This window comes from Lampetra fluviatilis, chromosome 37 (genome assembly GCF_964198595.1).
Source record: "Lampetra fluviatilis chromosome 37, kcLamFluv1.1, whole genome shotgun sequence".
In the NCBI taxonomy this organism is placed as follows: domain Eukaryota; kingdom Metazoa; phylum Chordata; class Hyperoartia; order Petromyzontiformes; family Petromyzontidae; genus Lampetra; species Lampetra fluviatilis.
Genome location: NC_136311.1, coordinates 10,727,003 through 10,787,950, shown reverse-complemented (window position 1 = coordinate 10,787,950; position 60,948 = coordinate 10,727,003). Strand labels below are relative to the sequence as shown.

The 60,948-nt window shown below is 50.6% G+C and overlaps 2 protein-coding genes across 3 annotated transcripts; one reads left to right on the top strand and one right to left on the bottom strand.

The window, feature by feature from the left end:
• The first annotated feature begins 211 nt into the window (after positions 1-211).
• Positions 212-29,324, top strand: LOC144945367 (B-cadherin-like). Its single transcript, XM_078873855.1, has 16 exons — positions 212-450; positions 3,165-3,222; positions 4,699-4,895; positions 6,153-6,311; positions 6,877-7,021; positions 8,015-8,187; positions 9,175-9,309; positions 10,098-10,283; positions 11,518-11,768; positions 14,696-14,838; positions 16,115-16,351; positions 17,634-17,867; positions 24,317-24,459; positions 24,982-25,716; positions 26,914-28,647; positions 28,702-29,324. The coding sequence occupies exons 1-15, from the start codon at positions 388-390 to the stop codon at positions 27,160-27,162; spliced, it is 3,108 nt and encodes a 1,035-aa protein (XP_078729981.1). The 5' UTR covers positions 212-387; the 3' UTR covers positions 27,163-28,647; positions 28,702-29,324.
• Positions 29,325-30,661: 1,337 nt separating this feature from the next.
• CLP1 (cleavage factor polyribonucleotide kinase subunit 1) lies at positions 30,662-40,631 on the bottom strand. Of its 2 annotated transcripts, XM_078873854.1 has the most exons (7): positions 40,568-40,631; positions 38,934-39,046; positions 37,529-37,799; positions 36,178-36,528; positions 35,258-35,401; positions 34,587-34,820; positions 30,662-33,671 (listed from the first exon to the last, which is right to left on the bottom strand). In XM_078873854.1, the coding sequence occupies exons 2-7, from the start codon at positions 38,993-38,995 to the stop codon at positions 33,378-33,380; spliced, it is 1,356 nt and encodes a 451-aa protein (XP_078729980.1). In that variant the 5' UTR covers positions 38,996-39,046; positions 40,568-40,631; the 3' UTR covers positions 30,662-33,377. The 2 variants fall into 2 exon arrangements, with proteins under 2 accessions (XP_078729980.1, XP_078729978.1); XM_078873852.1 differs by lacking the exon at positions 40,568-40,631 and having other exon boundaries at positions 38,934-39,294.
• Between the last annotated feature and the right edge of the window lie 20,317 nt (positions 40,632-60,948).

The following is a 60,948-nucleotide window of genomic DNA, read 5'->3' as shown; positions in this document are numbered from 1 at the left end:
CCACTCCCCTCCACACACTCTCCTACCTCCACGCACTCTCCTACCCCTCCCCCCTCATCTCACTCTACTCCCTTCCACACACTCTCCTACCTCCACGCACTCTCCTACCTCTCCCCTATCATCCCACTCTGACCCTCCTCCACGCTCTCTCCTGCCCCTCCACCCCGGGCTTGCCACTGACGTGCGCGTGTGGGCGACGCGAGGGATCCGCGCGACCGCCTCTCACCGCACCACCTTCAACCCGCACCTCCAGGGCTCCTCTCTCGGACACGCCCCACCCCGGGGACCTTCCTGCCTCTGCCTCGCCGCCCGAGGGATTTCCTCTCGCCCCGCCGAGGTCCCTCGGTCTGACTCCGCCGTGTCCACGACGTCGAGCGGGTCGCGGAGATGTCCCGCGGCGTGTTGCTGCTGCCGCCGCCGCTGCTGCTGTGCGCGTTCATTCTGCTCCAGGTGAGTGGCTGGGTGGGTCACGGTACTCTACCCCACGCCCGCCCGCGTGCTGCGTCTTGCAGAGTGTCTCCCTCCCCCTTTCCCCCTTGTCCCCAGCGTCTCGTGTCTACAATATTCATAGCCCGTGTCTACAATGTCCCTGTCACATGTCTACAATGTCCCTGTCACGTGTCTACAATTGTTCCTGTCACGTGTCTACAATGTCCCTGTCACGTGTCTGCAATGTCCCTGTCACGTGTCTACAATGTCCCTGTCACGTGTCTACAATGTCACGTGTCTACAATGTCCCTGTCACGTGTCTACAATGTCCCTGTCACGTGTCTGCAATGTCCCTGTCACGTGTCTACAATTGTCCCTGTCACGTGTCTACAATTGTCCCTGTCACGTGTCTACAATGTCCCTGTCACGTGTCTACAATGTCACGTGTCTACAATGTCCCTGTCACGTGTCTACAATGTCCCTGTCACGTGTCTACAATGTCCCCGTCACGTGTCTACAATGTCCCTGTCACGTGTCTACATTGTCCCTGTCACGTGTCTACATTGTCCCTGTCACGTGTCTACAATGTCCCTGTCACGTGTCTAATGTCCCCTGTCACGTGTCTACAATGTCCCTGTCACGTGTCTACATTGTCCCTGTCACGTGTCTACAATGTACCTATCACGTGTCTACAATTGTCCCTGTCACGTGTCTACAATGTCCCTGTCACGTGTCTACAATGTCCCTGTCACGTGTCTACAATGTCCCTGTCACGTGTCTACATTGTCCCTGTCACGTGTCTAATGTCCCCTGTCACGTGTCTAATGTCCCCTGTCACGTGTCTACATTGTCCCTGTCATGTGTCTACAATGTACCTGTCCCTGTCACGTGTCTACAATGTACCTGTCACGTGTCTACAATGTCCCTGTCACGTGTCTACATTGTCCCTGTCACGTGTCTAATGTCCCCTGTCACGTGTCTACAATGTACCTGTCACGTGTCTACAATGTCCCTGTCACGTGTCTACATTGTCCCTGTCACGTGTCTAATGTCCCCTGTCACGTGTCTACAATGTCCCTGTCACGTGTCTACAATGCCCCTGGAGGTAGTAGCAGGTTCCTCAACCTCAGAGGGATGGTTCCCGAGTGGGTGACCACCACGTGCTACGTAGGCTGCGAGTCTCACGTCGTGCACAACAGAGGACATTGCAGTGAAACAAAGTGTGGTGATATGTACAGTACATACAATGTTCCCCGCCTTCATAAATTCGTGACTGACCAAAATGGTGAAGTATGGTCGAAGAACAACGAGCCGTATCGTGCAGGGAGGCCCTCATAGAAATGTTGTTAATGGTTACCGTGCCACACTAATGGCGCTAATGATTCACTTGTTGTGTGTGTGTGCGTACGTGTTGGTGTGTTGTGGTTGTCTGTGTGTGAGTGTGGGTGTGTTGTGGTTGTCTGTGTGTGAGTATGTGTTGGTGTGTTGTGGTTGTGTGTGAGTATGTGTTGATGTGTTGTCGTTGTGTGTGTGTGAGTATGTGTTGGTGTGTTGTGGTTGTCTGTGTGTATGTGTTGGTGTGTTGTGGTTGTGTGTGAGTATGTGTTGGTGTGTTGTGGTTGTCTGTGTGTGAGTATGTGTTGGTGTGTTGTGGTTGTCTGTGTGTGAGTATGTGTTGGTATGTTGTGGTTGTCTGTGTGTGAGTATGTGTTGGTGTGTTGTTGTGTGTGTGTGAGTGTGTGTTGGTGTGTTGTGGTTGTCTGTGTGTGAGTATGTGTTGGTGTGTTGTGGTTGTGTGTGAGTATGTGTTGGTGTGTTGTGGTTGTGTGTGAGTATGTGTTGGTGTGTTGTGGTTGTGTGTGAGTATGTGTTGGTGTGTTGTGGTTGTCTGTGAGTGTGTGTTGGTGTGTTGTGGATGTCTGTGTGTATGTGTTGGTGTGTTGTGGTTATGTGTGAGTATGTGTTGGTGTGTTGTGGTTGTCTGTGAGTGTGTGTTGGTGTGTTGTGGTTGTGTGTGAGTATGTGTTGGTGTGTTGTGGTTGTCTGTGTGTGAGTATGTGTTGGGGTGTTGTGGTTGTGTGTGAGTGTGTGTTGGGGTGTTGTGGTTGTGTGTGTGTGAGTATGTGTTGGTGTGTTGTGGTTGTGTGTGAGTATGTGTTGGTGTGTTGTGGTTGTGTGTGAGTGTGTGTTGGTGTGTTGTGGTTGTCTGTGTGTGAGTATGTGTTGGTGTGTTGTGGTTGTGTGTGAGTATGTGTTGGGGTGTTGTGGTTGTGTGTGAGTGTGTGTTGGGGTGTTGTGGTTGTGTGTGTGTGAGTATGTGTTGGTGTGTTGTGGTTGTGTGTGAGTGTGTGTTGGTGTGTTGTGGTTGTGTGTGAGTGTGTGTTGGTGTGTTGTGGTTGTGTGTGTGTGAGTATGTGTTGGTGTGTTGTGGGGAGCGGTAGTGCAGTTAGCGCGCTGCGCTATGAACCCGGCGACCCGAGTTGGATTCCCGCTCACAGCCACCAACACCGGTGACGATTATCTGAACCGGTCTCCCCTAGGTCGACTCAGCCTCAAATGAGTACCTGGTGCAGTGTGTAAGCATTGCCACTAGGGAGACAAAGGCGGCCGGGCGTGGTTCTGCCCACCCACCCCCTCGTGTGCCGTGCCGGCCTTCATAGGCACTCGCTAACAGCACTTTCCCCAACAGTCTGTTCAGGCTACACAGGGGATCTTTGTCTTTGTTGGTGTATCAGGTGTGCAGTGGGGTGCATGGAGGTCACCAGGTCACGAGAAGGACGCCACTCAGTGCAGGTGAGTTTGGAGTCACGTGTTTTGTTAGATGCTTCACACTTTGCTCTACATTAGGCTAATCCAGCCACGGTACTGTAGGGCGACTGTGGGCAGGCAACCCAAACTGTGGACCTTTTAGTCGACCCATAGAGACGGATAGAGCCTCGTGGAGTTGTAGAGACGTATAGAGAGAGATACATTAAAGCCAAGTCACAGTAGTGTGGTTGTTGCCATGCAACCCAAAGCCTGCACCACGTAAGTCAACCGCTGCAGCCTGCGGTCCTTCAACGACGGGGGAGGAGGAATAGCAAAAGTACACGAACGCTCTCCTGAAGCCCTCTCGCGGCGAAGCGTTTGGCTCCCGAAACATGCCGCCATCGTGCGCGAGAATAGAACTGCAGGCAAGATCTCCCGACGGGCATCACCGGTAGGCGGTTTGGATGCGTTTGCAGCGCGCCTTTTGGTTTTAACTCGGTTTCTGCGAAGGTCAGAGGGGTGATCTGAGACGTCGCGAGGTCCAGACGGAAGACCGCATGAGAGTGAGAAGCTGTAAGCGGCGCCACTCGCGCATTTCGGCCTGATTTACGCGACCTCTGACCCACTCACCCGCAATGCATTGTTGTCAAGGCAGATCTTGGAAGCTCGCACGGGGGTTAAGCTCGGCTAGCGGCTGTAAGGGGCGTGAGCCGTAGACAAGCCGGGTTCTGTTCGGACTCTGGGGCCACGTGGTTGTCAGAAGAGTTCAGTGCAGCAACATTGATTGCTGTACAATACTTTAACTTCTATCCTGTACGTGTGTATGTATGTTGAACTTCTTTCGCACCTTACGTAGCCAACCGCGCTAATCGGAGGTGCTGGGGAAGGACAACAAACTGAACACAAAAAAACACTCTTCTAAGCAATTAGTTTTAATTGTAGATTTAAGAGTCTACAGCTACTAGTGGCTTCCTATAATCGGACGGAAGAATATGACCCCTGTCTTCACAAACCCGCAATGACCAAGCTTGGTGAAGTATGGTCAAATAACCCTGACGACTAGCGTAGTGTAGGGAGGCCCTCATTCTGCAGTGGGTTGAAAAGAGATCTCTGCGCACGTTCGTGCACGCGTACTGCAGCGGAGGTATTTGTAAACTAACAAAAGGCCTATGCTTTATTTTACCAGGTAAGGCCCACTGAGCTATGTAGCGCTTTGTCAAAAGCGACTTGGCTGTCACGAATGATAGCCCAATGAAGTGGCTTATCGCGTGAAATTTGAAAGCAGCGAAACACTCTTTGAACGCATGTTCATAAATGTGGAGGGGAAAAAACCCAGAGAAAAATTCACGCAACCACGGGAAGAGAGGCACGCAAACTCCAAATATACAGGCGTCAGGGTCGGGATCGAACCCACGATCTCCTGTATATCACGCAAGGTAGTTGACATTTCTCCACTGTGGCGCCCTATTTGTATTTTTGGCACTGCACCTTTTCCTGGAGCTTCCCTCTCTCTTTTGTCAGCAAATGCGACCCGCGGCAGCGCTGGAGGACAAGACCGTGGACAATCTCGACAAACAAAGGCGGCACCCGAGAACGGCTGGCACCAGTGGGCCGTCGAACCGGCAGGTCGACAAAAACGGTCGTGGATCCTTCCGCCCATTAAAGTGAACCACGTGATCGAGAACGACCGCGGCCCGTTCCCGAAGGTCTTCATGATGGTGAGAGGTCTCCTTCGCCCAGCCTCGCGCTTCAGCTCGGGTCTCTCATTCGGCGCGGTGGTGTGGCTCATCGAGTGATGTGTAGGTCGTGTGAGACTCGACCTGGGCCCCACGGGGGTGGAGGGGCCCAGGCTCGAGGCCTGCGAAGAGGAAATTGGACAGGGGACGCCATAAAATGTACAGTAGACTCCCGATTATCTGGGATAATGACGGGGAGGGCGGTCGCGGATAATTCAAAATCGTGGATCATCCAAAAATTTTAATTTCCCGCAGACCGATCAGTGCGCACGCTCAGTGATAACACTTTCCTGCTCCTGCACAGAAGACTCAGCCCACTAGGTGGATAGCAGAGCGACACCAATCAACATCAGTCAAACTCCGCCCACTGTTGTAGAGATATTGCAACTACTGTACTGTAGAACACGTGGATTTCGGATTAACCGGAGCACATATTTGCACGGTTTAAGCACGTGACTTGTAATGTACACTTCCAAGAATAACAATCTCTAACTGTTTTAAGATGATTCATTTGGGCTTTAGGGAAAATCCACGAGTTATACATTTTTGTCAAAATCTCAGGTGCACGGTTAATCCGCGAATCGGCTAAACTGCACGCGGATAATTGAGAGTCTACCAATTGAGAGATAGAGTTTGTTTTCCTAGAACGCGGTAGTTCCTGAAGAACACCGCGCGATGGAAGATCACGTTATAATGAAAGAATATATATAATAGAGGGTAAAGCTCAGTCCACGATAACGCGTGAGATGCGTACGCAGGCTGAGCAGAGACTGATGCGCGTGGGTAGCATCTAGAAGCAGCATCCAGCAGCATCCCGCCCTGTGTGATGCTACGCCGAAGCAGCCGTGCGACCGCTCATTCCGACTCGTGCGACGTAGTTACGTTCACTCAATCGCGTTATATCCAGTAATTACAACTAGCATCATCAGGCGTACAGCCAGATGTGGGGCTGACCTTGAACGATGCTGAACGGCCGGAAAATTACGAAGAGTCTGCCGATAAGTTGCACCGTTGTATTTTAAACTCACGTTTGTGCACTGCCTTCACGTCTACCCGTGTGTGCGTAGCTCAGTGCTGGGGAGACAAAAGCACCGGGTTATGGTGCTGGCCGCACAGGCCTGTCCCGCGCCGTGCCGGCCTTAACGGGTGCTCGCCAACAGGACCTGTCCCGACAGAATCTCAAATGCTATGCGGGGGCGCCGGGGGATGTTTGTGTGGTTCACGATGGGCGACTGACAGATCAGGTCGGACAAAGAGTCGAGCGTGAATTCGATGGTGTACAGCCTGCGGGGGCCCGGGGCTGACCAACCGCCCGTGGGGGTCTTCAACATCGACCCCATCACCGGCAAGGTCAACGTCATGTTCGTCCTGGACCGGGAGAAGATTTCAAGCTACGCGGTATATCCCCTCCCACCCGCCGCTTACCTTGTACGCGCACGGTTCACTCTTAATTGCCCACGGGCGGATTGTCCGGTCCGCAGAATATCACCGTGCTCGCACCCGCGCCACTGGCTAGACGCATGGCCAATTTGCAAACCGGTGCTTGCTTGCAACCTTGTGCCACGCAGGGACCGCTGCCACTGGGGGATCCCCTTGGATAAGCCGCAGAAAGGTGCTGGAATGGTTGATATGAGATGTGATGTTAAGTTGCTGAGGCATTTATAAGCATCCTCTAAATGCGAAGCCTTTAAAATTAAAACAAATATTTCTCCACATGCGCCAGCTGAATTATTTTACGAGGTCACACTCATTACACACAAAGTGCTCGCCACAAATGAACCACAGTACCTTGCTGATCTCGTCAAGGGGCATAAACCATCACCGCACGAACTCCGCTCATCCTCGCAGCAGTAGCAGCAGCAGATGTTGGCTAACCATCGTACAAAGGCGGTGGTCACGGCGTCGCGCGGATCTCGTGTCTCGTCCGATCCCGTTGTCTTTTCTTTCTTTTCTGGCGACGCAGCTCAAGGGTTTCGCGAAGGATGAGCGCGGGAATCTGCTGGAGCCCGAGCTGGACCTCGCCATCAGCGTGCTGGACGAGAACGACAACGCACCCGAGTTCACGCAGATGCGATTCGTGGGCAACGTGTCGGAGAAGAGCCGTGCAGGTCGGCCCCACGCACCGCGATGCGCACACAGACCAGTCCGCGCGCGTCGTATTTGGGGTTACCACGTGACGTAATTTGTCGTAATGTTGCGGTCGTTGCGATATCAATTAAGGGCCCCACTGAGCTATGTGGATCTTTTTCAACGGCGACTTGGCTGTCACGAATGATAGCCCAATGAAGTGGCTTGTCGCGTGGAATTTTAACGCAGCCAAATGCTCTTTAAACGCATGTTCATAAATGTGGAGGGGGGAAAAACCGGAGGACCCGGAGAAAAGTCTACGCAACCACGGGATGAGAGGCACGCAAACTCCAAATATACAGCAGCAGGCGTCAGGGTCTGGATCGAACCCTCGACCTCCTGTGTACCAGACGAGGTAGTTAACATCTCGCCATCGTTTATAATTCTATTTCACATTACTATTTTGTGTTTTGCCCCAACAATATTAACTGTTTTACAATGGTTAGAGTGCAACACTGGAGCACTATGATCAATGCTCGAAGTAATTTGGTAATTAGGGCCAGAGCATCAATATGTGTATCAATACCAGTGATGGGCCAAATCTAAATAATTAATTATACAGTAAAACCTTGGATTGCGAGCATAATTCGTTCCGGAAACGTGTTTGTAATCCAAAGCACTCGTATATCAGTTGTGATCACGTGACGCTCGGCAGACAAGGCGTATGCACGTACTGCTCATATTGCAAGACCTCGCTCGTTTATCAAATTAATATTTATTCAAAATTTTTGCTCGTCTTGCAAAACACTCGCAGACCAAGTTACTCGCAATCCAAGGTTTTACTGTATTTGGTAAAGGGAAGGAAGTCAGTTTACAAATTACGATGTGCACGATGCAATCCCGTGTGGATGGTGAGTTGTGCAATTATGCGTGATGATGTGTGATCCCAAGTGTGTGCGGTGATGCGTGGCGCGCGATCCCGTGCGGTCGCGGTGATGCGTGGCACGTGATCCACGCGTGATTACGGGACGCAGGGAGCCCGGTCCTGACGGTGGAGGCCACGGACGCGGACGACCCCCAGACCAACCACGTGCAGGTGGTGTTCAGCATCATTTCGCAGCAGCCGCCGCTGCCGTCGCAGCGCATGTTCACCATCGACCGCTCCAGCGGCCTCATCAGCACGGGCGCGACTCGCTTCGACGCAGAGGTGAGGATCCGTCCGCTGACGTTCGACCCCAGGTCTGACCGCTGGGGGTAAATGGACGCAGGGCGGCGGAGTCCCCAATGACCCTCAAGGGAACGTTGACTCCTGACGCCTGCTGCTGCCGCTGTATATTTGGAGTTTGCGTGTCTCTCTTTCTCCCTCCCCGTGGTGGCGTGGATTTTTCTCCGGGTCCTGCGGTTGTTCCCTCCACATTTATGAACGTGCGTTCATAAATGTGGAGGGGGAAAAACCGGAGGACCCAGAGAAAAATTCACGCAACCATGGGAAGAGCGGCACGCAAACTCCAAATATACAGGCGTCCGGGTCGGGATCGAACCCACGATCTCCTGTATATCACGCAAGGTAGTTAACATTTCTCCACCGTGGTGCCCTTTTCGTATTTTTGTCTGCTATAAATTTCCACGCAAAAAGCCACTTCGTTTGTGATAGCCAGGTCGCTTCTATGAAAGAGCTACGTAGCTCAGAGTGGCCTTACCTGGTGAAGTTAAAAATAGTAATTACGCTTACGCGAAGTGCGTATTCGTGCGACGCAAATCGTCAGTCCACGACCGTCGCACGAGCATTTATCATCGAAGCCATTCTTACAGCGCAAGGGCTAGGAGGGAGCTGTCCTTCACAGATGAGATATATCTCTGGCACCTTTTTTACCCTTTCTGGCAATAAAACCAGGTGTTAAGATGTTAAAACACCAAATAAATAGCATTTACAAGGAATCAAGAACTGCGTTAACCACGCGTACGTGTGGTGAACATGCAAACACACGTGCTCTGACGTTATATGCATCGTCTTTGAAACTGTCTCTGGTGTAGGCCAATCAGTTTCAAAGGCAATACAAAAATATTGTCTCTGCAACTGTGCTAGGCAAATCCGTTATCGTACTGTACTTCTACGCCGCTGCACGTTCTGCGTGCCGTATTTCGCCGGCATTCGCAGCGTTGAGCTGCGCTCCGCTGTTGCGACGGGACGCAGGCTGTGAAGTTCTACACTCTGCTGATCCGCGCCAGTGACTGCAACGGAGCGGATTACGGCCTCTCTTCCACCGGCACGGTCGTCATCCAAGTGCAGGACGTCAACGACAACGCGCCGATGTTCCCCCAGCAGAACGTGAGCGGCCGCCCTCGACGCCCCCCCCACACCCCCCCTCCCGACCGCCCCCAACCCAACGGAGCCGCCGCCAGCGCCGCCCCGCCGCTTGCCGCGGTGCTCTTGAGGCTCTCGGACGTTGCCGGAGAGCAGAGGTCGCAACCGGGTACCCGATACCCGTACCCTACCCGATACCCGTACCCTACCCGATACCCGTACCCCACCCGATACACGTACCCTACCCGATACCCGGCTACCCGTACCCGGCCGGGTACGGGTACGGGTAGCCGTTTGCGACCCTGGTGCGGCCGGGTACGGGTAGGCCGTGAGTCACTGGTGAGTAACCGTTTGTCACTCATTTCGGGTAGGGTACGGGTACGGGTAGGGAACGGCTACCCGTACTCAGCCGGGTACGGGTACCCATTTGCGACCCTGGTGCGGCTGGGTACGGGTACGGGTAAGGAATCAAAACCCGTTTGCGACCTCTGCCGGAGAGCGCCGCCGTGGGGCGCCGCGTATCGGGCGGTCGTGTCCGGGCGGTCCTATTGGCTGAAGCGATCGGCCGACGGTTCGGGAAGATCGTGAGATATCAACCCTTTCCCCGTTCCCGATGGAGTGCGTGCGTGCGTCGGTCATCGTTCTTTTTGTTCCGACGAAAAACTAAAAACGCGATAACTTTATCGGCACCGAGGCTCCCGCAAGGCCACGCGGCACAGTTTTTGCGCCGCAGCCCTCTGCGGCGAGCGCAACGTCTTTTAACGACAACGGACGGGTTACGCCTCTCTGAATGAAATTGACGCCGCCCGCAGCTCATTTGCACGGTGCTGGAGAACATGGTGGGCGAGTCGGTGCTGGTGCTGAAGACGGAGGACGGTGACACGCCGCACACGCCGGCGTGGCGCGCCCGCTACCGCATCGTTTCCGGGCGGCACAGCGACAGCTTCGACATCGCGACCAACTACGTCACCAACGAGGGCATCCTCACCGTCAGCAAGGTGCCGCAAGCAGCAGCCCCGCCACGGAAGGGGTGGGGGAGGGGGGATGACGACACGCCACGGCGTCGTGCGACGTTAGGGAGCCGCTGGAGCTGTGCACTTTTATTAAATGTAGACCCTTAAAAGTGAGGATGTTTACGCGCGCGCCCGCGCTGTCTTCATTTTCGCACGAGGTCGCGATCGTCGCACGCAAAGCGCTCGCCACGAATGAGCCGCCAATAGCTTGGTGATCTCGTCGAGGGGCATGAACCGCCGTCGCGCAAACTCCGGTCGTCCTCGCGGCTCACTGTCGGACAACGACGGTGGTCACCGCGTCGCACGCTACCGGATGCGCTTTCTGCGGCCGTCCTTACGATATTAGAAAGCCACTGGGAGCCGTTCACTTTTACATCTAAATTGAAAGCTCATTTCTTTAGAACTACTTTTTCTGTTTAGTTTGTTGTCATTCCCCCGCACCTCCAATTTAGCACGGTTGGCTACGCACAGCGCGGTACAGAGGCAAGTGAGAAAGCAAAGCTAATGACACCCAAAACCAAGAGGTATAACGTCAAAATTCAAGGTCATCAGGTAAACTCGTCTTAGACTAACTCTAGGCACCAAATTAAAATTCCTCAAAGAGGAAAGTGTTCAAACGGACGTCACCGTTTGAATTAACGCGTTGCCTAGCATGTGTGTACGTATGTTTGCCCCGTTGGCAGCATTCAGAGAGCGTGGAGACGTCCCGACCTACACGCGTCGCAAACGCAGCGGTGTGACATCGACCGCGATGACTTCCCCTTGGCCTTTCGCTTCACACTGCGCCGTAGGTTAATACACAGGGGCTCCCCTACTTACGAACGAGCTATGTTCCAGAGGTCTGTCCTTAAGTCGATTTGTTCGTAAATCCAACTTTACTCCTGTCGATTCCAAACGTGTTGTACGGCGTGTACACTAAACGCGGGGAATGGCTTTCAAAGTTGTATGATCTCCTGTAGACGCCACTGGCTCTTCACGTTCTGCAGATGTAGATGCCACCACCGCCATCTATTGCGCGGCGGTTGAACTTACGACTCTCGGTCCGGACAGGCAAACTGGACGTACGGACCAGGTTTGTTCGTATCTCTGAAAGTTCGCAAGTCGAGTGTCCGTAAGTGGAGGAGTCCCTGTAGCCAAGAGGGGGCTCCGTGAGCGTCGTGAGCGGCGCCGTTCACGCGATGGACGCCCCCGCCCCGCGCGGCCGTGTCTCCCGCCCCAGGCGCTGGACTACGAGTCCACGAAGCAGGTTCTGCTGGTGGTGGTCGTGGAGAACGAGGAGCCGCTGTGGGGCGTGCAGCCCGGCGCGGCCTCCACCGCCACGGTCACCGTGACGGTGCGCGACCAGAACGAGCCGCCCGAGTTTTCTCCCGACGAGATCGAGGCCGCCGTCACCGAGGAGCGGCCGCCGGGCGTGACGCTCGGCGCGTTCACCGCCACAGACCCGGACGTGGGCCAGCACCAGCAGATCCGGTACTGCGAGCTCACGAGCCCGTGCCGGTGTCACTCACTCGATGCCGAGCTCTCTGAGGGCAGGGATGTACGTACGTACGTACGTACTGTGTGTATGTAGAACTTGTACGCACGTGACTTTACCGAAAGAACTAAAGAGTATGGATTCCTGCAGTCACGTGTAATGTGTAGTGTATAGTAGTGTAGTGTATAGTGTAGTGTATAGTAGTGTATAGTGTAGTGTATAGTAGTGTAGTGTATAGTGTAGTGTATAGTGTAGTGTATAGTAGTGCAGTGTATAGTGTAGTGTATAGTAGTGTCGTGTATAGTCGTGTAGTGTGTGTATGTTGAACTTCTTTCGCAGCGTACGTAGCCGACCGTGCTAATCGGAGGTGCGGGGGAAGGACAGCGAACTAAACACAACAACAACAATAAGCAGTTCTAAACAACTTGGGAGCGCAGTAGCTATCGAGTGTGCAGGCGGTGCAACTGCTTGGGGGCCAGAGGTCGCAACCGGGTACCCGATACCCGTACCCTACCCGATACCCGGCTACCCGTACCCGGCTGGGTATGGGTACGGGTACCCGTTTGCGACCCTGGTGCGGCCGGGTACGGGTACGGGTAGGCCGTGAGTCACTGGTGAGTCACCGTTTGTCACTCATTTCCCAACGTCTTGTCTCTTCTCACAATTCAAGTTCCTAGAATCAACCCACCCGCGCCTGCAACATGGCTTCATCCCAGAGGTCGCAATCAGGTACCCGATACCCGTACCCTACCCGTACCTGGCCGGGTACGGGTAGGGTACGGGTACGGCCGGGTACGGGTACCCGTTTACGACCCTGGTGCGGCCGGGTACGGGTACGGGTAAGGAATCAAAACCCGTTTGCGACCTGTGTTGGGGGCCTACGGAGCGGTAGGGTCCAGGTGACTACCCAGGGGACGACTAAAGGGCTCCCATTTCATTCCCTGCACGAGGATTCATGCCAACCACACTCCGCTACTAAAGGCAGGGTTCGTGGATCACACGTAGCTTGTCGTGTGTGAAGTTGCCGTGGTACACAGGAGGTCGTGGGTTCGACCCCGACACCTGCTGCTGTATATTTGGAGTCTGCGTGTCTCTCTCCCCGTGGTCACGTGCATTTTTCTCCGGGTCCTCCGGTTTTTCCACATTTAGAGTGTTTGGCTGCCGCTATAAATTTCCACGCGATAAGCCCCCACATCGTTGAGCTGACATCAGTGATGGAAAGAGCTCTACAGCTCAGTGGGGCTGTACTTGGTAAAATCAAAATCATCTTGATTTGAAGCTTTTGTGACTGCAGGAATCCATACGCTTTGGTTCTTTCGGGAAAGTCACGCTCAGAAATCTGCGAAAGACGGTTCTGCAACACACCCCCTGTTTGCTGTAAAAGTAAAAAAAAAACTACTTAGATTTTTGGTGCTTTTGGTAAAGTGACGTAGATAGAAAATTATTAATAATAAAAATTATTTAAAATTTTCTATCTACGTGACTTTACCGAAAGCACCAAAAATCTAGATAGTTTTAGATTTTTTGTTTACTTTTACAGCAAACACAGAATTCTGAGCGTTGTCTCCATGCGCGCGTAAATCCTTCTTGTTAACCAAGCTACGCTCGCCAGTACGGTGAGGCATGGTTAATCAAACCCCATGACATAGCCAAGCACCAAAAATGCATGCATCCAGCAGTTCAGAAGCAGAATATGTGTTTATACTGCAGTAGGATTCCTATGAGCTGTTTCACAGATGTCCAGTAGGGGCACGGGGTAAGAACGTGACAACAACGAACGGTACAAAAAACACGATAGAGTGCAAAGTACAAGAAAGGTAAACAAATCTCTCAAACACACACTGAATAAAACTACACCACCCCCCTACCAATGGCTGCGAGACACGTACAGTACTTAGCCCAGCACCTTGCTAATGCGGGCCACGGGGAACATTTCTTTGTGCTCACCTAATCTCTCCTTTGGATCTGTGCAGGAGAGATTAGGTGAACTAACCCCGAGATACCTGTGGAACTTAACATCACCTGCCCATTTCGTATGATTTGACTCGTGTCATAGCCCAAGCGGGGGGTGGGGGGGGGGTGGAGCAGTGGTGCAATGGTTAGCGCACTGCACTGCAAAACCTGGCGACCTCGGTTCAATTTCAGGCCGCAGCTTTGCATTAATTTTTTTTCTCATCAAGTAGCATAAATCGCCATCGCGCAAACTCCGGCATCCTCACAGCAGCAGCGGCGGCTTTTGGCTCGCCGTCGAACAGAGACGGTCGCCGCATCGCGTGGCGCTTTCGGATGCGCTTCTGCGGCCGTCTGGAACGCTCTTCCTTCCGATATTAACGGAGCCACTGGAGCTACGCACTTTCTTTGGATGAATCTAGATTGGCAAACTCATTTCTTTAGAACTGCTTTTTGTGTTTATTTTGTTGTCCTACCCCCGCACCTCCGATTACCCTCACTAATTGGCTGTGTCGTGTGGTGGCGGGCTTAACGACACATTTATAAATTTACGCGATCTAATCCAAAAAAAACCCTCTATTTATAAAAATGTTTTAACTTGGTTGTTCACTTCATTTGGCCAAACGAAGAGGCCAGACAATAAAAAATAAAAGCGCTCCGTTTCATTGACGGTCAAAGGAACACCCTTTGCAGGTTATGCGCTAAGAGGCGCGCGGCTGTGTCACGGGCAACGACGAGAAGAGGCTACGGCGGTCGGGTTACAGCGGTGCGCTCTGACCACAACAGAAGGTGGTGGTGCCCTTCTCTCTGCGAGAGTTCCGGTCGTGAGTTTCTTCTGCCTGCGACGTGAAGCCGACATCACGTCAAAGTCGTATTCACGTAAGACCGGGGAAGGAAAAAAAGTTCTGTTTAAAATGACGTCTCACCACGTCCACCCTCTCACCCCCCCCACCCCCCCCCCCCCCCACGTCAGGTACAAAATGGGCGACGACCCGTCCGGGTGGCTGTCCATCAACCCCACGACGGGGGAGGTGCGAACGCGAGCGAGACTGGACCGCGAAGCACGCGGCCTCTACAACGGCACCTACACCGCCACCATCCTCGCCTTCGACAACGGTACCCGCCGCCGTCGTCGTCGTCGTCCCACCGCGACTCCTCGCTCGCTCGCTCGCGCCATTTCCTGCCGCTGTTAAAGAGCGACGGTGGTTGTCTACACGCGCCCGAGCGCGTGCGTGCTTATGTACGTGTGGACGTTAGATGTGGTGTGCGGAGCGGTGGCGCGGCGGTTAGCGCTGCGCCATGAGCCCGGCCACACGAGTTCGATTCCCGCTCATGGCCAAAACCAGTGACGATTATCTGAACAGGTTCCCGGGCCTCTCCTAGGTCAACTCGGCCTCAAATGAGCACCTGGTGCGGTGTGTAAACATCGCCACTCGGGAGACAAAGGCGGCCGGGCGAGGTGCAGGCCACCCAACCCCTCGTGTGCTGTGCCGCGGCCTTCATAGGTGTTACTTGCTAACAGCACTTGGCCCAACAGTCTGTTAAGGCTATTCGGTGGATCTTTGTCTTTAGGAGTTTGATTCACAGCCACGGCTAATATCAGTGCCGATCCATCGCTGAAACTGGTCATGGGCCTCCAGTACTGGTTCAGTTTTTTTCACGTTAAGTTTGTTGTCCTTCCCCCCCGCCCCCGCACCTCCGATGAGGACGGTTCGCTACGTAGGGTGCGAAAGAAGTTCAACGCAGTGTACAAATTCCCAGCGTGGTAGAGTCGACCAAACATCTTCTCGAGGGGGGAGACCCTCTCGAGGCTATGTAGGTATTCCTCTACTTATGAATGAGTTTAGGTTCACAGAGTCAAATTGTTCCTAAGTCCCACCTTTACTCCTCTTGATTGCAAACGTGTTGTGCGGCATGTACAATAAACACGGGGAATGGCTCTTCTTACTACCACCCTCAACACTCTCACCACTCTTACGCGTCTGAGACATGATGGAGGTTGATAATGTCCGTGAAAGTCACACAGAGAACGTCGGAGTGACCCGCACAGCGACAACACAACAACAACAACAACAGACAGTGGCGGCGGCCCAGGCAGAAATGCTGGGAATGCTGGGTAATGACACTGCGCGGCGTTGAACTCACGACTCCTCGGTCTAAACAGGCAACTGGACATACGGACAAGGCTTGTTCGTATCTCTGAAAGTTCGTAAGTCGGATGCACGTGAGTAGAGCAGTCCCTGTATCTAGTGGGGGGCCCTTCTGCCATCAGTGGCGTGAGCGAGCGGTTGCAGGGCTGCACCCAGATACGATTATCTGGCCACGCGCGTACCCTCCGTCGTGTTCGCCTCTCGGCGTCGACCGACCCGCGTGACGCTCGTGTTCCCCGTAGGCGTTCCCCCGCAGACGGGGACGGCCACCATCCTCCTGCGGGTCACGGACGTCAACGACCACCATCCCCGGGTGAAGCTGCCCTACAGCCACAGGGTGTGTGAGGACCTCGCGTGGCAGGGCATCAACGTGACGGTGCTGGATGAAGACGAGGCGCCCAACGCCGGGCCCTTCACCTTCTCCCTGCCCGAGGAGCCGCCTGAGATCCGCAACAACTGGAAAATCCTCTACCAGACAGGTAGGAGACGATCTGACCCTTTCAGTCGTTCGCCCCGACGCGCTCTCACCGTGAGTCGCTTGGCTGTGTCGTCGCCCTCTGAAATGTCGGCAATACATCCGTGTTGTTTGCTTGACAAGCCCTGCACTCTGCTGTGCGGTCCGCTTAACCAAATTCTGCTGGAAAGTCATTGGTCTAAAACAGGGCTGGGGAATGTCCGATCATTTGGTGTGGTCCTGCCAAGGCAAACGAAGGCGGGACTTGAAATTCAATAAATCTAGGAGCAAACCTGGAAAAGCAGTTGCGAGTAGCAACATCATCAATAGCAGCTAACATCACACGCCTCACCAAAGAGAAGCAGTTCCAGCCATCGCATTAGGGGTGAGTTCATTAAATGTTTGACCAAATATAATGGGAACATTTTTTTATTGATAATTTTGTATGGCCCGCGAATGATGTTATAAATATCCAAATGGCCCTTGGCAGAAAAAAGGTTCCCCACCCCTGGTCTAAAAGATCCTCCACATTATTTGATTTTAACGTGGGTAAAACAGGCCTTTGTTGTTAATCGACTGACCTCTCGCCTACAATGCACCCACCGCAAATGCATATGAATAGATGTTTGCAATATCACCAATTAAAAAAAAAAGTTGATCCCAATGTGCTGATAGTGGCATGCTATGGGACGAAATATCCATATCCGTCCCTCAAAGAGCGGTGTAGCCCTTTGTGTTAAAGAGCGGCCCGCACAAGTGGTGATAACAGAGCTACCTCTGAGCTCCACTCAGGTGGCCCTCGATTCTGTAAGGCGGGGGCAACGCACCCTGCCACCTAAGAGTCATGTTCATCACGTGACAGCGATGTTTTTAATTCTCAGTGCTGGAAACTGTCCAAGTGAAATGCTAAATCTCATTGAACGTGGGTTATTTTTGTTTGTGTACAGTCACTTGTGACCGGGCTGAGACACGTAAACTCGCTGCACTTGAGAACCCGGTTTTTTAAGGATAAGCGTTTGCATTTTTCGGGTGCTTAAATTCCTCGCCGGCATGTCAAAGTGCCTCCTCGCATCATAGAGAAGCAACGCGGGATGCAAATCGAATTTCGGTCGTAAGCGACTGAACGCAGTAGACAACGTGTCAACGGAGCGCGCTGCAAGCGCGGGGCCAGCCGACACCTGAAATAAAACCCGGGCTGTCCCAGCGGTACCGGCTCCGCACCCTGACCCTCTGATCCACGGGGCGGCCAACCTCGTCACATTGACCGCGGTCATTCCCACGTGCGCCCGTCCGTTCGTGCCGCACAGGGGAGGTGCTGGTGTTGGCTCCGCACCGGGACCGCGTCCAGCCGGGACACTACAGCGTCCCCGTGCTGCTCACGGACAAGCCGGGCCTGCGGTCCGAGCAGGTGGTCGAGATCACGATTTGCTACTGCGACGACAAGCTCACGTGCCCCGCGGCCCTGGGTGGCATCGGACTCGGCCTCGCCGCTCTGCTCATCATTATTTTCTGCCTCCTCATCGTCCTGCTGCTCTTCCTAGGTACGGCATTCCGCGTCGGTCATCTAAACCGGGGCCGTGTACATTATACACCTCCGATTAGCACGTTTCGCCATGTAGGGTGCGAAAGAAGTTCAACTCACGCGCACACATACGGTCGGTGTGGTGGCGTCGAGATGATGCTGTGGGATTACGGTTTGCACATCGGACTCCTCACATCTGTCTGCCCGTGTGCACCCAGCACTACGGATTACGGTTATTCGATCGGTGCGTTGCGTTGAGGTGGGATAAAGTGTGGTGGGACACTCCCACCTCTTTCCAAGACGTTTGTCCAGTGTGGACGAGTAGGCCAAACACCCTCGAGTTAGAGGGGCTCTCTGTAGAGTTCGAGAGAGTGGCTCAAGTGGAGGCGCTTCGAGCAGCAGTGGTGCTCACAGAGCACTTGCAGGGCCGCCCCCTACGCACCTCGTGCACCTTACGTGAGTGCATGGGGCCCGTGACCAACCCGCAGTGACCGGTGCGGTGAAGTATGGTCAAACCATCCTGATGACCGACACGACATGGGGAGGGAGGGCCTTCGTCCAGCACTGGATTGACAAAAGGGCCGTAGGCATTGTCTCCACGTGTAGTTCCCGTATGCCCCTGACCAGCGACGGCTTAACCCGGACGCAGGCACTGCGTAAACACTGCCCAGTGTGTCTATGGGACACTTTTGCCAGTATCAAAAATTCCGAAAAATAAGAAAAGCTTTTACCATTTCTGGCAATAGAACAGTTGATAAGATCAGTTTAACACGTAGCAGGCTTTCGCGACCAATATTATTCATAATAAAGGTTTTTGGGTTAGATCGCATTATTTATAAATGTGTCGTAACCCACCACCCGACACGGCCAAACAGTAAAAAATGTGTCACTTTTACAAAGGACAAATACTTCACTACTTTAGCCCACCTGTTGAAGTAGTGAACTATTTGCCCTTTGTAAAAGTGACACATTTTTTACTGTTTGGCCGTGTCGGGTGGTGAAGGGTTACGACACATTTGAAAATAACACGATCTAACCTAAAAACCTTTATTATGAAGGTGATAAGATGTTCAAACACCACATAGACACCTATTGCAAGGCATCAAGTCTGCATTAACCACACACAGTACAAATATGCTCTGATAATATTTGCATTGTCTTTGAAGCTTATTGGCCTACACCAGAGGCAGACGGCCTTCTTTATGGCCTTGCCTCACCAGTGTTCTACCCGCGCTATGAGTGTCTCCGATACGTACATTGTCTTTGTCCTATAATAATAGGGGTTTTCCCCTTTTATCTGGCAACAAAACTGAAACCTTTTTACAAGGATTCATGTCTGCATTAACCACAATACTTGCAGTCAAAATGTAAACAAAAAACACACTGATAATATATGAATTGTCCTTGATACTGATTGGTCCACACCAGAGACAACTTTCTTTTGAGCCTCGTCTCAATTGGTGCTCGACCAGATGACGCAAAAAGGCGTACACAGCTCAAAGACAATGCATTATCATAGTAACGAGGGCTTGGGGTAAGCATCTACATCATTATACCTCCTTTGCCAGTACCAAAATATAATAATAGGGTTTTTCCCCTTTTTTCTGGAAAAAAAAAGGGGAAACATTTTTTTGTGCTGTTTGCCTTTGGCGTTCTCTGGGCTGACACTGGTGAGACTAGGCCATAAAGATGGCCGTGTGTGGTTAATGCAGACTGTCCATTGTGTATTGCGACACATCTCACAACTCCCCCACTCGCATATCATTCCGGTGAAATATTAACAAGTTTTAGGGAGTATCTTCTGATTTAAAGGCTAGTGTATTTTTTTCAGGCGTTCGTTGTAAAGTTTATGGGAGGTGGAGCAGTGCAGCACTGTGGTTAGAACACTGCAACTGCAGCTATAAACCCCGGCCAACCTGAGTTCAACTCTGGGCCACTGATGGTGTCGGTGGCGAGTGCTGATATCTGAAACCAGCCCAGGGCAGCCTCCTCCTTCACCGACCCACGCCCTACGGTTCGGTCACACAGACGTCCGCGATCAACGCGGCACAGCACGGAGGCCTTCATCCAGCAGTCGACTGATGGCAAAGGGCCCCACATTGATTAGGTATAGCCCTGTGATCCATTCGGCTCTTGAATCGGGTGCAACCGCAACAACCAAAAAAACTAAAACATGAACAAGAAAACATCTTAAAGTGACTGTGCGCAAACAGAAACATCCAGGAAAAAACTGCAAAGTCTTCCATTAACACGATGGTTGACTTAAACACACGCGCCTGTAGAAAGAGCGACGCTGAGTTGCTCCGGCTGAGTCAACTGTGCGAGCACTCAAACCACGTCCGCCCCTTTCCGTGTGAAATCCTTGAACCCAGGCCGGTAGTGGAGATGTGAGGAGGTGGTTTAGGGGGCCTAACCCCACCCCCCCCCCCCCCTTCAATCATTTTTTGTTAGTCAAAGTCAAACAGATATTGCTTCCAAAATGAGTTCAGTTAAGCCACGGGCGTCGTAGTCTGTCCTCGTACGTACGGGGATTTGTCTTAGGGGCCGTCCATAAATGACGTCACGCACCTATGGGGGGGGGGTCAGACATTGGTGACGATGTGTGACGAGAGGGGGGGGGGTTTGAGAAATGTGATGTCACATCAAAATACGCAACTTTAAGTAAATATAGACAACACGTTCCACTTAATTAAATAGACTTTAAAAAAAATGTTTTCTCCTACAACATCAGAGTGCAGCGCCACATTAAATACGCACTACAATGACAATAGTTTAAAGCGATTTGAAGCATGTTTTTTTTTTTGTGGGGGGGGGGGGGGCAGAGCTTTGTGACGTCATATTTAAGGTGGTGGGGTCTGACTTTTTGTGACGCCGTGTGACGAGGGGGGAAGGGGGGTCAAAAATCGTTCAAAATCGCGTGACGTCATTTATGGCCGACCCCTTATTTTACCAGGTGAAGCCCCACTGAGCTGTGTAGCTCTTATTCGGAAGCGTCCCGGCCATCACAATGATAACTCAACGAAGTGGCGGCTTCTAATCGCGTGCGAGTTTATAGCAGCAGCCAAACGCTCTAAACGCGAATTGATGTCGATTCTAAATGAACCTATTGGCGATAAACCGGATGGTGCGCAGTATAACATTTTTGTTTCACCATTTTTCACTGTAATTATTGAATTTTCCACGATTCGCAACCCTGGTCAGACAATCTTACGGGGGAGTTGTGGCTCGTCAAAATCAGTTCTCGTGATGTTGAATCAGTCGGAAAATTAATGTCTGTAAAAAAAAGTAAATTCATACAGTTTTTTTTTAGAACCATATGTTATGCTGCATCGGTGTACCGCCAATAATTTTAAATGTCTACGGAAGTTTCGCGCAAACCACGGGGAGAGGGAGAGGGACACGCAAATTCCACATACACAGCAGGCGTCAGGATCGGGATCGAACCCACGACCTCTTGGCTCCCGGGCGAGGTAGTTAACATCTCGCCACCGCGGCCAGCGGAAGAACGCACGGTTAGGCAAAGGCAGATCGCGTCGTCACGGATTCCGTTTCAGCGTTTCACGTTTGCTGAAAGAGCGTTGACCGTTCCGACTGGCGTGCCACTCGACGTTGTGTCTGCCCCGTCCCTTTGAACAAGGTCTGCCTTTGAACCAGGTTAGTCCAGCAGCTTTGGCAAATACAAAATAAATATCATTAACTTCACTGGGGTGGAATTTGAAACATTTTGAGAATCGGGTATTTTCAGTTTGTAATCGGGCCACGGATGTCATCGTCTTGAAAAAAATGAGAAACGGAAGGCGACGGAGCGTGATTTTTAACCCGAGTGATTCGTTGCTGTTTTCAGTGGAATGGAAAAGTCGGTGGCGGGGTTGGTGGTGTTGGTCTGTCTGTCAACGCGCTAAATAGTTGGGAGCGCAAGCGAGGTCTTGCGAAACTAAAGCAAACACCGAGCCGTGATGCGACTGGCAGTGTGGGCGTGAAACTTATTTGAACTGTTGGTTAGAAACTTTCTGGTTTGCCCCGTGTATAGTGGCTAGACTCTGGCTTTATACTGGTAGGAACCTCCTGGTTACACCAGCCCACAGGGGATTATTGTGTCCGTCGTGCAGGGAGGGGCTGGGTGGGGAGGGGAGGGTGGGGAGTGGCTGGGTGGGGAGGGTGGGGAGGGGCTGGGTGGGGAGGGTGGGGCTAGGTGGGGAGGGGAGGGTGGGGAGGGGCTGGGTGGGGTGTGGGAGGGGTGGGGCTGGGTGGGGAGGGACTGGTCACTCCGTGGTGCCCTTATAAAACTCAACGTTTAACCTACTCACGCCGGCTTGTGCCCGCCCTCACAGTCGGACATATTTGCGGAATACACCACGCCGCCGTTGACCCTGGCCATTGACCGAGCAACCCAACGTGTTCCTACCAGCTCCCTCCGCAGGAGGAATGTGTTGGGTGGTAGTGACAGGAATGACGCACGTACGTGTGTTGAACTTTTTTCCAACCGTACGTAGGCCAACCGTGCTAATCGGAGGCGCTTTCCAGGTACAACAAGTGCACGTTTAGCTGCTGTGACTCTTATAAGCGTGCCTCCATGTTTCAGTTCAGGTTTATTATTTCCCTGTGAGCCATGAAGCTCTTAAGTGCTCTACCTAATAACTGAACTGAACTAAGTGCAACTTTTCATCAACTAAACACCAGACACCGTTTCCGTGACAGACATAACACGTCAGAGAAAAATAAATGAATTAAAAAATGTAAGAAATCATATACAATTTTAATGTAAAAATGTATCTTTAAAAAGTTTTAGCCAATTAAGGAATAAAAAAAGTGCAAGATTAGGCATAGTTATGTAGCTCTTTTTCAGAAGCGACCTGGCCATCACAAGTGACAGCTCAACAAAGTGGCTTATCATCGCGCGATAAATACTCTGAGCGCGTGATGTTGATTATAAATGTGGAGGGAACAAAACCGGAGGACCCGGAGATAAATCCACGCGACCACAGGGAGAACATGCAAACTCCAAATATACAGCAGCAGGCGTCAGCGTTGGGATCGAACCCACGACCTCCTGTATACCAGGCGAGGTAGTTAACATCTCCCAGCCACCGTGATGATGATGATGAGAGAGACAAGCAAACTCCAAATATACAGCAGCAGGCGTCAGCATTGGGATCGAACCCACGAACTCCCGTGTACTAGGCGAGTTAGTTAACATCTCCTAGCCACCACATAGTGCCCCACCTATACATATAGTACCACACCTATGTAAATATTTACCCACCGACCAATAATGACGACCATAAAGAGGTATGGTATATATGTGCAAGGCGTGCCCCAAAAGTAATGCCTCCAATATTTTTTTGCCGATAATATGTATTGAGCGAATGCAGCGTTTTAGTTATCATCTCACGGGAATGTCACTGACACACCGAGCTCTTGGTCAACACAACTGTCTCCACCACCTTTCCTCATGCACCTCTGCCAACAGTGGCAGATCCAAAGCAGGAGGGAGCCAGGGGGTGTGGGCGCAACGGGGGCCTTGTTTAGAGAGTTTGAAACTTCAAGAAATGGGCCTTCTTGGGAAGTTCCAAGATCCGCCTCCGTGGAGCCAGGGTCGGCATTCCGTCACGGTGAATTGATCCATCGGCAGCATCACACGTTCGTCTGCGAACCTCATCCTGCGTCGCAGCTTCATTTTCTGAATGTTTGACCACGCTTTGATCGTCCTTCAAAGTACAGGACTGAATGGATGAGAATGCGAGCGGGCGAGGTCTGGGTTGTACGGGGGGGGGGGGTCAGAGAATCGGGTGACGGGGCAGTCGACGCGAGCTCATGTTTTCAGGCTTGCCTGTGGTCTGGCATCGCCATGGTCCGACGCTGCCACGGCCTGACTCCGTCAGGAGCGCCGCCGCCATCTGACAAATGTTCACGGCATACCTCGAGATTAACATTCTTAAAACCGGTGCTTGTTAACCTTTACTGCAGCCTGCACCACTTTGATTCTCGATCGTTACAAAAATGTACAATGTTAATCAACACACGGGGTTCGATGAAACGAAGTCAGTCGTTACTGATGTGCCCGTGCTTAATTTGTGTTTTCGGTTTTTTTTTCTTCGAAAAAAATTTGGCCCCATCTCGCACCTCCAGAAAGGGCATCTCGCACTCCCAGGCGCTGCGTGCGGCCCAGGCTAAGAACCACTGTCTTAAACATTCTAATAAAAAATACATAATTTTTTGATAGCAAAACTAAAAAATAAGCCGGTCTGTCGAGAAGACAGAGTCTGAATGAGGACGGCTGCTTGCGTTGTGGCCGAAACGTCGTGAGAATTATTTTATTATGTTTTATTTTTATTATTTTATTATTTCCATTCTACGTGACTTTACCGAAAGAACCAAGAAGATGAATCCCTGCAGTCACGAAAGCTTTAAATAGAGATCCTCCTTGTGACTGGTCTGCCTTACCTCTCTCCGTCGTTTCTCCTCCAGCGATGCTGTGCTGCCTGTGGTGCTGGCCACACGGCTGCTGCGGCTACGTGAGGTCAGGGGGCGCCCTGTACGTTGTACACGACCAGGGGAACTTTGGCGGGGTTCAGGCCTACAACTACGAAGGCGGAGGGGAAGAGGATATGGTAAGATGCTCACTCGTGCGTCCATCTGTTTAGATGGATGTATGCATGTTGAACTTCTTTCACACCGTACATAGCCAACTTTTGGCGTAAAAGGTCACCAGATGACAGAGAATCTTATTCTCACTCTGTTCGTATTTATTAATAATACAAATTTACACTCATGTAAGCGCGTTTCACCCAGACATGGCAAGGCACTGCACAGAGCTAAAAGCAAGCAAGTAAATCAAGTTCAAGTTCATTTATTAGGTATAGCCCTGTGAGCCATTCGGCTCTTGAATCGGGTGCAACCGCAAGAAACAAAAAATAACTCGCGCAATTCTAAAACTTAAAATAAGCAACGCAGGCTCATGATTTAACCACGGATACAAATACACCCCACACTCCCAAAACACGTAACAACATTAACAAGGAGAAAAGGCCTTTAAGAAAAAAAATGTCTTAAGATGGGAGCTCTAAAGCTCGCACCATCGCTGCAGTGAACGCCGTGTGGGACCCTGACATTGCGCCGGGCACATTTCGCAGGGGATTAAGATGAACCTGCTGGCGATCGACGCTCAGGGGAAGAACGGCTCGAGCTGGGCCGGCGCCGAGAACGCCAAAGGCGCCGCCTACACCAAGTCCACCACCCTGCGCGCCAGCTCGGTGGCGGAGTCCGCTCGCGCCGCCGCCGCAGCGGAGGCCGCCGCCGCCGCAGCGGAGGCGGCCGCCGCCGCTTCTCACGTTCGTGAGGTTAAAGAGTCCATCACGACGACCTCTAGCCACACGACTTCCAGCGCGGCGCACGATAGCGCCGGCACGCAGGCGCGCGGAGGACGGTCCGCCGGTTTGGCGCACGGCGCGGCAGTCGGTGGGAGCGACGCCTGGGCAGGGGGCGGCGGCGGTGGCGGCGTTGGCGTCAACCACGTGGCGACGTTTACGGAGGTGGGCAGCAGCAGCAGCAGCGGCCGGGGCATCGCGATGGACTCGCGAGTGAACGGGGCATTCGGCGTGCCGGCGGGCGGAGCGACAGGGGGCACCGTTCTGGAGACCGACGGCCGCGTTTACCATGGGAGGATTTCGACCCTCGGCTACCCGAGGGCGAGCGGCTACGCCGGTCAAGTGATCAGCCAAGAGTCCGTCAGCATGGGGAGGGGCTTCACCCGCAGGGAAGTACCTCCACCCGCCGCCGTCGCAGGACCCGTCTGGCCGCAGCATCACACCCTCCCCAAGCTCGTGGGCATGCAGGCGACGGCGGACGTCAGGAAGTTCGTTGCGCAGGTGAGAGCTCGCGTTGACTTTTATCTTGTCCGTCAGCTTTGGGTGAACCCCGAGCTGGTCGCGTCACAATGCCACACCCTGGGATGCAAGCGCACCTGCGTTACCCAATCCGAGTTAAATATGATGTATATGCAAACCTTGGGTGCGTTATCCAGATTCGTGGATGATGTTGTACGGACTGCGCAGGTTTTCCCGGGTGTGCTGTATCGCTGTGACGCGAGTTAGGGCTGTCACGGTGCGGTGTCTGACGAAGCTCTGAGCACTCGGAGGAAAACGGTGGACAATACGCACGTGGTCCAACTCGTGTTTTGTAGTTGTTAATTTTATGATAGCTTTCGGGATGCTTGAACCAAGTTGCAGTGGCGAGATGTTATCTTCCTTGCCTGGTACGCAGGAGGTCGTGGGTTTGATCCTGACCCTGATAAATGCCCGTTTTATATTTGGAATTTGCATGTTGCCCTCCACGTTTGGAAAACGTGCCTTTAGATTATTTTGCTGCTGCTGCTGCTGCTATAAATTTCCACGTGGTGATGATGTCAGCCACATGTGTGGCCAGGTCGCCTCTGAAAACAAGCTAATAGCTCGGCGGGCTTTACCCGGCGAAGTCAAACTTCAACGCGTCTGCTCAAATAAGCTTGGAGCGGCGCGCATCTATCCTGCCAACCTTGAGGCAGTGGTGGAAAGTTGAAATACCCATGGCAGGTGCCATTGACCCTTACTCTTTGGTTCTTTCGGTAAAGTTACGTAGGTGAAAATAAAAAAATAATAAGAATAAAAATTTTAATAACTAAATGAAATCACGTTTCGATTGCAACACAAGCAATCATCATCAGGTGTGAAAATCACAGCTAGAATTTCTTTACTAAAGTGAAATAGTAGAAATTAGTAAAAAAATTCTAGCTGTGATTCACACCCGATGATGATTACTTGTGTTGCAATCGAAACGTCGTGATTTAATTTAGTTATTTCAATTTTTTTATTTTTATTTTTTATTTTCACCTACGTGACTTTACCGAAAGAGCCATTGACCCTCACCACGGGTCACACAATGGTGGGCTGCGTGCGGGTCCGGCCACACCACTCTCCTACGCGCCGTGCCACCCGTAGCCGGTGCTCAACAACGGGCACATGACCTTGTTGTTTGCAAGGCTCAACACGGAGGGGGATCTCTCTCTGTGTGTGTGTGTGCGCGTGCAGGCTCTGGAGTGGGCGGATAAAGACCCCACGGTGCCCCCGTTTGACGGGCTGCTCGTTTTTTGCCACGAGGGCAACCGTGAGGACGACCACTCGTTCAGCCCGTGCGTCAGCATGGCCAACTTGGCGGAGCAGGTGGCGCAGTTCCGGCCCATCTCCAACCCGCCGCCGGGTTCCTGTGGCTCCCGCGGATCCCCGATCTCGCGGGCTGCCACCCCTTCAGCCGCTTCTCCCAGCATGCAACTCCCCTAGCTCTCCTATCTCCCCCCCCCCCACCAACTCATCCAGCTCAGATGCCCCTAGCTCAGTGTTTAGCCCGTGGACCACCCCAGCCACCGACCCCTGGCAACAAAATGCATTCGCTTATCTTTAAATGCCAGGAATACAAAGTGATTCATATTACCGAAACATAACAAATATTATTTTTTACATGCAGTTATACTTTTTTCAGGGGGGGGGGGGGGTGCATTTAGATATTAGGGTTAGAGTAGTTTAATCAGGGTAGTTTACCTCGCGTCATTCAATAAATTGTTTTATATTATGAATTAACGTCAAAAACTTTACTTCCGCGGACCATCTGGAGGAGCGTCCCGGACCATTCACGCTGATGATCCGGGGACCGCACTTTGAGAACCACTGCTCTAGCGCCTTCTCCAAGCTCCCTCCGCCATCTCCAAACTCCTCCCCCCACCCCCCCCCCACTGAGCTTCCAGCTCCTTCCCTACCAGCTTCTCGCTCTCCTCTAGCTCCTTCTCGAGTGCCCCACATCCCCCCCCCCCGATCGCTGTTTTATACACACGTTTTCTAAACGGAGCGAGTGAGTAGCGCACTAGAATAGTTCGGGTGACGGGTGTGTAATACGACGTCAAGTTAACCTGCACGAGGCGTCGTCGGCAAATGGGCGATTGTGACTGCTTCCGACGCTGTGTGGCGGGTTGGTGTGGTGAAGGTGTTTTTGGTCAGGAGGTTTTACAGTTGAGGTTTGGGACGTTTTTATTTGACCCTGAACCGAAACAAAGTCAAAATTTATTCCCATGAACCAATTTTTCTGGTTCGAAACACACGTGTCCTTGCCCGCACCTCCGATTAGCATGGTTGGCTATGTACGATTATTTCTCTACCGACAGCGCGTGTGGTGTGCAAGTATTACAAAGATAAAGTCATGCGCATGGAATGTAAAAAAAAACTCCAATGCCAGGATAATGTTATTAATGCAGTAGAGGTCAGATCGTCACACTTTTGACACCACTATCCAGTAACTGTTCCATGACAATTTACAAATTATATTTAACGATCATTTAAAAAAGAATCACAAATACAAGTAGTAACCAAGGTCACGGTGAGGGATTAACTCAGCCCATCATCATCCCTCCTGAAAGTTGGAAAAATAGAGTACCGCCGAATTGTAGCGCACGTGTTCAGTTCCTGAACATGGGAGCACAATTCTAGATTTGAAGCTTTCGTGACTGCAAGGATTCATACTCTTAAGTTTTTTCGGTAAAGTCGCATAGGTAATTTTTTTTTTTTATAAAACATAAAAATCTTTGCAGTGGCATTTACAGCAAGCGTGCTGTGACGGTTCCACCTGAAGATGGAAGCTTGTGTTGCCTCCGAAACGTCGTGATTTTTATTTTACTTTTATTAAAAAAAAATTTTACCTACGTGACTTTACCGAAATAACCTAAGAGTATGGGAGCACAACCCACAAAACCTACCGCGGTAGTTATCACCACCAAGGTAGTTATCACCACCAAGGTAGTTATCACCACCAAGGTAGTTATCACCACCAAGGTAGTTGTCCTCGGGTTAAAGTGAACTCACTGTGGGAATGTGAAACTTCTACCACTTTCTCAGGCCCGTACATGCAAATTAGCATTAGCCCCACGCTCGTTTAAGCAGTGGGATTTCTTCCTCGACTTCTTGACATAGGGACCGGGCGTGGCCATTTGGGGCTGGTTAATGGTTTACAGAAAAGACCCCGAGTGGACTTTTTCCCCTTGGTTTGTCTTTGCCATCTGTACAAGGGGGGGGGGGAGAGAAACATTGATACGTTTTTTCTTCTGGAAGAAAGCCACTTTGCCTAAACTTGAGCCGAGGAATTTGTTTAACAAAAAAACCTCTTTGCAGTGGCATTTACAAATAAAAACTTCTGTTGAGACGTGGTTGGATTGAAGCGCTGGCCTGGTCGTATCAGAGGACGCATATCCTCGTCCCTTGCCAAGGACCACAACTTCTTGACCAAACGCTGCAGCGAAACTAGCGCGGTGCACAACTGACTTCCCAGCCAGGGCGCTGGAATAAATCAAAATGAAAACCTCAAAATTTTATCAAGAGAATATTTAATATTTTTAAAACTCGTGTCAGTAAGTAATTTTTTGTTACATTTTCTCTTCAAATATACGCTGGAGTTTTCACCTCATGGCTCGAGTGTGATATCTTGAATTATGTGCGTGTCATTAGACCTCCTTTGCCAGTACCAAAATATAATAATAGGGGTTTTTCACCTTTTTTCTGGCAACAAAACTGAAACCTTTTACAAGGAATCATGTCTGCATTAACCACAATATGCAAAAAAAACACACTGACAATATATGCATTGTCCTTGAAACTGATTTGTCCACACCAGAGATGGCTTTCTTTTGAGCCTCGTCTCAAATGGTGCTACACCAGAGGGCGCCAAAAGGCGTACAGCTCAAAGACAATGCTTACTCCGAGCCCTCATTACTTTGATAGTGCGTTGTCTTTGAGCTGTACGCCTTTTGGCGTCCTCTGGTCTAGCACCAATTGAGACGAGACTCAAAAGAAAGCCATCTCTGGTGTGGACCAATCAGTTTCAAGGACAATGCATATATTATCGGTGTTTTTTGTTTGCATTTTCACCACAAGTATTGTGGTTAATGCACACATGATTCCTTGTAAAAAGGTTTCAGTTTTGTTGCCAGAAAAAAGGGGGAAACCCCTATTATTATATGTGCGTGTGCTTAAGGAGTGGGGGTGTGGAACCTATAGCCCCCCTCGGCTGTCCACACGAGGCCTACCGCTTTTATCCATCACGACAAGTATCTTCGCCGCCCTCATTCAATCTGCCAACACTTCTTTTCCAATTTTAGCATGCACACTCACTTCCGTCTCTGCAAGGGCCTCCTTGCGGCGTGACACAAGTGAGGGCGCTGCGTGTGTGAATGCGGGACCCGCCAAAGGGATTTGAAAATTCTCTTCGGTCCTCGGGGAGGAGAAAAGGTTCCCCATCAACTAAGAGAGAAATTACCCATCACGAGCTTATACTCGAAGAGCCGTCACCAAGGCTCGTGGGATTGGGGCATATTGCAACCATGGTCAAGCAAACCAACTTATTCACAGCGACTCATCGCCACCCCGCAAGTCTGCGTAGCAGCGGTGTCTCAACGCTAGCCAGGGTCTGCATAAACCCGCCAGTATAAGATCAAGCTGGTTCTGCACATGCAACAATGAAGGGTGTAAAGATGCGACGAAACATAAGATGCTCAATCTTACAACACGTGCACCGAATTGTGACCCTCGATTCCAACAATGTATTGGATCGCCCAGGGAGGGTGAATAATACCCCGCCCCCCCCAATTCACATGCTCATAATACACGCTGCAAACACACGACTGTATTTAATTTAGCATTTGCGTTTCAGTTGGGATGCAGGTAAACCACCAGAGGCGATTACATGAACCATCTTCTTGGTTCTTTCGGTAAAGTCCGAAAGAACCAAGAAGATGAATCCCTACATGAACCAATGTAACCAGTTGAGATAGCGAGTACGACACCAGATCAGAATCTTTATTTACACTGCAGGAGGAATCCGATGCGCAATGAAGCTCTTTTTGCACAACATGTCCAGTATGGGAGGAGTAGACAGGGCCCAAGCTGGAGCTCAACCCGTGCAACACTTTCCAGGAGCAGTAGATTTTACTCGAATGGCCTTTGTCTTGGTGCTCGCAAAAGACACAAACAGTACCGAGATGGCCCTGGCGAAGCACCCCGCTCGGCTGCCATCATGAGGACCAATGGGGACATTCGGCAAAAAGCTGTCATGGAAAAGGTGAAGAGAGACCACTCGGCTGGTCAGCCGGTGAGAGTGGTTTGCACGAGTTACTGGATGTACAACAGAAACCGGTCCGGCGTTATTATATTTGACTTTGACCAGCATCCAGAATCAACAGATTTTGACCACAGGTGTAGAGAACGTGTCCACGTCCAGCGGATTTCAGAGATCTGTGCTCTGGTGGCAAGGCAAAGGCAATGCAGAAAATGAGTTGTATAAAATGAGTTGTGATCCAGTCCGTGCACAGGTGAGTGTTAGCGTCAGGCGCAGTGGTTTCTTACGATATGCAAACGTGACCAAACATAAATTCCGACGTTTGGTCATTTTGTGAAGCTTTTCACCGTTGAAAAAATGTCATTATCATGGAACAAGTTGAACGTATTTATGCCAATAGCGTAGCAAACATTGTCACTTTATTGTGCATCACACAGCCGTACGGGGTTTCACGCGGTTTGATGACGACAGTGCAATAAACACCGCTCCTGATTTCAAAACGTACTTTTTACAAAAAAAATTTGAAATAGCCTCGGGAGGGACTCGCCCAACTCTCGTCTGCTTCACATGCTCCATGCATGTTAAATAAGGCGCAAATGTTCTGTTCCAAGCCATCGACTCCACACACGCGCGCGCTCACTCGGCGGTTTTTCGAAGCACCCTTGCGCGCGCGCGCACGCGTGGGCGACCTTTCCGAGACGACACGGTCTTTAAGAACAAATACGCCGTGCGTTCATGGTGCGTGGATGTTTTGCGGTGCGAGAGATGTGCCCTCTACGTTGCCGAGTTCCAAACTCCGAGCGGCCGCCAACGGACCGCAGCGGCGCAATGGCAACGGCGCCGTCGGAGCGGGCGCGCATGAGATATTGACGTCAAATGCATTTGCACGGTTGGGAGATGCGGCGCCGAGATCGACGAAAAAAAAAAGAAAAAGGCCCTCATCCCAATCGGTGCAACCGGGGTGAGTGGCTCCGTGCATCCGATGCGGCAGGCGCCGTCTGTCTCCTGCGTGGAGCCAAGTTAAAACCCAGCAGAGCAGCTGACGATTGTGGGCGTCACTCACAAACCCGATGGGAGGGGAGACCGAGAGAGAGAGACATTCCTCTCCAAACTATGCTAAACTAAACCACGTTTTATTTCACCAGGTAAGGCGCCACTGAGCTATGTAGCTCTTTTTCAGAAGCAACCCAGCCACAAATGACAGCTCAACGAAGTGGCTTGTCACGTAGAAATTTACACCAGCCAAATACTCTAAATTCATGCTGATTCCAAATGTGGAGGGAAAAACCGGAGGACACGGAAAAAAATCCACGCGATCACCGGGAGAGACATGCAAACTCCAAATAAATAGGCGTCAGGGTTGGGATCAAACCTATGACCTCCTGTATACCAGGCGAGGCAGTTAGCATCTCACCACCGCAGCGCCCAATATCACTGCACCTGCAAGGAGGCACGGGTGTGAGTTAAAGACACGATAACTCGTTCGTCTGTCAATCTCACCTGTGATGTCGGTGACCAAAGTGAGATTAACGAGCTCATTGCAACTATCAAGTAGATGCAAGGGAGATGAGGCAAGGGAGATGAGGCAAGCGAGGTAAGCAAGCCCCCGAGACGAGAGATGTTGTGTATGTTGACAATTCTTTATGTGAGCACAAGAGACACCACCCACGCTGACCAGACCTGGCGCCAATTACAACTGTAACTTGTGTAAATCTTAAAGAATTTCAATCGCAATGTAATTGATAGTTCGACTCATCAATACTGTTATTACTGTCACGATTAATAACCCCAGATCTTAGGGTAACTATTCATGTGAAAATGGCTCTCAAATTGTTTAAGATCATTACAAAAGTATCCCGCTTTCCTCGGAATTATCTTATCAACAATTAATTCTCCCCGCATTATCACAGATACGAGAGGCTAACAGGACTTATAAATCAACGATGACCTGACCCGGCAAACCATGTAACAACGTCTCTCATCAAATGTACAAAGTGGAGGCAGGCAGCTTGGATGGGTCGACCACCGTGCATATTAAAAAGGAGTAAATAAAATACTTTTGGAAAAACAAAACAAGCTGCATGTGTATATATGTTGAACTTCTCTCACACCGTACGTTGCCAACCGCGATAATCGGCAGCTGCAGGGCTACGTTGCGGGCAGCAGGGAGCAGTGCAGCAACATCCATTGTTGTACTGTACTCTGCTTCCACGTCTGCATCTAACCCTAACCCCATTGTTTCAACGGCCTCTATAAAATCGGTACAAAAGGTTTTTCTTTAAAAAATGGAGCTGGTGGAGCCATCCTCTTCAGCGGGCCCCGTTGCGCACGAGCACGTACGTACGCCAAAACTTCTTTCCCACCCCACGTAGCACAAACCCGTCAACGCCGATCGGCGGTGCTACTTGAGGTCCATGAAGCGAATGTCCATGACGAGGAGGATGCTGCGGGGCAGTGGCCGCGGCGCGGGCGACAGCACCGTGAACACCTGGCGCTCCGAGTCGACGGCCGTCACCACCAGGAAGCCGGCGACGCTCGCCTCCACCAGGTTCTCCTGGGTGCTCTCCGCCATGCTCAGGCTGAGCACGTGGTGCACCAGGTCGCGCCCCGGCGTGATGGGCACCACCTTCAGCTGGTTCTCCTCCTGGGACATGCCCAGCGGCAGGCACGAGTCCGGGATGGGTGGCGCCCCGACCTGTGGCGTGACGGCACCGCCCCCCCGCACGGTTACGCGCAGCGCGGGCCGAGCCGGTAAAACACCACCGGAACTCCGATCGATTATTCACACCGAGAACAAAACGAGAGAATTTTCTCCGCAAATTTGGCTATCGCCTGATGATGCCGGTTGTAATCACTGGCAAAACGTCGGACTCGAATTGTAAACGTTGTGGGTTTACTCTCCAACACACCGGCGTGCTGTACTAGTAACGAATTGGCACGTTCTGTTTATGTGACAAACCTTACTAATTGGCTGTGTGGGTTTAACAACACATTTGTGTTTACGCGATCTAACCCAAAAAACCTTTATTATGGATAATATTCACACCGAGATCGCCGGCGGTGCACAGCTACCCTTTTGTCATTTCACTGCTGGATGAGGACCCTCCCCACGCCGTGTGGGTCATGGGAGGTTGTTTGGCCGTACTTCACCGAGCTGGTCAGTCCGGGTTGGTAAAGGCAGCGAGCGTGAAAGTAGGAGCACAGGAATGCAGTACACCATTGGATTTTGATGCACTGCCCTCTGCTGTCCACAGCATGAAACCGCTTGTATACATACAGTGGTCATCCAATCCAAGCGATATCGAGGCTCAGCTCTGCTGAGCTTCCCAGACCCGACAAGATGTCGTCGGCAATTTGGTAAAAATGTAATCGAAATTATACAAAATATGGGCCTTGGCTTACTTTACAATACATTCAAAACACAAACCATGGAATACGGGTGAACGCAGATATAAATAACAAGATAAAAAATATACATTTGCAAACACGGTGAAAAAAGGGTGAAAAAAGGGGGAAAAAAGGATGAAAAAAGGGTGAAAAAAGGATGAAAAAAGGGTGGAAAAAAGGGTGAAAAAAGGGTGAAAAAAGGGTAGAAAAGTGCACGGCTCACCTTGTAGAGCTTGACGTCGGCGAACTTGACGTCGAAGGCGTGCGGGAAGTAGGCGTTGCGGAAGCCGTAGAAGTAGCGGCGGACCAGCTCGTCGCGCCCCTCGCGGCGGAAGTCCTTGGATCGCTCCACCACGCCGCCCGACTTGGGCAGCAGCACCGTCTTGACGAAGTGGGGCAAGTCTCGCTTGAGCTCCGTGTACAGCCGCTCCTGATCCAGCACCAGGATCACGTCCACCTGCCAGCATCGCAGGGACAAACGGTGAATCGTCGTCGTCAGCGTCATCGTTACGCCCGATCTCTGCGGGCCAATCCAACGTCTATAACGTGCAGCATCTCAATGTGCCACTGTGCAGAAATCGTGCATTCTGTGAGTTAAAGGATTGGTGCTTTGGAAAGGAACGTGTAAGGGTTAGGGGCACTGACCACAAGGCCATGCCACTCGAGCAAACAACACAGAAAACTACATTGTTATCCACAATTTCCTAATTATTTAGCCCGATGGTATTTGTCATCGCTGGGGAGGCAAGTGGGATGTATGTATGTATGCATGTTGTTTCGCACCGTACGCCGGATTCTAAGTTAAGAGATTATGCGGGGGGGGGGGTGTGGGTGGGGGAGGTTGGGGGTGGGCGGAGGGTGGGAGGGACGGCGGCGGGGGAGGGGGGCAGTAACCTCAAACGCGGTGGCGGCGTGGATGAGGGCCTGGTAGCCGGCTCCCTTCACCCAGCCGCACGTGTTAATGACGCAGCCGCTGATGGCCGCACGCCGGTTCACCTTGCACCGCTGGTCAAACACGTCAGCGAGCTTTGACACCACCTGCCGCACGCACGCACACACACACGCACGCACACACACACGCACGCACACACACACGCACGCACACACACACGCGCACGCATGCGCGCATGCACGCACGCACGCACACACACACGCACACACGCACACACACACACGCCCCACGGTCACACCGCGGTTAGGGACAACGGCGCTCACTCACGTTGAAAAGACGACGGGGTGAAACTGCGTCGATTCTCACGTCGGCTATGTGCGATTTGCATTTCCAACATACGGTACATGTGGCAGGCGCTGTTTTATCGATTCATTGCTGGATGATGGCCTTTCCATGCCTAGCAGGTCACCAGGGTTATTTGACCATACTTCACCAAACTGGTCAGTGTGGGTTGATGCACAGATGAGGTAACAATGTATTTTGCTGCACTGTGCTCTGCTGCCATAAAACCTATCACCCGCGGTACAGCATTATATGTTAAGTTATTTGTGTAGCTAAATAAAACGTTATAAACAGCACTTTGTGAAGGATTGTTTGACCACAGTTCACCATGCCGGTAAGTGAAGGCTGGAGAACACCTTGAGGTGTTGTTGCACTAAAATTTAGTTGCACTCAGAAGCTATTAAAATGCTGTTGCATTCAGATGCTCTGGTGACCGACTCAATCACAGTTGACCAAAACTCAGCCTCAAATGCAACTTTCTCAGCGGTGCCACGGGCTCAGCGCTCTTGAGCCTCCTCAGCCGCCTCTCCCCCTCCCTCCCTCTCTCTCTCTCTCCCTCGGCCAGCCACCGGTGCTTTGCCTTGTTGTAGAGTTTCACGTTGGAGCTGGGCGTGGTGGAGCCAAAGTGATAGACGAGCGGCGCCTGCAGGTTGAAGCCCTCCTCCGTGTCGGCGGGCCGCTCGATGTACAGCAGCGCCAGAGTGCCGGGGATGGACACGGAGCCCTGGCCCACGTCCAGCTCCACCAACGTGGGCCGACGGCCGAGCCGCGCCGCGTAGCTGCACAGCAGGCGGCACAGCGTGCTCTTGCCCACGTCGCCGGGGCCCGCGACCATGACCCGGGGGCCCCGCTCTTCCTCCTGACGCTCGGCCTGCACGCGCATCTGCTCGAGCGCCGCGTGCACGTTCAGGTAGAGCAGCATCGGCGTCTCCTGCGCGCGGGCGAGACGGCGGCACGTGCCGTGGCGGTGGTTAATGCGGGGGGGCGCTCACGCGCCGCCCGTACGCGTTATCTCCTTGAGCGGGGGGCGGTGACGAGGACGAGCGGGTGGCTCCACAGCCACCCTGGTTGATCCTGCGGTACGTGTCAACCATTAAACTCCTGCCGCCCGCTTCGCAGTGGACGTTAAAAGGTCCCGTGACATTCTTAGAAAAGGAGTAAGCCACGTGCGCCGGTGTCACGGTTCAAATGAGCCAGATATGAAAAATTACTGATAAATCCCTACTCGGGAAATCACGGAGCAATATCGCCCCCTACTGTGAAACTGCAGATTATACTGTAATTGTAAATAAAACGGCGTGAATAATTTAAGTATATCTTCTTTTCCCTCCCTCCGGCTGATGAGCAACGATGGGGCCAAATAAACTCTCTCCATCTTTGTCCTTTACCAGTGTTGCTTCAATCATACTTTGCACCTTTTTTAAACCAACTCGTTCTTTGTCTCTCTCTACTTCACCGGTAAACATACCGGGTCAGCAAAAAAACACGTTGTGGAATACTGGGAGAACAAAAATACATATTCGGAGGGAAATTAAATAACCTGTGGAGTCAAATCGGTAGAATAGTTGCCCAGCCAGTATTTGCATGCGGTGACAGCACCTCCCACCAAACTGAAACTTGAAATTGAGGTCATATTGAGGTCATATTCGTGGGTGATGTGAATTTCACAAACGCAAAATCAAATTTGAGTACGTGAAATCACATTTGCCTGACACTCGCGTACCACTGGGTGCTCACAGACCGGTAAAATAACACTTCTAAAGGCCATTTTTGCTTAACCTTGCCAAAAGCAGTCCTCCATTTACACTGCAGCTCAGGCACATGCACGCACGTACACAAATGCGTGCGCTCACACACGCGTGCGCTCACACGCACGCTCACACACACGCGCGCACACGCACGCTCACACACACGCGCGCACACGCACGCACCTTGGCGACATAGGCCACCTCGGTGAGGCCCGTGAGCTGCACGCTGCAGCCATGCCACGTGAACACGGCGACTTTGGAGCCGGCGTCAAACACGTAGCGTTTGTTGCGCGTCAGCTCGGTGCCGAAGATCTCTCCCATGCCGCTCAGAAGCTCCAGCGTTGCCGTCTGCTGGGGTTCCACCTCGAAACGCAGCTCCATCTCCTTCTCCAGGTCAAACTTCTGCATCGGCCGATCATCCTTCTTCTCTTCCGACATCGTCGCCCGCTCAAATCTAGATGACGCGATGCACGGCGCAACAAGCACGGTCAGAAATGGATTTGGTTTATTTTGTAAAAGTGGGCTCGCAATCAATTGCAAAACAATACCATTCAAATTTTTGGTTCTTTCGGTAAAGTCACGTAGAAGGGGAACATTAAAATAATAAAAATATAAAACAATAAAATTTTCACGACGTTTCGACTGGAACACAAGCAATCGTCATCAGGTGTGAAATCCATAGCAAGAAAATTTGTGGATTTCACACCTGATGATGATTGCTTGTGTTGCAGTCGAAACGTCGTGAGATTGTTTCCCTTCTACGTGACTTTACCGAAAGAACCAAGAATATGAATCGCTGCAGTCACGAAAGCTTTAAATCAAAATTTTATATGATTCAAATCAAGATTAATACCATTTGGATTTAGACAGTGAATATATGATCTAATCCGAAGTGTCGATGAGTGAATATAAGTGATGACGTTCTTTTAAACTCACCCCTCCAGATTTGACTGTTAATTCTCTGCCTCCTCATCAACTCCCACCCTGAGATTTTCCCACCACCACTACCACCCCTCGTACAGCTTCACGTTCTCTCTGCCTCATCTTCCACCTCATTGTTTCAGTCAACCCCTCACTCCTCAATCTTTACGATCTCCTCAATATCTGCTCACCTCTCCCTCCCTCATCTCTCCTTGCTCCTCCTGCCGAGAAACCTCGCTACAATCACCACCTCCTTCCCCTCATTCCGTCCCTCCACTCACCTCACCCCTGCTCCCTCAACCCACTCCTCGGTAGCCCCTCACTCGCTCTTCTTCATCCAATTCCTTCCATCTCGCCACGATCTTCTCCCCGACGACTCCTCTTTATCCACTCCCTACTTATCTCCTCCCATCCTAAACTAAACTTTCATTTTTTATTTTACCAGGTAATTCCCACTGAGCTATTTTTCAGAAGCGACCCGGCAAACACTAATGATCCCCACCTCCTCATTCCCTTCCTCCCAAACCCTCATCGCGCATTTTCTCTTATCTCCTCCAACCTCATCACTTCATCTCCGTGATACGTCCCCTATCTCTTCCTCCTCACACCTCCTATTACTGTCGCCACCGCCACCACCACCACCACCACCTCCTCCCCATCCCCTCACCCTCGCTCGCTCGCTCCCTCGGCACGTCGGCAGACGGGGGACTTCCTCCTCCTCCTCCCCATTCCCTCACCCGTCCCTCCGCACGTCGGCAGACTTCCTCCTCCGCTTACGAGCTGCGACCCAGCCGAATGTGCGCAGCGAGCGTCGGCAGAGAAAAAGTGACCCCTCTCCATTGCCCCGCCGTGTCGCCTTACAACAAACACAAAACTATATATGTTCTTGGTTGTTTCGGTAAAGTCACGTAGAAGGGAAATAATGAAATAAAAATATCACGACGTTTCGATTGCAACACAAGCAATCGTCATCAGGTGTGAAAACCACAGCAAGAAAATTAGAAAGTGGCGGTTTTTTCTTAACGTTAGCACAAAAAAAACACCACTTTTTCAAACATTTTCTGTGGGTTTCACACCTGATGGTGATTGCTTGTGTTGCAACCGAAACGTCGTGAGAATTGTATTGTTTTATTTTTATTAGTTCATTATTTCCCTTCTACGTGACTTTACCGAAAGAACCAAGAATATGAATCCCTGCAGTCACAAAAGCTTTAAATAGAAATTAAACACAAAACTGTTGGGGCCAGCGAAGTGTTAGCGGGCAGCGAACAACATGTGAAGGCACTGTGGCACACGAGGGGGTGGGTGGGTGGCCAGCACCACGCGCGGGGCCGCCTTTGTCTCCCTTAGAGCTAGCGATATTTACTGCGCACCGCTACCGATTTGGGGCCGGTCGAGAGGTGATCGTCAGCGGTGGAGGTGGCCGTGAGCGCTTGCCGGGGTCGTAGCGCAGCGCGGCCAAACGCTCACGCAACCGCAACAACAACAGCAGCAGCAGCCATTCGCCACTAAGTGACGGTGAGGTCACCACGGCGCTTGTGCCAGGCTAGGTGCACGTTGAGGCCACGTGAAGTGTCTAACGCCCGTCGGCAGGAGGTCACGGGAGCAGACCCAGGTGGTGCCATGGGTTGACCCGACTGAGACGAGCGGCCGATGCACCACCCGTGCCCCCTACTGTGCCAGGCTAGGTGCAGGGGGAGGTCACGGGGCAGACTCAGGTGGTGCTACGGGTTGACCCGACTGAGACGAGTGGCCGATGCACCACCCGTGTCCCCTACTGTGCCAACTCGCTGCGCTTTATCCCCCCTCCGTCCGCTCGTTGTTCTGAGCGTCGCTCCTCTGCCCTCCGCTGCTGCTGTTGTTGTTGGAAGGGCGACTGCCTCCAACTTGCCCCAAGTAGCAGCGGCGTCCTTCGCGAGCCTCCTCCACAGACACCGCTCCCACACGCGCACAACGACAACAACAACGACAACAACAACAACGACGACGTAGGCACGAGTGTGCGCGCGCCGTCGCGTCCCTGCAATTAAACGACCGCGTTTCCCGACGAAGCGAGTCACGGAGGCGGGCGAGGAAACTTGTGCCGATGGCCTCCACCTCCTCCTCCATCGTGAGCACAAAGCAAGTCTGCGTGTGTGACGGCTCCACTCCGACGCAAACGTCGCTCGTTTCATCACACGCCGGCAGTGCGGCGGCGACGGTGGGAGCCGTCATTCCGGAGGGTCTGTGAAGATCGTGAGAGGGTTTTTATATTACGAACAAATCTGTTTGTAAAAATGTGTTGTGTGTTGTGTTACTCACAGTGAGGCCACGCTCCGCCACGTTTCCGAACGCCCACCTCCTGGTGCGCTTCCCCCTTGACCCTTGACCCCGACGACGGCGGCGGCGAGGAGGATGGAGGCCGCGTTCGGAAACTCCAGCGCGCGCAACTGTACACAGCGCGGTTACGATTCATACTGTTAAAAAATATATACTGTATAAAATATGTATTTTAAAAGGGTGTAATAAAAATATGTAAAAAAGGGTGTAATAAAAATATGTAAAAAAGGGTGTAATAAAAATATGTGAAAAAAGGTGTAATAAAAATATGTTTAAAAAGTGTGTAATAAAAATATGTAATAAGTGTAACAAAAATATGCCTTCTCGACCTGTTCTCCACCTGAAGACGGCTGCTTGCGTTGTGGCCGAAACGTCGTGAGAATAATTTTATTATGTTTAATTTTTATTATTTTATTATTTCCCTTCTACGTGACTTTACCGAAAGAACCAAGAAGATGAATCCCTGCAGTCACGAAAGCTTTAAATCAAAGTGTATGAATCCTTGCAGCCACGAAAAATTCAAACCTCGAGATGTTGTCCACACGCTGTTCACGTGTTCGTGTGTTGTTCTCACTGTTGTGCGGCCCGCGCTCGTGTTTCCCTTGCGATGAAAGTGCCTCTCGCCATTGACAAAATTCGAGGCCTCTAAGCAACAGCCCCTAACTCTTCAAAAGGCAATTCTCGAAAGTAACTCTTTCGAGAAGTGCAGTCTGGTGCTTGTCCTGCACGAGCACAATTAATCAACACAAACTCAACAATACTGTGGCCTTAAAATATATACATAGGCGACGTTTCAGGCAACAGCCCTTTCTTGTATTGTTGCAGTAACGTTCTGACCCACCCTTACCGGACATCTGTGAAAAGAGAGCTTCATAGCTCATCGGATTCCTCCGTGTATAAATACATCTTCTGATAACGCAAATAAGGGTTGGAAACTGCACCATGGGGCCTGACGAACTATGCATTCATGTTCTTTTGTTTATCATGACTAGCTTTTAAATAGGCATTTTAACGGTGACGTAATAGTACCTGTTGAGTACCAAACAAACCCTTTCAATAATAAAAAAATATATTACCGAATGAACTCATTCAAATACAATTATAAAATCTCGCCGGCACAATGCATTGTGGGAAGGTGTGCCTTTGTGACGTGGGAGTTGTCCATATTTGAACCCACCACACACGCCCTGCCCATCAACTCACCATTCTGTGGCCGTTTTTACTGCAATATTCTATTCTTGCATCTTGCCAAAATATTCGGGAGCTGAATGCCAACGACGAGAGGACTTCGGGAGTTCTGAGAGTTTGTGTAGTCAGCTTAACACGTAGGCTTTCGCGACCAATATTATTCATGATAAAGGTTTTTTGGGTTAGATCGCGTAAATATAAATGTGTCGTGAACTCACCACCACCCGACACAGCCAATTAGTAAGGTTTGTCACGTTCGTGCGGTTTTTCCATGACCCCCTTTGTTGGAGGAGCGCAGATTCCAGTGCAGATTCCAGTGGTTAACTATATGGTCCATGGCTACAATCGCACCACGGTACTGTGGCTTGTCTAAAACATCTATCTGTGAGTCGCTCTGGGTCTCCGTGAGTTTACCAAATAGTCCATGGTCTGAGTTGCATGGCCACAATCGCACGACTGTGGCTTGTTTTTTTATTTTCCATTTGTGAAGGAGATGTGCACAGCGGCCTATTGATCCCGTTTAATAAATCGTACCCGTATTTATTTTACAGATGTCCGCTTTTAAACATCCTGTATCTTAACTACAAAAAGGCCGGATGAGGGATGTCATTTTCTGTCCAATGCTTATGTACATATGTATTGTAGATACGGTAACCTATTTGCTTCTCTCGCAATTAGCGATGTATTAAGACATGGGATTAGATTGTACAGATGCAGTTTAGATGACTGTTGTAAAATTATGTTACGCGGTGTGTGGGTGCCAACTTATACAACTCAAGACATGTGATTGATCGGACGCTGGAAGTGTTTGGTAACTCACGCGGGTACAACACGGTTACGTAAAGTGTCCAAACACATCGTGTGCGATGCCAAAAGCTCTTCGAAAAACCCGAATCCAGAGGGCAAATGAACAGTGTTCATTAAGACGCTGTCTTTCCGTCAGCTCTGTTTCTTCACCTGAGGACGGCTGCTTGCGTTGTGGCCGAAACGTCGTGAGAATTTTATTTTATTATGTAAAAATTTTCTTATTTTAATATTTCCCTTCTACGTGATTTTACCGAAAAAAAACAAGAATATGAATCCCTGCAGTCACGAAAGCTTTAAATCGAAATACCCAGGACCTCTGCTGTAGAAAGAATGTCATCAGCCGAAATTTTACTGAATTCTCTCAACGTCTTTGCGTTGATGAAGTGAGTTTTTTTGGAATTCGCAGCAACAGATCGCTACCTCCCTCCCCCCACCAATATACAAGTGACTCCAATCGCTAAACTGTAATTCGCTGTGGAATGCGTGACGACCTCTGGAGCGTAATTAGTCCTGTGATTCAGCAGGGCTTGATGACTCAAGTTGTTGGGTGTCAGACGCACACGTTCGTGTGGACGCATCGAGAGCGCGGCTATCTCGACCTTAGAGTGTGTAGAGGTCACCAGTGTTTTCGCTAATAGAACAGCAGCGCTGTCGCGTACTGAATTGGTGATCCTCTATTATTCGACAAATGTACAATTCAGCTTCGCGACTGCTCCTCGCCGTTGATATTAATGAGCGTACTGTGGAGTGTATTAATTGACTCAATTGGCGTTTCTCCTCTGAAAAGGCAAAAACGTGAGGCAATAAAGGTGATGTTTTGTATTGTGTGCCACCATTTGTCCTAAAAATACAGCGCTTATTCAGCGTTGAGGTGCCACTAAAAGATTTATATTTTTCAACGAACAATCTTCATTTCCATGCAGACCAAATGTTGCCCGATAACAGCCTCCTTTGTTATATTCATGTTTTTTTTAAATTAGATTTTGTTAAAAAGTGACTTGCGAGAATGATCATGTCAAAACAAAAAAGCCCACCTCTGTAACCACTGAAAATGAAGGTCCAATCCTGAATTGCACACTCCAACTCTCCAGAAGTAACTGCAGGAGACGCAGCTAAGACAAAAATCAACATAGCATTGCAAGCTCTACAAAATGTCAGCTCTGGGAGTGTGATAACAAAAAATATATATACATGGCTGTCTCTGGTGTAGCCCAATCAGTTTGAAAGACAATGCACATAGGGCCGTCCATAAATGACGTCACGCGATTTTGGACGATTTTTGACCCCCCATCGTCACACGGCGTCACAAAAAGTCAGACCCCCCTAAAATATGACGTCACAAAGCTCTGCCCCTCCCCCAAAAAATAAAACATGCTTCAAATCGCTTTAAACTATTGTCATTGTAGTGCGTATTTAATGTGCCGCTGCACTCTGATGTTGTAGGAGAAAACATTTATTTAAACCTGTTTTAGAAAGGGTTAAACCTATTCTTATTTTTCATACTTTGATGCTGGAAAAAAGGTCCCATGCTATACATGTACCTGTATATAATATTCTGGATCAACAAAAAATAAACCGTTCCATGCGGTATATGGTATATCCGTTCATGTTATATCGAGTACACGCAGAATGTGTCGTATAAAGCTCGCTCAGTGGTGGACATACCAGAGGTGTGGACTCGAGTCATGTGACTTGGACTCGAGTCAGACTCGAGTCATGAATTTGATGACTTGCGACTCGACTTGGACTTGCATAACAATGACTTTGTCCCACCTATGAGATGTGGACTCGAGTCATGTGACTTGGACTCGAGTCAGACTCGAGTCATGAATTTGATGACTTGCGACTCGACTTGGACTTGCATAACAATGACTTTGTCCCACCTATGAGATGTGGACTCGAGTCATGTGACTTGGACTCGAGTCAGACTCGAGTCATGAATTTGATGACTTGCGACTCGACTTGGACTTGCATAACAATGACTTTGTCCCACCTCTGGGACATACTGACCACTCACAGCACCGACTGGACTGTGCGTGTGGGTGTAACGTGAAATGCATCTGCATGAGCTCTTCAACAGATGCCATGATGAACAGCGGGTCGTCCTTGTTATTATTTGCTAATACGGCATTGGCGGCGGCGAACGAGCGCAAACAATTTGCAACATGTACTCAACACACTCATCACGACGACTGCCTCCAATTCAGTGTTATTAAAAGTGTAAAATTACTAAACTGTGTATATATTTTTAAAAATGCATATTTTATTAATGCTCTTTATTGAAATTGTGCAATAGACAGATGAAACAAACATTGCATCTTGCCTTATTACAGTGCCCCATTCTTCAATCAACATCGGGGTAACGAGCCCCAGTGCATGGAATCAACCAGAAACGGGGAAACTTTCTGGGAGTGAGGGGTGGAGGGGGACCGTAAAGCTATTTTAAGTTGCTCGGAATTGAACTCACCCTCTCTGCTATTTCGCACCATGACTTTTTCAGGGATAAATTAATCCCTCAGATACTGTGATGTCTACAAGGTCCCATTACCAAGCTGGAAATGTCACGACCGGTGGTCGGGGGAAATTGCATTATGCAATGCATTGCACTTTGCTGTGTACTGTATCAGTAAAATCGCACGGTATACATTCGATTTAAAGCTTTCGTGACTGCAGGGATTCATCTTCTTGGTTCTTTCGCTAAAGTTACGTAGAAGGGAAATAATAAAATAATAAAAATAAAACAATACAATACAATTCTCACGACGTTTCAGCCACAACGCAAGCAGCCGTCCTCAGGTGAAGAACCTATTCTAAAAAATATATTTTATTATGTTTTATTATTATTTTATCATTTCCCTTCTACGTGACTTTACCGAAAGAACCAAGAAGATCGCACGGTATATCACACGGATTTGCAGAATGAGGGCCATGAATCATTCAGGGGGACAATTCAGAGCATTGTATGTGTAATAAACGACTGGACCACGATGTCTGGCTCAGTGTCCTTTATTCGGTTCGTGCTGTACACCCACACGGCTGTCTTTACTCTGTAGCTTCTCCACGGTGCTGACTCCAATGTCGGCCCGATCCACAACAGCAGCCCCGCTGCTGTTTCTCTCACACAGCCCCCCTTGGCTGTACTCGCTGCAACTCCTCTCTCTCCACAGCTCTGACAGCCTCGTGCTGTCTCCCTCTCTCCCTCCGCAGCTCTGACAGCCTCGTGCTGTCTCTCTCTCTCTCCGCAGCTCCTCCTGGCAGCCACACCGCTGCCTCTAACACGCAGCCCTTCTGGCTGTCTCCTCTGCAGCTGCACACCACTCCGCAGCTTCCTCTTGTCTTCGGGGTTGGCTCCCGATGGCCGTCGGTGCCCCCCCTCTTCTCACTCGCCCGCGTGGCCTCACTCTTTTCCGCTCACACCCCGACTGACTTCCCCTTCCGGTTTACCCGCTTAAGGACCCGAACCTTCCACCCACGTCACATGACTCCACCCCCCGTGACGTCACATCCGGAAGGTCGCTTACGCCCGCATTACACCACCCTCCCCCGTAGAAAAATCCCAGCCGACCTCGGCTGACCAATAGCAAATCGTAATGCGGCGAACCGAGCTTCCCCCCCTAAAGGACACTAAGCATACAATGTAACAGCAAGAACAACAACAACAACGCAATTAACATCAACGAACGTACAAAAAGCATGCAATAAATACAACTGTAAGAAAAAAAATAACAAGACAGCAACAATCAACGAAACGTAAGCGATTTGGAACGTGTGCGGGTCGCCGGCCCGTCCCGGACGGTCGGCGGCCCACTCGCAGAACGGGAACGCGATGAAAGTCGAGGAATGACAGGGGGTAATCCCCCTGTCGCAGCTGGAAGTCCACCGACGTCCCGTGTCCCTAAAGAGTTAGTCTTGGGCTTGTCCTGTGACCGTGCCCGCAGCTGGGTCGGAAGGGCTGCAGGGCTCGAAGGTCCCGCAGACCTGGCAGGCGTCCTCCGAGCAGGGCCCCTCGTCCCCCGCAATGTCACGGCCGGCCTGTCTGGAACAGGTACGACAGGCGCTCTAGCAAGATCAATGGACGCAGGCAGGGGAGAGTCAGCAGCAACAGACCCCGGCAAGGCAACATTGGGGGATGACGCATCATGTAAGGGAGCAACATATGGTTTCAAGCGCGACGTATGCACAACCCAGCGACGAGACCCAATCTGGACGCGTGCTGACTGTGGGTTGGGAACCGCAATGAGGCGTACGGGACCATGCCAGGGTTTGTGCAATTTCGGCGAGGTCCCCGGACGTACCTGTGGACAATGAAGCCAGGCTAGGTCCCCAACCTTCCAAGGGCACTCCCCCTCAGACCGTCGCGCATATCGCTCGTTCCGGGCCTGGGCTTTGGCCGTAGCCACGCGGGCATTCTCCCGCGCCTCCGTGACTCGGCGAACCGTGTCCTGAATGTATTCAGGAAGTGGTTTACGAGGTCCCTTCACCCCAGTTCCCAATTGCACATCCACCGGCGGCACGTTTTCCCGACCATACATAAGGTAAAACGGCGAATATCCTGTAGCCGCATGAGGCGTCATCCTGTACGCCGAAAGCACCCCGGGGATGTGCAGATCCCAATCTGATTGTTGTTCACTCACGGTATGGCAAAGCATGGCAGACAATGTCCTGTTCAGCCGTTCAACCATACCATCCGTCTGCGGATGGTATGGGGATGTCCGTACTTTCTTAGTCCCAAGGCCCGCGCACACTTCCGCCAATAATTTAGAAGAGAAATTCCTGCCCTGGTCCGTGAGGAGTCTCTCAGGCGCCCCCTTATCCATAATATACCCAAACAAAAAGGCGTCGGTAATGGCCGCGGCCGACTGATCGGGCAACGGCCAGGCCATCGGCCAACGGGAGAGGTACTCAACCCCTACCAGCAAATATTTATTACCCCTCGCCGATGGTGGAAAAGGTCCCAATATGTCCAGTGCCACCAATTCATTGACTCGAGACACCTGAATCGACTGGAGAGGCGGCACGTAAGGATGTTTCGGCGGCTTACGTCGTGCACACGCAGGGCACGCGCGCACGTGCCCTACGACATCTGTCGCCATGCCGTGCCAAAAATAATGACGTTGCAACGTCAACAAGGTCTTCTGCACCCCTAAATGTAAGAGAGTGTCACAATGGAGGGTTCTAATCAACTCGAATCGCAAGGACGTTGGTACCACCAGGCGCCAACGTTCCTGGAACCCCTCCCGCCACATAAGCAGACCATCTCGGAGAGCGGTTTGCGGCCCCATAGCCGTACTCGGACTCCCATTGTCCCTAGCAGACCGCTTCCGCAAGGACACCAATGACTCATCCATCATCTGTTCCCGGATCCAGACAGACCGCGGCAGATTCAAAACCCCGTCAGCCGGTCCCGGTTCCATCGGAGTGTCCGACTTCTCGACGGCCAACGTAAGCGGCTGAGGGGGGTTTGGAATCGGCGAACACCTATGCGTCCCCGACTCACATTTACAAGGGGCGCGCCGCGGTAATCTGGAAAGTGCGTCAGCGTTCGCATGGCGCACTCCCTTCCGATGTTGAATTTGGAAGGAAAATTCCTGTAGCGTGTCCAACCAACGTGCCAACTGTCCGGATGGCTGGTCAATTTTAAGGGCATATTGCAAGGCCGCATGATCCGTACGCACAATAAAAGAACGACCGTAGAGGTATGGTCGAAATTGCCGTAGGAAAAAAACAACCGCCAATAGTTCTCTGCGAGTGACACAGTAGCGGGTTTCCGCAGGAGACAAGACTCGGCTACCATACGCCACGACACGCTCTACACCCCCTTTAGACTGTGATAACACCGCCCCAATACCTGTGTCACTCGCGTCCGTATCAAGAATGAATGGGTGATCGAAATCGGGATAATCCAATGTTGGGGCCGTGGCCAATAGATCACGCAGACTCCGAAAGGCCGCCTCCTCCGGCTGTCCCCAAACAAACTTCCGTCCTTTACCCGTAAGGAGATGCAAGGGCCTCGCAATCGTCGCAAAACCCGGCACAAATCTTCGGTAATACGAGGCAAATCCCAAAAACCGCCGAACATCCCCCACGGTGGCCGGAGTCGGCCAATCCCGGACGCACGCCGTCTTTTCCGGATCCGTGGACACCCCCTCAGCACTCACAATGTGCCCCAGATAACGGACGGACCGTTGCAGTAGGTGGCATTTCTTTGGTTTAAATTTTAAATTCGCAGAGCGCATCCTCGTGAACACTGTCTCCAGCCGCGTCAAATGTTCATCAAATGTGCGGCTGAAGACAATAATATCGTCCAAATATATAAGACACGTCTCCCACTGCAACCCCGTCAAAACGAGCTCCATCAATCTTTGAAATGTAGCAGGGGCCGCATTCAATCCCATCGGGAGACAGTTGAATTGAAATAACCCCTGCGGCGTACGGAATGCGGTTTTCTCCCGTGAGGACTCGTCAAGGGGAAGCTGCCAAAATCCCGAAGAGAGGTCCAGTGTGGAAAAGAACTTAGCCCCCGACAATGCGTCGAGGGAGTCATCCATACGCGGCAGGGGGTACGCATCTGCCACCGATATCTTATTCAATTTGCGGAAATCAACACAAAATCGCAATTTGCCATCCTTCTTCTTAACCAAGACGACTGGAGCGCCCCATGGGCTGTTAGATGGCGATATAATGTCCGCAGCCAACATGTCTTCCACTGCCCCCCGTACGTGTTCTCGCTCCGCAGGACTCATCCGATGCGAATTTAATCGAATAGGGGCAGCATCGCCCGTCTCAATGTGATGGTAAAGCAACGAAGTGCGGCCCAAATCCAAATCATCGGAGCTGAACACATCGGAATATGTCAACAACAATTTACGCAGCGCACCACGTTGCTCCATGGACAGGGAAGAATTTCCGTCACATAAATGAGCAACCCAACGATCATCCGAACTCCTTGGCTCGGAAACCCCAGCAACAACTCCCCGGCTATGTGGACAATCATGGGTCGCAAACGCCGTAGTGGCATGTGCCACAACCGTACCGGCCGGGACACGGACGTTTTCTCCCCCCGCATTAAGCACCTGTAAAAACGGTAATTGATCCGGCCGGACGATGGTCTGTGCCCCCACTAACGCCAACCCGGTTGTTATCGTGGCGGACGGTGACAACAAGACCCCTACTGCTCCTAGCCGATCAGGCAGGGGCTTCCGATACCGCAAGGGTATAAGCATCTGTGTACCAGGTGGGATGTCCACAGATGCGACGGACAGCGCCTGCACTTGTACGGCCGAAGCAGGTCGCCCCCAGGGCGACGGCAGAAACGAGATTTGACGGCCCCCCGGCAGTTCAATACAATTCTCATTGATTTTGATCAAAATGGGCATCTTAGCCAAAAAATCGGTGCCTAACAAACAAGGAACCGCCAAAGATCTCGATATCAACACAACACCCGAGGCCGACACATCCCCAATAGATATCTTAGCATCCACCTGACCCACGATACCCATGCTACCCCCGTTCGCAGCGACGCACGACCCATAAACCGGACGCACAGCCCCCGGCGGGATGCCCAACAGATGGAAAATGGCATCCGAAATAATAGTCGCAGACGCGCCGGAGTCGACCAAAATGCGTACGTCCACCCCTTGTATAGACCCCGGTACAGTGGACGAGCCCGTAGCGGCCGCGACGACTCTCCGTGCCAACTTGCGCCACTGCGTGACCGAGCGACAAGGCCCCGTCGAAGGGCATGCTTTAACCACAACGTTAGGATGGCGCAACGACGGTGATGGGTGAGGTGTAAAGCCTTGCCGAGTGTCTGGTGCGTGCCGACATGCCTGTTTCGGAGGATCTTTAGCCGACTTGACCGGTGCCGAGGCCTCCTGCTGCGGCGGAGCCGGGAAGCGGGCCCAGCAGTCTCTGGCGTAGTGGCCCCTACGCCCGCAGCGGAAACATTCGGCCTCGTTGCGCCGAAGCGCAGGCCTCGCCTCCTGACGGCCCCGTTCTGGTAGCGCCGCGCGCGGTCTCGGCCCGCCGCGTCCCGTCCATGGAGCGGAGGCGGCCGTCAGTTGTTGAGGGCCCCGGTCATCCGGAACATAGACAGCCTGCGCAGGGTTCCACCCCAGCGCATCCCCTTCTTTGACGGGCCCCCCCGTCCACGCCGTCACTTGTTTCCAGCGACGGAGGTTGAATTGCGCATCGAGACACTTAGCAGCCGTCCGGGAAGTTAGCTTCTCATGCCCACACACAGGCATGGGGATCCCTAGATCCCGAGACAGCTCCAACATTTTCCCTAATATGAGAGGCTCGAGCAGGTCCTGTGGCGTCTCAGGATAAGCTGCCATGGCCAGCTCCAGCACCGCACCCCTGAACGCCACGGGCGACTCCTCTGGTGCTCGTTGTCGTTGAGCGAATCGCCGATGCGCATCATCTGGTGGCTCATAAGCATCGGCCATTTCTTGAAAAACACCACATAAAGTTGCCTTCTTATCGGTCGTTATGGAACGGAAGAATCGGACAGATTCGTCGTCCAGGAGAGTCGGCAACACCTCCAAAGCCTCCGCATCGGTCCATCTTGCTGTGCGTACCGCCGCCAAGAAGCGGCAGGCGAACGCGCTCCAGTCCCCACCGACGGAAAATTCTTTAACCGTTGTAAGGTGGCGACTCCGACTCCTCTTCCCGCCGTCTTCCAATGGTGGTGGTTGTGATGGCAAATTCAAAATGGCGTCGGCCCGCGGCGTGGGCAAGATGGCGGTTTGGCGCCACGGAGCGCGCAAAATGGCGGCCTCTTGCCGCGTGGGCAATGGCGGCGGCAGGACAGGCAACGTGGCGGCCCGCGGAGCACCAATTGCATCATCCATCGTCCCTGGCGCGACGAGATGGCATAGATGCGCCAGGACGTCCTTAAGTGCCTCCAGTTGTACCGCCATCGCTTGCCATCGTTGATCCGCGTCTGATGATGTCGACGGACCCGCCACCGCGCCAACATCCTCCACTCCCGTTCCCGTGGTCACCTCAGCCGGGCTCTCCTCCACCACCCCAACAGGATCCGTGGTTGGAGGGAGTTCGTCGTCGTCGGACGAAGAAGCCGATGCAGGCGCCGGATTAACTTTCTTCCTCACTTGTTTCGACATGCCGTTGCACTTCCGACACCAGTGTAATAAAAGACTTGACCACGATGTCTGGCTCAGTGTCCTTTATTCGGTTCGTGCTGTACACCCACACGGCTGTCTTTACTCTGTAGCTTCTCCACGGTGCTGACTCCAATGTCGGCCCGATCCACAACAGCAGCCCCGCTGCTGTTTCTCTCACACAGCCCCCCTTGGCTGTACTCGCTGCAACTCCTCTCTCTCCACAGCTCTGACAGCCTCGTGCTGTCTCCCTCTCTCCCTCCGCAGCTCTGACAGCCTCGTGCTGTCTCTCTCTCTCTCCGCAGCTCCTCCTGGCAGCCACACCGCTGCCTCTAACACGCAGCCCTTCTGGCTGTCTCCTCTGCAGCTGCACACCACTCCGCAGCTTCCTCTTGTCTTCGGGGTTGGCTCCCGATGGCCGTCGGTGCCCCCCCTCTTCTCACTCGCCCGCGTGGCCTCACTCTTTTCCGCTCACACCCCGACTGACTTCCCCTTCCGGTTTACCCGCTTAAGGACCCGAACCTTCCACCCACGTCACATGACTCCACCCCCCGTGACGTCACATCCGGAAGGTCGCTTACGCCCGCATTACATATGGAAGCTGCATGGGAAACGATGTCACGTTCCTGGGCAATGTCCCCTGACACCTGCATAGAGGACATCCTCTATGAAGGTGTCTAATGTCAAATCAGTTTGTGAGCCAAACACCGTTGGTGCCACTCAGGGATTACTACGCGGTATTGTCAGGCGACTGGGGCTGTAGCTCTACGACCACGCTTCACAGAGCAAACACCAACCCACTCAGCCACTGATATTGTCGTCAGAAAATGTATCAACAACTGCCTTGATCCCACGGGATAATGCAGTAACCAAGGCCATATTGCAAAATTTCTACATCCTTCCAACCTCCGTTTTTTCAACATTCGTTGTTTTTTTTATTTCGCGTGTTTACGTTGGAAAGACTCTCACGAAACCTCATGATCCTTTTCCAGGAGGGTTTTATCAAGTTGTCGTGGTAGAAGGCGATGATTGCTGCTCTATGTATAATCCAACATAGCGATTTTGCGGGTTATTTTGACAAATTTGAATCGTAACATAATAGAATGTGTCGTTAAACCCGCCACCACCCGACACAGCACAATTAGTAAGGTTTGTCACGGAAACAAAACAAGCTAACGCGTTGCCGCTGGGCCCTCTGTCAGGGCCCACACAGATCTCGTCATGGCCTGGATAGGGCCATCAACGTGCAACAAGCCGGTGCTGATGCCTCCATCAGGGGGGACAGTGCAGCCAAATCCGTTGTTGTACAGTGGTACGATCCGGTGTCTTAGGGGCCGTCCATAAATGACGTCACGCGATTTTGGACGATTTTTAACCCCCCCCCCCCCTTCGTCACACGGCGTCACAAAAAGTCAGACCCCCCCCCCTAAAATATGACGTCACAAAGCTCTGCCCCCCCCCCCCCCCCCAAAAAATAAACATGCTACAAATCGCTTTAAACTATTGTCATTGTAGTGCGTATTTGATGTTGTAGGGGAAACATTTATTAAAAAGTATATTTAATTAAGTAGAAGGTGTTGCCTATATTTATTTAAAGTTGCGCATTTTGATGTGACGTCACATTTCTCACCCCCCCCCTCCTCTCGTCACACATCGTCACAAATGTCTGACCACCCCCCCTCCGTATGTGCGTGACGTCATTTATGGACGGCCCCTTACGCCAGGAACATCGCGGTGAAGTGTGTGGCCAAACAACCCCCAACGTATTCGAGGCCCTCATCCAGCAGTGGATCTGTACGGTACGCATCGTGCACGCAGAGGTCATCATCATCAGCCAAGCCGAGCGGTGATTGGTGGTGGTGGTTCTGGTGATGCACGCTGGATGTTATCGTAGTCATCATCGTCCTAACGCAGTGCACGACACGGAGACTCATTGCGCGACGAGGCGTTACAAATTACGGGGTGAATGCCCATAACGCAGGTTAACCATTCACAATGGGCAACGTCAACAAGTGTCTTGGTACCACGCATTTATTTGTTTCGCGAAAACATGCCACTGCCATGGGCAGTGGTGCAAAAAAGTCACGCAAAAACAACAAAAAAGCTCAAAGCATTCGTCAAGAACACTTCCCTCGATTATACAGAAGGGCCATGGCACGAAACGTCGTCTATGGTAAATGTTTTCTTTTGTTATTGACGAATATGATGAGCAATTGTCATTTGTTGTGTGTTTAGTTTTGTTGTCCTTCCCCACACTTCCGGTGAGCACGGTTGGCTACGTACGGTGCGAAAGAAGTTCAACACAAATACATGTAGGGCTTTACTCTCTCTCTCGTCCAGAAATGAAAACTGTCTCGAGTGAGACTTACTCGTTTGTCGAGATTATAGAGCAAAAAGTAAGAGCTGCAGAGATCGTCGAGATTGTATGTGTGTACGTACGTGTGTTAGAGAAAACCGCGGTAGAGATTTCAGAGTTTAAAAATAGCATTACAGTGACTGGCACCCTGATGTAAGTGGCATTGGAGAGACGAGCTCTGTGGCTGGGATGAGGGCAAGTGGTTGCAGCCAGTGTTACGTTACCGAGTAGAAATGGTGCACTGCAGTGGATATGTAATTTAAGAATGTCAGGGTATGTCTGGAATAGAAAAGTGCTGGTCAGGCAGTCGGGTTTGACCCGTAACATATAAAAAAAAATTACACTGTATCTCCACCTCCGATTAGCCATGGTTGGCTAAGTAAGCGGGTGCGAAAGAAGTTTAACATGCATGCATGCATGCTGTGTCATGGAAACATCATGTTAAATAGTCATAAGTGTACGGGTATACCCATTGTGGCATTGTTTTACAAAAAAACAATCAAGGGCCAGGCTTTGTTTCTTGTCTAGCGATGGTTTATGGTGACACTCGCTACACCACGGCAGGATTTATTCAGCCAGGCATATGTCCTGAGCCAAAAATGCAATCCTATCATTCGTATTTTATATTGTTTTTTTGTTATCGACACTGTCCAAATAAGTGAGAAAGTGTTCATGCATTAGCTCTTGTCAGCCTGTCTGTACACGTGTGTCCCGATGTCGCTCATGAAGATAATCTAATAGGAATAAAATGTGGTTATAGGATTTTCACAGACAAAACAAAATGTGAACCAATTTCTATATTTAGTGTCTATAATAAATCTATGGTCGTGAAGGACACGTTGGGGGTGGTGTAAGGGTCACGTCAGGATACCATACGTCAATAATTAATGGTTGTCCATGTTCTGCGGCCACAATGCGTCCATATCCAATGGGGGCTCCGCTGTTTGTACGTTAACCCTTCTCACCTGAGAGCGTACATCCATAACCCAGTCGCTCTTCATACATCACCACCTGCATCTACAACATCGTCAACCCTGCAAGGGGCGCCGCGGGCGGGGAGGGGGGCGAAATTGTGAAAATTCGGTCACAGTTCCTATGACCACTGTTTCATTGCTTTTATGGCTTTATTTTGGTGATTTTCGAAAAGTTTTTTGGTTTGGCCATGTTTGTTTGTTGTAGTACAGAGTTAGACTGATGGCCTTAATCTAAGTTGTCTTGTGGTTGTTGTTGTTTGACTTGCATCCCACTGGGATTTTTGCACACAGTGTTGGTGTACGGTGCTTTTTCTGCAATATTTTGCTGTCTTTTCTTGGATTTTCTGTTTGCACAGTCACTTTAAGATGTTTACTTGTTCATGTTTTTGTTTTCTGTTTGTTGCGGTTGCACCCGATTCAAGAGCCGAATGGCTCACAGGGCTATACCTAATAAATGAACTTGAACTTGAAATGTGAACTACCTCGCCTGATATACAGGAGGTCGTGGGTTCGATCCCGACACTGATGCCTGTATGTTTGGAGTTTGCGTGTTCTTCCCATGGTGACGTGGGTTTTCTTCTGGGTTTTCCCTCCACATTTAGAAACATGGGTTTAACGTATCCGACTGCTATACATTTCCACGTGATAAGCCACTTCGTTGAGCTATAATTTGTGGCCAGGTCACTTCTGAAAAAGAGATTTATAGCTCCGTGGGCCTTACCCGATCAAATAAAATAATTAAATTTGTATAGTTTGGTTTCGTGGTGTCATCCACAGGGGATTAGCTGAGGACTTGGAGAGATGGATTTGGTGGAAAAGAGGAAGAGGGGGGAGTGAGAGGTGGAGAACGAAACCAAGGGACATGGTTGGTGGAAAGGAGGAGGAGGATATTAGAAGAATCTTCTGGAATGTTCTAGATAGTACGAGGAGGAGGAGCAGGAGGCAATACAGAGGGAATGTGACGTGAGCTCGAGGCTTGGCTGGGAGAATCCACCACTGGAAGCTGAAATTATAATTTTGTGTTTTAACAGCTGAACGCGGCAGGGCACTGATGTGATGCTGTAACAAGAGAAGGGAGAGTTTAGAATTCTGCTGAAAGTTGTTTACTTTTATATCTTTTTTTATATATCAAGACTCCAACAACAACTTGAAAATCTAGAAGCTTTGAAACAACTTACACAACCAAATTCGATCTAATCGGAAAGCACAATCTCAGCAGGTTTCAGCCTGGTTGGTCGCATTGGCTAGACGACAGCCGGGTATTGGAATTATTGAGAAGAGATGTGATGTCAGGTGGTACTTTGAGTTGCAGAGGCTTTTTAAGCCACCAACACATACAAATCCTTATCCTCGGTGCTTGGAAAGGTGATCATCAGGGCTTGTCAGCTGTTGAAGGCATGGGGCTGCGAGAGGGCCAGGAGATGGCAGTGCTGAGTGTCACCCCCTCCCATGCGTGCCAGCTATGGCTGCAGAGTTTGGTAATACATGTTGTTCACGTCGTTTATTGTGAAAATTCGGTCACAGTTCCTATGATCACTGTTTCATTGCTTTTTATGGCTTTATTTTGGTGATTTTTGAAAAGTTTTTCGGTTTGGCCAGGTTTGTTTGTAGTAGTACAGAGTTAGACTGATGGTCTTGATCTAAGCTGTCTTGTGGTTGTTGTTGTTTAACTTGCATCCCACTGGGATTTTTGCACACAGTGTTGGTGTACGGTGATTTTTCTGCAATATGTTGCTGTCTTTTCTTGGATTTTCTGTTTGCACATAGTCACCTTAAGATGTTTTCTTGTTCATGTTTTTGTTTTTTTGTTTGTTGCGGTTGCACCCGATTCAAGAGCCGAATGGCTCACAGGGCTATACCTAATAAATGAAACTTGAAACTTGAAACTCCCATGCGGTGCTGGGTTTTCTCTGGGAAGCTCAACACCCATCACTGTTCTCGGGCAAACATCCCGATGCAGGGAACTTCTGAAAAGAAGTGTTGAGACTCAATTAAGGCCTTCCAGGGTACATGATTGGTATGATGATAATAACAGTAATATACAAGCCTTTGTCTTTCTATTTGTGGATGAAGGCCTGCCAATGCTTTGTCATGGGGGCTGTATGACCGTACATGGTGGTCAATGGAGGTTGGTGAAGGGGAGCTCAGGTGTTGTTTAGATATCAGCCGCCACTGGGATTAGCCATGGCTGAGAATGGAACTCAGTTTACTGAGTTCGCATCGCAGTACGTCACCCACGACACTACCGGTACGGTAAAATGGCATTATTAATTATGAGTAATTAGCATTAAAATTACACGCTACCAAAACTGTGCAAATAACTCAGTCTCACAAAAAAAAGTACTTTATGCTGTTTCTTGGCCAACATTATTGCCTTATGAGGTTGTTCAAACACAGCACGGCAAAGATTAATATATTTCCCACTTCACCCTGCCACCTCCTTCCAGCCTTTTGAAAAAAAAACAACTACCGCACAGCAAGTTGGCATCGGGGCAGATGAGGCTTGCGAGTTTGGCTGTTTGTGTGTGGTTTGTGTTGACCTTTCCGGAGGGCAGGCAGAGGCAGATCTAGAAACTTCCAAAGCCAATGGGGGCCAGAGACGTTCTGAAATTTCAATATTTTTCCAATAACGGCTCTAGATTCATAACATAAAAACAATATGCGAACTATTTTATCTGGTAAATAACAATACCAATCCCCCCCACAACCCCACCGGATCCGCCAATACTGTAGGCAAGTTGAGTAAGGGTAAATAAAGCACTTGTTCAGGTTACATCCGATCGTGCGCTATACAAATAGACGCCAAGTGAATGGCCCACTCTGTATTGGGTTGTGTTTGTTGCCAAATGTCTGTTGCTAGGGGCGCAAACCATAGTACAAGGTGGAGGGCTGCCTGTGATGCGACTAAGGTGACACGGAGCAACCGCTTACATTTTCAAATGTAATGCCACTACACCTTTGGAACCTCATTTGCCAGTAAAAAATATGATAATTGGTTTTTTACCCTTCCATCTGGCAACAAAACTGACACCTTTTTTTACAAGGAGTCATGTTTGCATAGACCACAATACCTGCCGTCATAATGCAAACAAAAAACACAACTCTGATAATGTGCACTGTCCTTGAAGTTGATTGGTCCACAGATGACGCCAAAAGGCGCACCTTTTGGCGTCATCTGGTCCAACCCATGTGAGACTAGGCTCTAAGGAAAGCTGTCTCGGGTGTGGACCAATCAACTTCAAGGACAGTGCACATTATCAGAGTTATGTTTTTTGTTTGCATTATGACTGCAGGTATTGTGGTCTATGCAAACATGACTCCTTGTAAAGAAGGTGTCAGTTTTGTTGCCAGATGGAAGGGTAAAAACCAATTATCATGCCACTACACCTATTATTTATAACGCAAAACAATCCAGTTGAATTTTTTATATTTGCCTTCCCCCCTCCCCTGTATAAGTGCAAAGTAAAAGTGCTGACGAAGGTCGGGACTGAGTGCCAGCTCACCATTTTGTGCCGGTTGGGCCTCCCAAAAATGTCGTAGCTTCATGGTACAATCTTGGGCCCTTTCCCAAGGTCACCGCAAACAAAGTATTCTGGCAATGCTTATATTCAATGTCTAATTGAGCTGTGTTAATTCGTTGTAAATGTTAGTATTGCAGAATATAATAATTTCGATTTAAAGCTTTCGTGACTGCAGGGATTCATCTTCTTGGTTCTTTCGGTAAAGTCACGTGACTTTACCGAAAGAACCAAGAAGATGGTATATAATAATGTATAGGTCTTTTTCAGTCCCCTGCAGGATGGATGACTGACTGTGCACCATGTCAATGATGGGAGTTGCTTGACCCCAGGAGGGGTTATGCTATCACTTGTCACTGATATTAGCCATGGGCAGGAATAGATCTCAGGTCACCGGGTTCGAGTGCAGTGAGTGTACTAACCGCCCCCCTCATCGTTAACATATTTTAACTATGATAATAATTGTATCACTTCCTCTATCCACTAATTAATGAAGGCCTGCACATTCCGTGCTCGTCCAGGGGGTTTGTTTGACCAGACTTCTCCACGCTCAGTGCCGGATTATCCCAGTAGCAAAAGTAGCTACATATGCTACGGGCCTCGCACTTTCAAGGGCCCCGCGCTAAATGCTGTCAAGCTATCAATTCCGGTTCAGTGATTCTGCACTTGCTCTATTACAATAGTACTATACCGCCTTCAACTTTTATGAACGACTGGGTGTTTAAGGTTAGCAAGTTGTCATATTATCTGTCTGTATAGCAAATGAAAAAATACAATTACTTTACTAATGCTAGTAAAAAATTCGTGTTTTAATATTTGTGTTTTTTATATTTATTTAGGGCTCCTTTATAACTTATGCTACAGGCCCCGCACTAGCTTCATCCGGCACTGACCACGCTGGTGTGCGTGAGTTGGTGGAGGGTGCAAACCAGCATGTATACATACGTATACATGCCTATAATGACTGGCAACACGGCAGCATTGAACCGGCCTGAGTTTGCTGATGAAACTCACACAGTCAAAACCAGTCTTGCGTTTACTTTTTGAAACACATGCTGTTGTCTAAACATTGGTCCAGAAGGTTGAAGAATGTGTTAGTTTATTGTGTTTTGCAGACATGTAGCATGCTGTCTGTTTATTGATTTTTATATTGACCCCTAATTATGCACGAAGGCTGCATAATGAGGTTGTTTTAATACAAATTTGAGTAATGCGCCTGAGAGGGCATCCACCACGTGGATGAATAAATACTTGCCAAACCTTCCAATTCAAGTGAGGGGCTGCCCATTTTTAAACCGCTATACTGGTTTTCAAAGCAAAATACTGCACTAAAACATGGATTTTTTTTTTTTTTTTAAATGGTATATAGCGCGCTGAGTAGGTTTGAAAATCGGTATGTTGTTAAAGTAAAAATCGGCAGCCTATCACTTACAAAAAAACTTCAAAATTCGGCAATAACACTGCGGCCGTAAAAGGAAACAATAGGCGACGTTTTGGGCAATGACCTTCATCATTGCAGTGATCAATTGGGTTGGGAAGTATGGCGATGGAAGTGATGAAATCCACGTGCTAGTCGGCTTGGTACATCGCAGGATCATGAAAGACAAAGACGGCTTGTGGAGGCCTTCATCCAAAAGTGGATCGACCATGGCTGATGATGATTACTCTGTATTGCTTCACCACAGAAAATGGCCACAAAAAACAACATTTTTTTTATTTTACCAGGTAAGGCCCACTGAGCTATAGAGCTATTTTTTATAAGCGACCTGGCTATCACAAATGATAGCTCAACGAAGTGGCTTATCGCATGGAAATGTATAGCAGCCAAATACTCTAAACGCATGTTTCAAAATGTGAAAGGAAAACCCGGAGGACCCGTAGAAAAATCCACACGATCACGGGGAGAACATGCACACTCCGAATATACAGCAGCAGGCGTCAGGGTGGAGACCGAACCCACGACCTCCTGTACACCAGACGAGGTAGTTAACATCTCGTCACCGTGGCGCCAGTCCAGGGCATGGAGCATTCACCCCAAAAAAAATGGAGACGGCCCCATGAAGTGAGGGCAGCTGGCAGCTGTGGAACATAGTAACACTGCCCAGCATACATCAGCCACAGGAGCGTATAAATAGAAATAGCCACACCTATGTATAGCGACTGGCTGGCGAGCAATGTGGCCAGAGTGTTTAACGTCCAAATGAAAGGGCATGTGTTAAAATCGTGTTTCGGTTGTTGACTCGGCAGATCATCTCCACTGCTGCACGAGATCTCTTCCCCAGCCGTGTCGGTCACAGGGGTTGTTTGACCATGCGTCTCCTCGCTGGTCAATGTGGGGTTCACGAAGGTCGTGTAGTATGGACGTTGAAGTACAGTGTAGTGATGATCAAGATGTCAT

What these genes read in the sequence shown, in the direction of transcription:
- CLP1 (XM_078873852.1), bottom strand. Translation starts at nt 39,106, where the DNA reads ATGGAGAGGGGTCACTTTTTCTCTGCCGACGCTCGCTGCGCACATTCG. An exon ending in GAGGGAGCGAGCGAGCGAGG is followed by an intron (nt 37,800 to 38,933) that starts GTGAGGGGATGG and finishes CGCGTCATCTAG; the next exon opens with ATTTGAGCGGGCGACGATGT. An exon ending in ACGTGAAACTCTACAACAAG is followed by an intron (nt 35,402 to 36,177) that starts GCAAAGCACCGG and finishes TGCGTGCGGCAG; the next exon opens with GTGGTGTCAAAGCTCGCTGA.
- LOC144945367 (XM_078873855.1), top strand. Translation starts at nt 388, where the DNA reads ATGTCCCGCGGCGTGTTGCTGCTGCCGCCGCCGCTGCTGCTGTGCGCG. An exon ending in CATCCTCGCCTTCGACAACG is followed by an intron (nt 14,839 to 16,114) that starts GTACCCGCCGCC and finishes TGTTCCCCGTAG; the next exon opens with GCGTTCCCCCGCAGACGGGG. An exon ending in CGTCCTGCTGCTCTTCCTAG is followed by an intron (nt 17,868 to 24,316) that starts GTACGGCATTCC and finishes TTTCTCCTCCAG; the next exon opens with CGATGCTGTGCTGCCTGTGG.